Consider the following 72,089-nt stretch of genomic DNA (forward strand, 5'->3'; position numbering starts at 1 on the left):
GGACTGTTGTAAGACCAGCACAGCAAGGGCAGATCAGCCTGATGGGCCGTGACCAGGAGAGGGATGTCTCTCCTCCAGCAGAAGTAACACGCAGACCGAGATGCCAAGAAGCGGAGGCAGGCCTTGTGTGGTACAAACACAGATCGATCAGTGAGAAGCAGCATGACCTGGTGGATGCAGCATGGGTCTCGGAGTCAAAAGGTCATGGGTTCTAATCCCAGCTCTGCTATTTGTCTGCTGGATGATCTTGGGCAAGTCACTTCACTCGTCACTCTCGGCTTCCAGGCTGTCCATCCCCTCGCCCCCTCCTTCCTCACCTCCCTTCTCTCCTTCTCCAGCCCAGCCCACACCCTCCTCTCCTCTGCCGCTAACCTCCTCACTATACCTCGTTCTCACCTGCCCCGTCGTCGACCCCCTGCCCACATCCTTCCCCGGCCTGGAATGCCCTCTCTCCGCACATCCACCAAGCTAGCTCTTTTCCTCCCTTCAAAGCCCTACTGAGAGCTCACCTCCTCCAAGAGGCCTTCCCAGACTGAGCCCCCTTTTTCCTCTCCTCCTCCCCATCCCCCCCACCCTACCACCTTCCCCTCCCCACAGCACCTGTATATATGTTTGCACAGATTTATTACTCTATTTATTTTACTTGTACATATTTACTGTTCTATTTATTTTGTTAACAATGTGCATTTAGCTTTAATTCTATTTGTTCTGACGACTTGACACCTGTCCACATGTTTCGTTTTGTTGTCTGTCTCACCCTTCTAGACTGTGAGCCCGTTATTGGGTAGGGACTGTCTCTATATGTTGTCAACTTGTACTTCCCAAGCACTTAGTACAGTACTCTGCACACAGTAATCACTCAATAAGTACTATTGAATACCTGTCCACATGTTTTGTTTTGTTGTCTGTCTCACCCTTCTAGACTGTGAGCCCGTTATTGGGTAGGGACCATCTCTATATGTTGCCAACTTGTACTTCCCAAGCGCTTAGTACAGTCCTCTACTCACAGTAATCACTCAATAAGTACTATTGAATGAATGAATTTCACTTCTCTGGGCTTCAGTGTCCTCATCTGTAAAATGCCGATTGAGACTGAGCCCCACATGGGACAAGGCCCGTGTCCAACCTGATTTGCTTGTATCCACCCCAGCGTTTAGTACAGTGCCTGGCACATAGTAAGTGCTTAACACATACCATACTAATAATTATTATTACTATTATTATTACAGTGCCTGGCACATAGTTAGTCCTTAACAAATACCACAATTAAGTGCAAAATGAGTGTTTCCAACCATGTTCATGGCTAGGATCTCACTGCCTTCAGGGGTCTCTTTAAAGGATGGCTAGATGCCGAAGGCCCAGGAGGTCCTTTTCTCAGAATTTGGTTCCTTATGAAGTGATTTTCTGAATTTGGCTCCGTTTGTCAATTCTCCCTAACACCAAGGGGAGATTATCCTCCCACACGCCATGTAGTCATGCCAACTAGCCTTCAGGAAACATATCCCCAGTAAAGAGGGACCATATTCATAAAAGTAGAGCTTGCATATCCCCTCAAACTCTCATTTCCAAACTTCTAACAACATTAGCAGAATTAACAATATGCAAATCATTGGGACATTTCCATTGTTTTCACCTTCTGGGTGGAGATGCTGCAATGTTTCTGCCTTTTAAAGAGAACAGGATGTTCCCCTGGCCTCAATCCATTTACCTTTAATGCCCAAATTCAGTTACATGGGGATAAACACTCCATTCCCTTTAACCAGGACAAATAGAGCCAATAACACAGAGTAGTTTGTTTATGGCTATGACGGTAATCTGAACATAATGTGAATTTAGATTGAAAAACAAAACCTCCATTAATCTGAGCTAAACAGAGGGGGGCAATTAGGATCTGGCTTGTTTTTATTAGTTATTAGTAGTCTAAGGGGGTAGGTTAGGAGAGGCTTTTAAAGTAAAATGAAAATCATTAATCACATCAGCTCCATCTGAGGGAGGACGAAGCCAACATCAACATGACAGCAGGAACAACCCGCCTGCCCTCATCACTAGAGTAGCCGTTGGTCAGTGTTTGCGTGGCTTTCATGATTGTCCATCTTGTCGCTCCAATTATATTGTCTAAATGAGGAGGGAACCAGTGTACCCCAGCTTCTGGGCAAAGTGCTTCCCTCCCTATGGACGATCGATAAACACTTGTTGATTTGATTTGATTTAATCTGGCTTGGTATATTGGAAAAATCTAATGAAATCTCAGCTCCTCTCCTCCGACCCTGTTGCCGCCGACTCTGACTTCCCACTGGGTGACCATCTGAGATCTGTCCCCTTGAGACCCCCCCAAGTGTCTCCAAAGTGGTCTGAAGATTCAGAACCCCATTTTTGCCTCACTTGGGAGCGCGAGCCCGAAACGTGGGGCTCACCTAGATTGGGAGAAGACCCTCGTGGATAAGAATTGGCTCCTAACTGATCATCTCGTATCTACCCAGCACAGAGTAAGTGCTTAACACGTGCCAGTGATTGACTGATTCATTGAGACCCCAAATTACTATTAGTAAGTGGATTCCAATTCACATCACTTGGAGACTGGAGATTTGGTGGTTGGGATGGCTTTTTCCTGGACAGTCACAGTGACCGTGGTGGAACGTGGGACTCTCTGCCCTACAAGAGAGTTGTCATTCCTTTGTTAAAGTTCATCTTAAAACATATTTATTACTCTATTTATTTATTTAATTTATTTGTACATATCTGTTCTATTTTATTTTGTTAGTATGTTTGGTTTTGTTCTCTGTCTCCCCCTTTTAGACTATGAGCCCACTGTTGGGTAGGGACTGTCTCTATATGTTGCCAATTTGTACTTCCCAAGCACTTAGTACAGTGCTCTGCACATAGTAAGCGCTCAATAAATACGATTGATTGATTGATTAAAAAAGTGGTAAGGAGGGATTTTGCAAGAACTCATCTCTCCCCCGTCTCATGAGGAAGCAGTATGGCTTTAATGGTTAGACCCCAGGCCTGAGAGTCGGAAGGAACTGGGTTCTAATCCCGGATCCGCCACTTATCTGCTGGGTGACCTTGGGCAAGTCACTTCACTTCCCTGGGCCTCGGTTACCTCATCTGTTCAGTGGGGATTAAGACTGTGAGCGCCATGTGGCACGGGGACTTTGTCTAACCTCATTAACTTGTATCATCCCCAGTGCTTGGAACAGTGCTTGGCACATAGTAGGTGCTTAGCAAGTACTATAATAATTATGATTATTATTATTATGTCTGCCTGGAACTCCCTCCTCCTTCCAGTTAGCCAGATCACGGCTCTCTGCCTCTTTGAAACCTCCTCAAAACCCCCATCCCGATTCATTTTCTTCTTCCCAAGTAGTGTTCTCCCAAGCACCACTTTAGCACATTGGTATCCACAGATGTCCACAGCACATGCACCTATCAAACTATTTCCACCATTATTTAAGCCTTTATTTATTCACCTATCATTGTTTTTATTCTCTTGCTATAACCAATAGAACATCCCTTCCTCCTCCACACTGGAAATAGGTTTGTGTCTGTGTGTCTCCTCTGTTAGATTTTATGATCCCTGAGAGCAGGGACTGTGACTTTTTCCTCCTCAAATCCAACAATGACTCTCCCCCACTTAAAAGATTTATTCAAGGCACATCTCCAGGAGGCCTTTCCTGGCTAAGCCTCCCCTTTCCTCTTCTCCCATTCACTTCTACATCCCCCTGACTTGCTCCCTCTGTTTTTTTCCCCCTCCCAGCCCCACAGCACTTAAGTACATACATATCTGCACACAGTAAGCACTCAATAAATGCGATTGAATGGATATCTGTAAAGTATTTTTTTGTATTGATGTCTGCCTTCCCACCTCTAGACTGTAAGCTTATTGTGGGCGGGGAATGTGTCTGTTTCTTGCTGTATTGTACTCTCCCAAGTGCTTAGTACAGTGCTCTGCACAAAGCAAGAGCTCAAAAAATGATTGAATAAATGAATGAATGAATGAAAACCAAAGAAGAGCAAATTTGCTTTTGGCTCTCAAGAGCAGGCAGAATTTTCACAGGGTCAAGAGAAGCAGTGTGGCTTAGAGAATAGAGCGTGGCGCTGAGAGTCATCAGGACCTGGGTTCTAATCTCAGCCCCACCACCTTCCTGCTGTGTGACCTTGGGCAAGTCACTTCACTTCTTTGTGCCTCAGTTCCCTCATCTGTAAAATGGGTTTTAAGACTGTGAGCACTATGTGGGACATGGACTGTGTCCAACCTGAGTAGCTTGTATCTACCCCAGCACGTAGTACAGCCATTGGCACATAGTATGCACTTAATAAATACCATTTTTTTAAAAAAAGTTCTGATTGAGTGTACGAAACCCTCCATTAGCTCTGACCATCCAGTCTAGGGTTCTGATTTTGATGGTAGCACTGAAGAAGCAGAGGAGCTGTTGACTGTAAGGCTCGTTGTGGGCAGGGAGTGTGTTGTTGTGTTATACTTTCCTAAGCATTTAATACAGTGTTCTGCACACAGTAAGTGCTCAATAATTGTGACTGATTGTAGAGTGGCCAGTGATCACCCTCCTAATGGTTTGTTTCACTAGGATGTTCTCCCCACTTCCAGAGCCTTGTTAAAAATCCCATCTCCTCCAAAAGGCCTTTCCCAACTAAGCTCTCATTTCCTCTATTACCTCTCATTCATTCAATCATATTTATTTCCCTTCTGTTTCGCCTATGCACTTAGATCTTTACCCTTGAAGCCCTTGATATTCACCCTCTCCTCAGCCCCACAGCACTTGTGTACATATTTGTAATTTATTATAATATCTGTTTCTCCCTCTAGACTATAAGCTTCTTGTGAGAAGGGAGTGTCTACCAACTCTCCCAAGCACTAAGTACACATAGAGCTCAATGATTGCTCTAGCACGAACTACATTCCGAGCATTGTGCTAAGCGCTTGGGCAGGATAATCGGATCAGAGAGAGTCCCTGTCCCCAGTGGGGCCCATGTTGAATATTTCTTTCATTTGCCTCCAATCTCCCATCATGGATTTAACCATCTCAATTCCATCTGAACCTTTATTGAGTCCCCTAAAGCCTGAGTCGATGTGCCTGAGTTCAAATTAATTGGAAACCCAGAGATTCAGTTATCACAGCAGTACTCCCGGGACGGAAACTAAAGGGCTTGGAGAAAGGAAAAATGGGTTTGGACTTTCCTGGGCCCAAAACATTGGAAGAACGAGCTGATGTTTTGCCAACATGAATTCACCGCAGACTCAGGCCAAGCTTCCGCCTGCCCTGCGGGACATATATCGTTCTCGGAGAAGCTGGTGGCTCTTTCCCACCCCACCTGAAGTGAGAGTAAATGATGACCGAGTGGAAAAGTCACACTTGTGTTTTGGCTGTGTGGTAACATCTGGTTCTAGAGCCCAAAGAGAGAGAAAGGCATTTTAGTGACTGGGAAAGAGGAATTGTCTTAAGGACAATGGAGAGGAACATCTTTCAAAGGAAAGGAAGAAAACATCCTGAGGAGAAAGCAGCATCAATGAGACCTGCAAACGAGCAACAGAGAATGATATTAGAACACCTTCAAGAACAGGATGTTTCAAACAGAAGATTTCCACAGCGTCAGAAACTGCAGCTTTGCCCAGTTCCTTTCCGCTCCCGGGGCATGCATTTATTATTAGAATTAGCTTCCAAGGGAAGACTCATTAAACCTCATCTTGGTACTGAAGGCAAAATCAACACGGACAGGAAGTAGAGCTTGCAATAGCAACAGTTTCATTAAGGACATGCCAGAAACAATGAGAACCCGAATGTCTGGCCGTCCAAGTTCTCCGTGACCTGACACCAGTTTACCTCAGGAAATGGAGTTTTCTGGGGAAGTGGGATCCTCCCCCTCCTCCTGCCCTTTTCCTCCTGGCTAGCACAGAGTTAAATTGTGAAGTTCCAGGTGCTCCATGGATTTCACTTTGACTTTTTCCTTTCAATCAATCAATCAATCAAGCAATCAATCGTATTTATTGAGCGCTTACTGTGTGCAGAGCACTGTACTAAGCGCTTGGGAAGTACAAGTTGGCAACATATAGAGACAGTCCCTACCCAACGGAATTGCCCCCTCCTTTATCCGCACCCCTTCCAGTGGATGATATTTTGTGTCTGGGAACTGAGAGTCTCAATCAGTCAATCTATCGTGTTTATTAACAATAATAATAATAATGGTGTTTGTTAAGCACTTACTATGTGCCAAGCACTATTCATAACACTGGGGTAATAATAATACTAATAATGATGGTATTTGTTAAGCACTTACTACGTGCCAAGCACTGTTCTAAGCGCTGGGGTAGATACAAAGTAATCAGGTTGTCCCACGTGTGGCTCACAATCTTAATCCCCATTTTACAGATGAGGTAACTGAGGCACAGAGAAGTAAAGTGACTTGCCCAAAGTCATACAGCAGGCAAGTGAGCCCGTTGTTGGGTAGGGACCGTCTCTATATGTTGCAGACTTGTATTTCCCAAGCGCTTAGTACAGTGCTCTGCACACAGTAAGTGCTCAGTAAATACAATTCCAAGTGCTTAGTACAGTGCTCTGCACACAGTAAGCGCTCAATAAATACGATTGATTGATTGAATGAAAGTGGCGGAGCTAGAATTAGAAACCAGAACCTCTGCCTCCCAAGCATATGCTCTTTCCACTAAGCCACCCTGCCCCTGTACTAGGCACTAGGAAGACTACAGTATGACAGATCAGTAGAAACCTTCCCCGCCTGCAATGAGCTTACAGTCTAGAGGAGGAGATGGACATTAAAATACATTAAATCACTCAACAGTACTGTGAGAAAAGATCTCGAAAACAGGGAGGCAGTCGGCAGGTTCAGCCATTCATTTCTCTTGGGTGATTTTCCACTACCCTGAGCCAAATTAAGGTGGTCTTGGGGGTTTGAACGGCTCTCTTCTAGAGCAGACATTTCTCCCCCTCGTCCCCCTGTCCATCTGCCCCATCTTACCTCCTTCCCTTCCCCACAGCACCTGTATATATGTATATATGTTTGTACAGATTTATTACTCTATTTATTTTACTTGTACATATCTATTCTATTTATTTTATTTTGTTAGTATGTTTGGTTTTGTTCTCTGTCTCCCCCTTTTAGACTGTGAGCCCACTGCTGGTTAGGGACTGTCTCTATATGTTACCAACTTGTACTTCCCAAGCGCTTAGTACAGTGCTCTGCACACAGTAAGCGCTCAATAAATACGATTGATGAGGGGGGTTCCCACATTTCCAGTTCCCCACTCCTGGCGACTGTAGTGCAGTATGTATGTTTTTTTAGCTTTTCCTCTCTGTTCCTTCACTGTCTTCAAACGTCCCTTCCACGCCACCTCCTATTGGGCCAGGTCATTGCTGATGAAGACGATCACAGCCTGGGAAAGGGCTGGAAAGCAGTGTGGTCTAGTGGATAGCGTGTAGGCCTGGGCGTCAGAAGGACCTGGGTTCTAATTCTGGCTTTGCCCCTTGTCTGTTGTGTGACCCTGGGCAAGTCACTTTACTTCTCTGCGCCTCAGTTACCGCATCTGTAAAATGGGGACTAAAAGGCAGCTTGGCATAATGGATAGAGTGGCCTGGGAGTCAGAAGGTCATGGGTTCTAATCCTGACTCCTCCATTTGTCTGATGCGCGACCTTGGGAAATTCATTTCTCTGTGCCTCAGTTGCCTCATCTGTAAAATGGGGATTGAGACTGTGAGCCCCACGGGGAACAGTGACTGTGTCCAACCTGATTTGCTTGTATCCACCCCAGCACTTAGTACAGTGCCTGGCACATGGTGTACGCTTAACAAATTTTAGAGAATCAGCATGGCATAGTGGATAGAGTACGGTCCAGGGAGACATGAGGTCGTGGGTTCTAATCCTCTCTCCGCAACTTGTTGTGGCCTCGGGCAAGTCACTTCACTTCTCTGTGCCTCAGTTACCTCATCTATAAAATGGGGATTGAGACTGTGAGTCCCACATGGGACAGGGACTGTGTCCAACCTAATTTGCTCACATCCACCCCAGCGCTTAGTACAGTGTGTGGCATACAGTAAGAGCTTAACATGTACCTCACCGTACCTCGTTCTCCTCACCATACCTCGTTCTCGCCTGTCCCGCCATCGACCCCCGGCCCACGTCATCCACCGGGCCTGGAATGCCCTCCCTCTGCCCATCCGCCAAGCTAGCTCTCTTCCTCCCTTCGAGGCCCTGCTGAGAGCTCACCTCCTCCAGGAGGCCTTCCCAGACTGAGCCCCTTCCTTCCTCTCCCCCTCGTCCCCCTCTCCATCCCCCCCATTTTACCTCCTTCCCTTCCCCACAGCACCTGTAAATATGTATATATGTTTGTACATATTTATTACTCTATTTATTTTACTTGTACATATCTATTCTATTTATTTTATTTTGTTAGTATGTTTGGTTTTGTTCTCTGTCTCCCCCTTTTAGACTGTGAGCCCACTGTTGGGTAGGGACTGTCTCTATATGTTGCCAATTTGTACTTCCCAAGCGCTTAGTACAGTGCTCTGCACATAGTAAGCACTTAATAAATATGATTGATGATGATGATGTACCATAATTATCAAGAATATAATATATTAAGAATTGTTATTACTATTCTTATTATTATCATCATGTGGGACATGGGCTGTGTCCAACCTGCTTAGCTTGTGTCTACCCCAGTGCTTAGAACAATGCCTGATATATAGTAAGCTCGTAACAAATACCATAAACAGAGGATGGCATTTTCAGCATGTGGACTGACTGAAGCATACGTATCAAAATGCTGGCAGAGGCTGGACAGTTTTGTGGGATTACTTGGAGAGGCAGTGGGCGAAAACTGGGCAGCAGGGACTCCAGACACACCTCATTTGGGTAAGATTTTTCCTCACTGGAAAGGCAGCTGTCTGTCATGAGGAGCAGTGTCGCCTAATGGATAGAGCACGGGCCCGGGAGTAAGAAGGACTTGGGTTCTAATCCCAGTTCTGCCTCTTGCCCCCTGAGTGACCTTGGGCAAAACACTTCGCTTTCTGTGCTTTAGTTACCTCATCCGTAAAATGGGGTTTAAAGTATTGTGAGCCCTGTGTGGGACAGGGACTGTGTCCAATCTGATTAGCCGGAGCTTAAGAAGCAGCGTGGCTCAGTGGAAAGAGCACGGGCTTTGGAGTCCGAGGTCATGGGTTCAAATCCCAGCTCCGCCACATGTCTGCTGTGTGACCTTGGGCAAGTCACTTAACTTCTCTGAGCCTCAGTTACCTCATCTGTAAAATGGGGATTAAGACTGCGAGCCTCACATGGGACAACCTGATCACCTTGTATCCCCTCCAGCGCTTAGAACAGTGCTTTGCACATAGTAAGCACTTAACAAATGCCATTATTATTATTATTGTTATTATTATTATCCTAGCTCTTAGAACAGTGACCGGCACAGAGTAAGCGCCTAACAAATACCATTAAAAAAGCAAAAAAAAAAAAAAAGAAATGGTTCTTCAGTCAGATGTTTGCTGGGCTCAGGCCTTCCCGATCAGTCCAGAGGTAGGAGTGAGTGTTTGGTAATGTGACGCTTACACCTCAAACGTTTGCTTTCGCCCACGTGGGTCTTGCTCTGATGCAGCTGCTGTTTTCTGGCTCCGTTCTGTGTAGGCCTGGTGAATTTTGTACTTGTCCTTTGCTTTCGGTTTTTACTTTTCCCCAAGTTTTCCAAGGAAGAGGAAAAGAGCCCCTGAGCCTTAAGCCTTACTAAGCCAACCTCATTAGGATGCTCAACACCTGGAGCGGCGTAGCCTATTGGAAAGCACGCCGGCCTGGGAGTTGAGAGCCCTGGGATCTAATCCCACTCCACCACTTGCCTGTGTGTGAGTTGGGCAAGCCACTTCACTTCTCTGTGCTTCCATTTCTTCATTTGCGAAATGGGAATTCAATATCTGTTCTCCAAATCCCTTAGGAATGAAACCTCCATGAATTGTATCTTGGCACATAGTAAACACTTAACTAGTATTGCTGTTCATTCATTCGTTCAATCACATTTATTGAGCACTTACTGTGTGCAGAGCACTGTACTAAGCACTTGGGAAGTACAACAGTGCCTTGCACATAGTAAGCACTTAATAAATGCCATTATTATTATTATTACAAATCGACAACATATAGAGATTGTCCCTACCCAACAACGGGCTAACAGTCTAGAAGATGGACTCACAGTCTAGAAGATATAGTGGGAGAGTAGCAAAGAGTTAATAATAATAGTAATAATAGTAGCTTAGGAAATAGATGAGAGTTCAGCGGTGTCTACTGCTGCTGAAATAGAGTGCACCTATTCTTCTAACTGGCCATCTTTTAAGGCAGGCTATTGGACGCTAAGAGGCAACATGACAGAATGGGATGGTTCATGGCAAACAGTCCCCACTTCTGCAGAAACAAATCAAGGGCATGCCTGCTGATCAATCAATCAATCATACTTACTGTGTGCAGAGCATTGTACTAAGCACTTGGGAGAGTGCAATATAACAGAGTTCTGCAGACACAATCCTCGCCCACAATGAGCTCACAGTCTGGAGGCGGAGACAGACGTTGATATAAATAAATAAATTATTCATTCATTCATATTGATTGAGCGCTTACTGTGTGCAGAACACCGTACTAAGTGCTTGGAAAGTACAATTTGGCAACAGATAGAGACAGTCCCTACCCAACACTGGGCTCATAGTCTAGAAGTGGGGAGACAGACAACAAAACAAGTAGACAGGCATGAATAGCATCAATAAAAATAAATAGAATTATAGATATGTATGTAAGTGCTATGGGGCTGAGGGAGGGGTGAATAAAGGGGGCAAATCCAAGGGCAAGGGTGACAGAAGGGAGTGGGAGAAGAAGGCTTAGTCATGGAAGCCTCTTGGAGATGTGCTTTTAATATGATTTTTTGGAGCGGAGAGAGTGATCATCTGTCAGATATGAAGAGGGAGGGTGCTCCACACCAGAGGCAGGATGTGGGCTAGAGGTCGGCAGTGAGATAGACGACACTGTAGGTAGATGCTGATGGCTGGTCATATCTTTTTCCTCTTAACTGTTTATAACTGAATTCCACTCACCTGAATGGCGAGGGGCAGAATGAGTGCACTACTGTATTTATTTTCTTGGGCAAAGAAACATAGGTCTGACACTGGTGTTAGAAGGCCCTGGTTTCAGACTGGTCTTTCTTCCTCCACGTGTTGAGTAGCAGCGTGGCCTAGTGGATAGAGCCTGAGCCTGGGAGTCAGGAGGACCTGGGTTCTAATTCTGGCTCTGCCACTTGTCTGCTGGGTGACCTTGGGCAAGTCACTTCACTTCTCTCCAGTGGCTGCCAATCAATCTGCGCATCAGGCAGAAACTCCTCACCCTGGGCTTCAAGGCTGTCCATCCCCTGGCCCCCTCCTACCTCACCTCCCTTCTCTCCTTCTCCAGCCCAGCCCGCACCCTCCACTCCTCTGCCGCTAATCTCCTCACCGTGCCTCGTTCTCGCCTGTCCCGCCATCGACCCCCGGCCCACGTCATCCCCCCGGGGCCTGGAATGCCCTCCCTCTGCCCATCTGCCAAGCTAGCTCTCTTCCTCCCTTCAAGGCCCTACTGAGAGCTAACCTCCTCCAAGAGGCCTTCCCAGACTGAGCCCCTTCCTTCCTCTCCCCCTCGTCCCCCTCTCCATCGCCCCCATCTTACCTCCTTCCCTTCCCCACAGCACCTGTATATATGTATATATGTTTGTACATATTTATTACTCTATTTATTTATTTATTTTACTTGTACATATCTATCCTATTTTATTTTGTTAGTATGTTTGGTTTTGTTCTCTGTCTCCCCCTTTTAGACTGTGAGCCCACTGTTGGGTAGGGACTGTCTCTATATGTTGCCAACTTGTACTTCCCAAGCGCTTAGTACAGTGCTCTGCACACAGTAAGCACTCAATAAATATGATTGATTGATTGATTGATTCTCTATGTTTCAGTTCTCTCACCTGTAAAATTGGGAAAAAGACTGTGAGCCCCATGCGGGACAGGGACTGTGTCCAACCTGACTAGCTTGTATCTACCCCAATACTTAGTACAGTGCCTGGCACATAGTAATAATAACAATAATAATAATGGTATTTGTTAAGTGCTTACTAGATGCAAAGCACTGTTCTAAGCACTGGAGAGGTTACAAGGTGATCAGGTTGTCCCACGGGGGGCTCACAGTTTTTATCCCCATTTTACAAATGAGGTAACTGAGGCACAAAAAAGTTAAGTGACTTGCCCAAAGTCACACAGCTGACAATTGGCAGAGCTGGGATTTGAACCCATGACCTGTGTCTCTCAAGCCCGTGCTCTTTCCACTGAGCCACGCTGCTTCTCCACTGGTATTTAATGGTATTTGTTAAGAAAGCACTGAACAAATAGCGTTAAAAAAAATTGGAGCTGTAATTGCTGGGAGTGGTGGAGGGTGGTTATTTCTCAGTTGGACCATTTCTGGGATCAGATCTTCCAAAGGCATATCCAAATCAGAGGGAGGGGTGAATGTCTGGTGACACAGACCTTCTCATCCAAACCGCCTCCCTTGGCTTAGTGGAAAGAGCCTGGACTTGGGAGTCAGAGGACACAGGTTCCAATCCCGGCTCCGCCTCTTGTCTGCTGTGTGACCTTGGGCAAGCCACTTCACTTCTCTGGGCCTCAGTTACCTCATCTGTAAAATGGGGATGAAGACTGTGAGCCCCCCCATGGGACAACCTGATTACCTTGTATCTACCCCAGCGCTTAGGACAGTGCTTGGCATTTAGTAAGCACTTAACAAATCCCATCACTATTATTATTATGTGCTTGGCTCTGATGCTTGATTATTTCCAACTCTGGTACGACTAGTTGTGTGGACAATAGCTTTGTTGGTGGTGCTGGGTTTGTTCTTTGGCTTTTCCCGTCTTGTTTTTGCTCTTTTCCTGGTTTTTCTCCAGACAATGGAGAAGCCCCCTCCACACTTATTAAGGCCATCTGAGCATCAGAGATTCACAGATGGTTTACCAAGTGAGTGAAGGTCCCGTGGTTGCTGCTGCTATCTCAGAGATGTTCTGTTCTATGACCACAGGCTGTGTCCATTTTCCTCTCGGCTGTGTTTGCTGCTGGATCCCGGGGACCCTGGTGACAGAGTGTGGATGGTTTAGTGCAAACTATCCCCACTCCTTAGTTATTATGGCATTTGTTAAGTGTTTACTATGAGCCTTTGTTATTATGGCATTTATATATATGTATATATGTACATGTATATATGTATATATTTTTATACATATTTATTACTCTATTTATTTATTTTACTTGTGCATATCTATTCTATTTTATTTTGTTAGTATGTTTGGTTTTGTTCTCTGTCTCCCCCTTTTAGACTGTGAGCCCACTGTTGGGTAGGGACTGTCTCTATATGTTGCCAATTTGTACTTCCCAAGCGCTTAGTACAGTGCTCTGCACATAGTAAGCACTCAATAAATACGATTGATGATGACGATGATGATGGCATTTGTTAAGTGTTTACTATGAGCCTTTGTTCTTATGGCATTTGTTAAGTGTTTACTATGAGCCTTTGTTCTTATGGCATTTGTTAAGTGTTTACTATGAGCCAAACACTGTTCTAAGCACTAGTGTAGATTCAAGTTAATCAGGCCAAACGCAGTCCCTGTCCCACAGGGTGCTCACAGTCTAAGGAGGAAGGGAGAGGGAACAGCTCTGGAATCCCCATATCACAGTGAAGGAAGCTAAGGCTCTGAAAAATCAAGTGATTTGTCCAAGATCACACAGCAAGCAAGCAGCAGAGTTGGGATTAGAACTCGGGTCCTCTGTCTCCCAGACCCGGGCTCTTTCCACTAGACCACACTACTATTTACTGCTGCAGAAGTAACTCAGCTGCAGAGTCTGTTGGTGGTCAGACATATCTTTCCCCCTGTTAACTTGGGGTGTCTAAGCACTGCTCCCTCCGAATGGCAAGGGGCCAGAAAGGTGCACTGCTATAATTTTGTGGGCCGAGTGTTCAGGAGACGCTCAGTCGGTGACATCCACGTGGACGTAGTCTCCCCTTGGCTGTGTCACCTTAGAGCTGAATCAATCAATCAATCGTATTTATTGAGTGCTTACTGTGTGCAGAGCACTGTACTAAGTGCTTGGGAAGTACAAGTTGGCAACATATAGAGACAGTCCCTACCCAACAGTGGGCTCACAGTCTAGAAGAAGTCACCTACACCCTCAAATGTAGCCACCAGGGTAGCATGGCTCAGTGGAAAGAGCACAGGCTTGGGAGTCAGAGGTCATGGGTTCAAATCCCGGCTCCGCCAGTTGTCAGCTGTGTGACTTTGGGCAAGTCACCTAACCTCTCTGCACCTCAGTTACCTCATCTCTAGAATGGGGAGTAAGATTCTGAGCTCCACGTGGGACAATCTGATCACCTTGTATCCCCCAGCGCTTAGAACAGTGCTTTGCACATAGTAAGCACTTCACAAACGCCATCCTTATTATTATTATTATAAAGGGACTCAGAAAAGGACTCCTCTAAAGGCCCAATTCCGGAACCCACTGGGTCTTAAAATTCAGATTAAATGGAAATGAAAATAAGAGCTCTTCACTAATTCAACATATAATGAAGAAGACAGTCCCTGCTTAGCAGTACCTGGAATTTGGATAGAGCTTTTATTTTCCCAAAGCGCTTTCATGTTATTTATCTAAATTGACCCTCACAACAGCCCCAGAATGTGGGGGGAGTCCAAGAGACCCAGAGAGCTGTTATGAGTTGCCCAAGGTCACCAAACAAACTAGGAACAAGCTGAACCATGAATCCATCTCTTCTGACTCCATGATCATTCTTTCAGTCATATTTACTGAGCGCTTAATGTGGGCAGAGTGCTGTACCAAGCATTTGGGAGAGCACAATACAACAATAAACAGACTCATTCCATGCCCACAATGAGATTACGGTCTAGATGGGAGACAGACATCAATACAAACAAATAAATTCCAGGTGTGTGGAGCTGGGATGGGGGAAGAGCAAAGGGAGCAAGTCAGGATGATGCAGAAAGAGGTGGGAGATGAGGAAAGATGGGGCTTAGTCTGGGGTGGCCTCTTGGAGGAGATGGGCCTTCAATAAGGCTTTGAAGTGGAGGAGAGTCATTGTCTGTCAGATGTGAAGAGGGAGCGTGTTCCAGACCAGAGGCAAAATGGGGGTGAGGGGTCAGTGGCAAGACAGGTAAGATCAAGGCAAGGCAAGATCAAGATTCAAGTGCTTAGTACAGTGCTCTGCACACAGTAAGCACTCAATAAATACGATTGATTGATTGATCAAGGCACAGTGAGAGGAGCCAACTGTCAGCTGGGTGACTTTGGGCAAGTAACTTAACTTCTTTGTGCCTCAGTTCCCTCATCTGGAAAATGGGGATTAAAACTGTGAGCCCCCTGTGGGACAACCTGATCACCTTGTAACCTCCCCAGCGCTTAGAACAGTGTTTTGCACATAGTAAGCACTTAACAAATACCATCATTATTATTATTAAGTACCATGATTATTAATAATAATAATAGAACTCATGTCTCCTAGTTTCCAGCCCTGTTCTTTTTCCATGTGTACTCTCCCAAGCACATAATATCATCATCATCATCAATCGTATTTATTGAGCGCTTACTGTGTGCAGAGCACTGTACTAAGCGCTTGGGAAGTACAAATTGGCAACATATAGAGACAGTCCCTACCCAACAGTGGGCTCACAGTCTAAAAGGGGGAGACAAAACCAAACATACAAAATAAAATAAAATAAATAGAATAGATATGTACAAGTAAAATAAATAAATAAATAGAGTAATAAATTTGTACAAACATATATACCTATAGACAGGTGCTGTGGGGAAGGGAAGGAGGCAAGATGGGGGATGGAGAGGGGGACGAGGGGGAGAGGAAGGAAGGGGCTCAGTCTGGGAAGGCCTCCTGGAGGAGGTGAGCTCTCAGTAGGGCCTTGAAGGGAGGAAGAGAGCTAGCTTGGCGGATGGGCAGAGGGAGGGCTCTGCCATCTGCCTACTCTGTCCTAATCCTCCTCGACCTCTCAGCTGCCTTTGACACTGTGGACCACCCCCTTCTCCTCAACACGCTGTCTGACCATGGCTTCACAGACTCCATCCTCTCCTGGTTCTCCTCTTACCTCTCCGGTCGTTCTTTCTCAGTCTCTTTTGCAGGCTCCTCCTCCCCCTCCCATTCTCTCACTGTGGGGGTTCCCCAAGGTTCAGTGCTTGGTCCCCTTCTGTTCTCGATCTACACGCACTCCCTTGGTGACCTCATTTGCTCCCACGGCTTCGACTATCATCTCTACACTGATGACACCCAGATCTACATCTCTGCCCCTGCTCTCTCCCCCTCTCTCCAGGCTCGCATCTCCTCCTGCCTTCAGGACATCTCCATTTGGATGTCTGCCCGCCACCTAAAGCTCAACATGTCGAAGACTGAACTCCTTGTCTTCCCTCCCAAACCTTGCCCTCTTCCTGACTTTCCCATCTCTGTTGACGGCACTACCATCCTTCCCGTCTCACAAGCCCGCAACCTTGGTGTCATCCTCGACTCCGCTCTCTCATTCACCCCTCACATCCAAGCCGTCACCAAAACCTGCCGGTCTCAGCTCCGCAACATTGCCAAGATCCACCCTTTCCTCTCCATCCATACCGCTACCCTGCTCATTCAAGCTCTCATCCTATCCCGTCTGGACTACTGCATCAGCCTTCTCTCTGATCTCCCATCCTCGTGTCTCTCTCCACTTCAATCCATACTTCATACTGCTGCCTGGATTATCTTTGTCCAGAAATGCTCTGGGCATATCACTCCCCTCCTCAAAAATCTCCAGTGGCTACCAATCAATCTGCGCATCAGGCAGAAACTCCTCACCCTGGGCTTCAAGGCTGTCCATCACCTCGCCCCCTCCTACCTCACCTCCCTTCTCTCCTTCTACTGCCCAGCCCGCACCCTCCACTCCTCCACCACTAATCTCCTCACTGTACCTCGCTCTCGCCTGTCCCGCCATCGACCCCCGGCCCACGTCATCCCCCGGGCCTGGAATGCCCTCCCTCTGCCCATCCGCCAAGCTAGCTCTCTTCCTCCCTTCAAGGCCCTGCTGAGAGCTCACCTCCTCCAGGAGGCCTTCCCAGACTGAGCCCCTTCTTTCCTCTCCCCCTCGTCCCCCTCTCCATCCCCCCGTCTTACCTCCTTCCCTTCCCCACAGCACCTGTATATATGTATATATGGTTGTACATATTTATTACTCTATTTATTTTACTTGTACATTTCTATCCTACTTATTTTATTTTGTTGGTATGTTTGGTTTTGTTCTCTGTCTCCCCCTTTTAGACTGTGAGCCCACTGTTGGGTAGGGACTGTCTCTATGTGATGCCAATTTGTACTTCCCAAGCGCTTAGTACAGTGCTCTGCACATAGTAAGCGCTCAATAAATACGATTGATTGATTGATTGATTGATGTTTGGTTTTGTTCTCTGTCTCCCCCTTTTAGACTGTGAGCCCACTGTTGGGTAGGGACTGTCTCTATATGTTGCCAATTTGTACTTCCCAAGTGCTTAGTACAGTGCTCTGCACATAGTAAGCGCTCAATAAATACGATTGATGATGAGGGCATTCCAGGCCCGGGGGATGACGTGGGCCGGGGGTCGACGGCGGGACAGGTGAGAATGAGGTACGCTGAGGAGATTAGCGGCGAAGGAGCGGAGGGTGCGGGCTGGGCTGGAGAAGGAGAGTAGGGAGGTGAGGTAGGAGGGGGCGAGGTGATGGACAGCCTTGAAGCCCAGGGTGAGGAGTTTCTGCCTGATGTGCAGATTGATTGGGAGCCACTGGAGATTTTTGAGGAGGGGAGTAATGTGCCCAGAGCGTTTCTGGACAAAGATAATCCAGGCAGCAGCATGAAGTATGGACTGAAGTGGGGAGAGACACGAGGATGGGAGATCAGAGAGAAGGCTGATGCAGTAGTCCAAACGGGATAGGATGAGAGCTTGAATGAGCAGGGTAGCGGTATGGATGGAGAGGAAAGGGCGGGTCTTGGCAATGCAATATAATATATAATATTATAATTATGTATATCAATATATATTATATATTAATTATATATACTATATATTTTATATATTAACAATAATAGAATATAGTGCTCTACGTCCAATAAGTGCTCAATAAATGGCATATGTAAATCGGCATTTACTTATGACAGATATCTTTAGATAGAGAAGCAGCATGGCGTAGTGGACAGAGCATGGGCGTGGAAGTCAGAAGGTCATGGGTTCTAATCCCGGCCTTGCCACTTGTCTGCTGGGTGACCTTGGCAAGTCACTTCACTTCTCTCTGCCTCAGTTACCTCATCTCTAAAATGGAGATTGAGCCTGTGAGCCCTATGTGGGACGGGGCCTGTGTCCAACCCTATTTTCTCATTTCCACTCCAACGTTTAGTACATTGCCTGGCACATAGAAGGCACTTAACAAATACCATGATAATAATAATCCAAGAAGCACTACTTATAATGATTTAAATGTTTCCTTTGCCTAAAATGGAAGTAAATACGGACTCCAAGCCAAAGCAACCCAATGGGTGTCTCATAGAGTCAGTGAATACCTAAGCCTTCCACAATCAAATGGTCAAACTTTCATCCACCCGTCTATTTAATAGATATGTATTTTTCATTTCCTTCCTCAGAACGGGCGATTGTCAAGATAGCTCCGTTTAAATGAAAATCTTCTCCTACTCTTTTAGCTCTTTATCAAGCGACGTCACCCCGTGTGTGTTTGCGAAATCTCGATCGTCTCCATGGGGATGAACCCTATTATCCAACTCTAGTTGTAAATCATCCCCAAATGAATCAGCCTCAAGAAAGAGGCTTTTTTTTTTAATTTACCAGATTTATTAGTAGTTAGAAATAATGGGAAATAGGGAAGTAATGTAGAGCAAACTAATGAGGTTCTTTATAAAAAACCCATTTGGAAATCAGCTATAAACATACCGCTTAGGTTAAGATAAAGGATAGAACAGTGCTATTTAATAGGGGATGAAGGCTTCGATCAAGTCTTAAAAGGTTTAAGAATGACGCTCTGACCCAATTCAGACAAATGGCATCATCATCAATAACAACAGCATTTATTAAGCCCCTACTTGGGTACACAGAGAGTAGGGCAGCTACTCTTTTCAAGGAGCTGTAATGGATGTTGACTGTTTACAAAGATCTGTTTCGGGTCTACACAGTATTCAGATCTCTGTATTGAGCGTCTGTATGGCTGTATGCAGTCAGTTCAGTGCCCTGCACGTGCTAGGCACTCAATAAGTAATGATAAGATCCAAATGTGCTACGGCACCCTGATGAACTCTTGTTGTTCATCATCATCAATCGCATTTATTGAGCGCTTACTGTGTGCAGAGCACTGTACTAAGCGCTTGGGAAGTACAAATTGGCAACATATAGAGACAGTCCCTACCCAACAGTGGGCTCACAGTCTAAAAGGGGGAGACAGAGAACAAAACCAAACATACTACCAAAATAAAATAAATAGAATAGATATGTACAAGTAAAATAAATAAATAAATAGAGTAATAAGTATGTACAAACATATATACATATATACAGGTGCTGTGGGGAAGGGAAGGAGGTAATATGGGGGGGATGGAGAGGGGGACGAGGGAGAGAGGAAGGAAGGGGCTCAGTCTGGGAAGGCCTCCTGGAGGAGGTGAGCTCTCAGTAGGGCCTTGAAGGGAGGAAGAGAGCTAGCTTGGCGGATGGGCGGAGGGAGGGCATTCCAGGCCCGGGGAATTATGCTTATGTTGCCTTATGCTGTCGAGTCGTGTCCGACACATAGCAACGCCATGGACACATCTCTCCCAGAACGCCCCACCTCCATCTGCAATCATGCTGGTAGTGGATCCAGAGAATTTTCTTGGTAAAAATGCAGAAGTGGTTTACCATTGCCTCCTTCCACGCACTCAACTTTAGTCTCCACCCTCGACTCTCTGCTATGCTGCTGCTGCTCAGCACAGGTGAGTTTTAACTTGTAGCGGATTGCCTGCCACTCGCTAGCCACTGCCCAAGCTAGGAATGGAACGGGTAGGCCTCTGCTTGACTCTCCCTCTCATAGCCAAGGCTGGTAGAGGACTGGAAACTCTCCAGGTGTGACCCTGAGAGGTGGATGAACTCTTACTTTTTCTATTTTCTGATTACCTTGCTATCTACCCCAGTGCCTAGTACGGTGCCCGACACGTAGTAAGCACTTGGCAAATACCATTAAAAAAAAAGTGAGAAGGTTTACTTAGGAGGAGCACAAAGTGGCAGGGGAGAGTGGTGGGTAAAGAGAGTAATAATAATAATAATAATGGCATTTATTAATCACTTGCTATGTGCAAAGCACTATTCTAAGCACTGGGGAGGTTGCAAGGTGATCAGGTTGTGCCACAGAGGACTCACAGTCTTAATCCCCATTTTACAGATGAGGGAACTGAGGCCCAGAGAAGTGAAGTGACTTGCCCAAAGTCACACAGCTGACAATTGGCGGAGCTGGGATTTGAACCCATGACCTCTGACTCCAAAGCCCACGCTCTTTCCACTGAGCAGCGCTGCTTCTCAGTAGTTTTTTGGGGGACAAAGGAGGACAAAGTTGGGGAAAGGGCTGATCAGATCAATGCCAAAGAGAAAACCATAGTTTGGAGAGCAAAGGAAGGCTGCATATTCTTGGAGGATACTTTGACAGACTGGCACATTTTGCACTTTGAAAGGTTTTCGGGTGAAATCTTTCAAGATGATGTGACAAATGTGCATTTTTAATGACTATTCATCCATCTATCTCAGGCCGCTTGGCCTTGTGGTTGTGTAGGGACTGTCTCTATAAGTTGCCAACTTGTACTTCCCAAGCACTTAGTACAGTGCTCTGCACACAGTAAGTGCTCAATAAATATGAATGAATGAATGAATGGGAGTCAGAAGGACCTGGGTTCTAATACTGGCTCCATCACTTGTCTTCTGGGTGACCTTGGGCAAGTCACTTTAGTTCTCCATGCCTCAGTCACCTCATCTGTAGAATGGGGATTAAGAGTGTGAGCCCCATAAGGGACAGGAACTGTGTCTGACTTAACTTGTATCTATCCCAGAGCTAAATACAATGCCTAACACATAGCAAGCGCTTAGCAAATATCATTTAAAAAACCCAAAATAACAGAGTACCCGGGGCTCAGAATGGGCCTCACAATCTTAATCCCCGTTACGCAGATGAGGTAACTGAGGCACGAGAAATGAAGTGACTTGCCCAAGGTCACACATCAGGGCAACAGAATGAGGCACTGTGTTCGGGATAAAGGGCAGGAGGAGAAGCCAAGTAAGCGAGAGAGTTTGGCTAGGGTCCACCCTGAGTAGGGATAAAGTCCGAAGTCAGCTGGGCCACTGTGATCGAGACAGACGAGGGGAAGCAGGGAGGCAAAGACCAGAGCCAGTGCAAGGGAGCAAGAGAAAGAGAGGATGGAAACGGTGATCTACACCCAGCCGAAAAATAGGAGGAGGCAGAAATGGGCAGCCAGCCCAGACACATTGGCATCTCGGAGAAGGGCAAACCGTCTTCGCCTGGAAAGAGTTCCGGAGCAACAGAGAAGATAGAAAAGAAACTTCCGATCTCCATCCGAGACTCAGCAACAGGTAAAGTCCTGCTTTCCTCTCCTTTTCCACTCTGAAAGGGACTTCCTCGAGAAGCCCCCCGGATGCATTTAAGGTTGGTGGATAAAAATAATAACAATAACAATAGTAATAGCCCGGGCTTTGGAGTCAGAGGTCATGGGTTCAAATCCCAGCTCTGCCAATTAATAATAATAGTAAGGATGGCATTTATTAAGCGCTTACTATGTGCATAGTACTGTTCTAAGTGCTGGGGAGGTTACAAGGTGATCAGGTTGTACCACGGGGGGCTCACTTATTATTATTATTAATAATAATAATGGTATTTGTTAAGCGCTTACTATCTGTCAAGCACTGTTCTAAGCGCTGAGGTAGATACAGGATAATCAGGTTGTCCCATGTGGGGAGCCCAGTTTTAATCCCCATTTTACAGATGAGGGAACTGGGGCCCAGAGAAGTGAAGTGGCTTACCCAAGGTCACAGAGCAGACAAGTGGTGGAGCCGGGATTAGAACCCAGGTCCTCTGATTTCCAAGCCCCTGCTCTTTCCACTAAGCCACACTGCTTCTGGACTCAACATCTCTCTCTCTCTCTCTCTCTCTCTCTCTCTCTCTCTCTCACTCACTCACTCACACACACACACACACACACACACACACAGAAATAAATGCATGTATATGAACACACACATACAACACCCCCCTACACACACACACAAGCACACACACAAAGGACAGGGGGAAGGGAACATGATCCTCTCCAGCGGGGAAATACGTACTAGTTGTCTTCTATCGGTAGAGAACTGAAGCGAATCTAATGTCTACCAAGTGCAGAGCACTGTACTGGGCTCCTCCCTAAACCATTAATTCCCAGCAAGGTACCCCATCAACTTGCACCCAACCCATCTCCATCCCTCACACCATCCTCTCCCCGATCTCCTACCCATATCCCCAAATAAATGACATTTCGCCGCACTGCAAAAAACTTGTTTTTTTGATGTTAGTCCCTGTAAAATGGAGATTAAAGCTCTGAAAAAATTACCAGTTTCCTCTGCCAGTGGGGATGGGGTGAATGTCAAGTGTTTTAAAAGGATCCAAGTGCAAGGATGATGCGGGAGGTAGAGGGAGTAGAGGAAATGAGGGCTTATTTGGGGGACGCCTCTCGGAGGAGTTGGGCTTTTAATAAGGCTTTGAAGGTGGGGAGAGTACGAGGGGAGGGGAGAGCTTGGGGAGGGGGTTGGCAGTGAGACAGGAGAGATCGAACAGCGTGGCTCAGTGGAAAGAGCCCGGGCTTTGGAGTCAGAGGTCAGGGGTTCAAATCCTGGCTCCGCCAATTGTCAGCTGTGTGACCTTGGGCAAATCACTTAACTTCTCTGTGCCTCAGTTACCTCATCTGTAAAATGGGGATTAAGACGGTGAGCCCCCCGTGGGACAACCTGATCACCTTGTAACCTCCCCAGCGCTTAGAACAGTGCTTTGCACATAGTAAGCGCTTAATAAATGCCATTATTATTATTATTATTATTAGAGAAGTGAAGTGTGCAGGTTGGGGTGCAGCAGAACAGTGAGGAAAAATGGGAAGGGGAGAGCTCTCCAAGGGGAATCATTTCAAGCAGCGTGGCTTAGTGGAAAGAGCATGGGCTCGGGAGTCAGAGGTCGTGGGTTTTAATCCAAGCTCCACCACTGATTAGCTGTGTGACTTTGGGCAGGTCACTTAACTTCTCTATGCCTCAGCTACCTCACCTATAAAATGGGAATTAAGGCTGTGAGCCCCCAGTGGGACAACCTCATTACCTTGTATCTACCCCAGTGCTTAGAACAGTGCTTGGCACATAGTAATCACTTAATAAAAGCCATCATTATCATTAATCAGGTCATACCACATTCATTCATTCAATCATATTTATTGAGTGCTTACTGTGTGCAGAGCACTGTATTAAGTGCTTGAGACTTACAGTCTTAATCCCCATTTTACAGATGAGGTAGCAGAGGCACAGATAAATTAAGTGACTTGCCCAAGGTCACACAGCAAACAAGTGGCAGAGCTGGATTAGAACCCAGATCATCTGACTCTAAAGCCCGTGCTCTTGCCACTAGGCCACACTACCTATCAATATCACACAATTACTTGGTTGGACTCTGAGCCCCATGTCGGTCAGGGACTGTGACAGACCCAATTATTTTGTTATCTACCCCAGTGCTTGGCACATAGTGAGCTCTAAACAGATACCACAGTTGTTATTATTACTGTCAACCACCTCCCCCCTGTTTACACCTTCAATTATATGAGTGATTTGGACTACTCTCCCCCTCTTCAAAGCCTTATTTTTTTAAATGACATTTATTAAGCACTTACTATGTGCAAAGCACTGTTCTAAGCGCTGGGGAGGTTACAAGGTGATCTGGTTGTCCCACGGGGGGCTCACAGTCTTCATCCCGATTTTACAGATGAGGGAACTGAGGTCCAGAGAAGTTAAATGACTTGCCCAAAGTCACATAGCTGACACTTGGCAGAGCCGGGATTTGAACCCGTGACCTCTGACTCCAAAGCCCAGGCTCTTTCCACTGAGCCACACAAGGCACATCTCCTCCAAGAGGCCCTCCCAGACTAAACACCACTTTTCCCATCTCCCATGCCCTTCTACATTGCCCTGACCTGCTCTCATTGTCCTTCCCCCCATCCCAACCCCACAGTACTTATTTTATAAATGAATAAGTAATTACATAATATATAATATCATTATAATAATATAACAGCAATAATAATAATGAGAACAATGGTATTTGCTAAGCGCTTACTATGCACCAAGCACTATTCTAAGCACTGGGGGAGATACAAGTTTATCAGGTTGTCCCAAGTGGGGCTCACAGTCTTAATCCCCATTTTGCAGATGAGGTAACTGAGGCACAGAGAAGTCAAGTGACTTGCCCAAAGTCACACAGCTGACAAGTGGCAGAGCCGGGATTAGAAACCACGTCCTCTGACTCCCAAGCCTGGGCTCATGCCTCTAAGCCAATAATTATAAATAAAAAATTTTATTTATCCGTATTGACGTCTGTCTCCCCCCCTGTAGACTGTGAGCTCATTGTGGGCAAGGAGTGTCACTGATTATTGTTGTATCATACTTTCCCAAGCGCTTAGTACAGTGCTTTGCACACAGTAAGCACTTAATAAATACGATTGAATGAATGAAAGAATGAATGAACTTTCTCCTCTCCCTTCTCTCTTCTTCCTCTCTTCTCCTGATCCTCAAGAATTTCAACATTGGCGTGGAGGGGCACCTTCTTCCTGTCTCTCATCATTTCTGCAGACCTTCCGCTCCACCCCACCTCGCCCACTCACCAACTTGGATACGCACTCAACTGTTGGGTAGGGACCGTCTCTAGATGTTGCCAACTTGTACTTCCCAAGCGCTTAGTGCAGTGCTCTGCGCACAGTAAGCGCTCAATAAATGTGACAATGAATGATTGAATTTACTTGTACATATTTATTCTATTTTATTTGGTTTATATGTTTTGTTTTGTCGTCTGTCTCCCCCTTCTAGACTGTGAGCCCGCTGTTGGGTAGGCCCCGTCTCTAGATGTTGCCAACTTGTACTTCCCAAGCGCTTAGTACAGTGCTCTGCACACAGTAAGCGCTCAATAAATACGATTGAGTGGAATGAATGGAACCTCATCATCCTCTATCAGTTGTGCCATTCTATCTCCAACAAGCTGGAACCCCACTCTCTGACCCCGGCCTCCTAACCTGCCTTCTCTCTTACAACCCCCATCCCCACAAAACTCAGAGAGTTCGGGTTATTCATTCATTCAATCGTATTTATTGAGCACTTACTGTGTGCAGGGCACCGTACTAAGCGCTTGGAAAGTTCAATTCGGCAACAGACAGAGACAATCCCTACCCAACAATGGGCTCACAGTCTAGAAGGGAGAGACAGACAACAACACGAAACAAGTAGACACGGGACTGGGTCTGAAAACTGACATTTCACCGCACTGCGAAAAAGCGTGGTTTTCTGATGTTTGCTCCTGATCCCTGAGTTCTGCCAGTTTCCTCTATAGGAATTCTCTTCCAGTTTTGCAGTCTTGTTTTTTTTTGCTCTGATAGGGGCGGGAAGGGGGAATCTCCAAATGGAGGTCTCCCTCGGTTGTCCGTTTGTCCTCTAGACTGAGCTAATTATGGACAGTGCTCTGCACACAGTAAGCGCTCAATAAATACGATTGATTGATTGATTGACAGGGAATGTGTCCACTAACTCTGTTGTATTGTACTCTCCCACGTGCTTAGTACAGTGATCTGCACATATTAAGTGCTCAATCGATTGATTGATTGCCCCACATCTCTCCTAGAGTCAATCAATCGTATTTATTGAGTGCTTACTGTGTGCAGAGCACTGTACTAAGCGCTTGGGAAGTACAAGTTGGCAAACCTCCGGGGGTTCTTCCAAAGGCCCTGAATGTTTCCTTTTGGCTTTCTGTCTCTCGGTCAGGGCTAAGATCTGGGTTCTAGGTGTGAACTCTCCCATTTCACTCCCCTTGGGGGTTCTGCATTAGGTCTTCCCCAAGGGTTTTGCATTTTTCCTGTCAGCATTTCCACTCTGCATGCATTTCAGGTCAGGATGGCTAAAAGGAAGAACACAAGAATCAGAGGACTGGGCTTCTAACCCCAGTTCTGCTACTTGCCTGCCTGATTTTGTCAGTCACTTAACATCTCTGGGCCTCAGTTTCCTCATCTGTAAAATGGGGATAACTCTGTGCCAGGCACTGTACTAAGCGCTGGGGTCCCTCCCTCTACCCTACTTCCTTCCCCTCCCCACGGCACTTGTGTTTACTTGTACGTATTTATTACTCTATTTTATTAATGATGTGTATATAGCTATAATTTTATTCTGATGGCATTGTCACCTGTCTACTTGTTTTGTTTTTTTGTCTGTCTCCCCCTTCTAGACTCTGAGCCCGTTGTTGGGTAGGTACCGTCTCTATATGTTGCCGATTCGCACTTCCCAAGTGCTTAGTCCAGTGCTCTGCACACAGTAAGCGCTCAATAATTACGATTGAATGAATGAATGAGTCAATGGATGAAAAGCTCCATGTGGGACAGGGACTGTGTCCAACCTGGGACTGTGTCTACTCTGGCAATTTGCATAGTGCTTGACACACAGCAAGTGCTTAACAAACAACACAATTATTATTATCAAGATCATTCCCAAGCGCTTAATACAGTGCTCTGCACACAGTAAGCGCTCGATAAATACGATTGAATGAATGAATGAGTGAATGGATGAAAAGCTCCATGTGGGACAGGGACTGTGTCCAACCTGAGACTGTGTCTACTCTGGCACTTTGCATGGTGCTTGACACACAGGAAGTGCCTAACAAATAACACAATTATTATTATCAAGATCATTCCCAAGCACTTAGTACAGTGCTCTGCACACAGTGAGCGCTCAATAAATACAATTGAATGAATGAATGAGTGAGTGGATGAAAAGCTCCATGTGGGACAGGGACTGTGTCCAACCTGGGACTGTGTCTACTCCGACACTTTGCATGGTGCTTGGCACACAGTAAGTGCTTAACAAACAACATAATTATTATTACCAAGATCATTCCCAAGCGCTTAGTACAGTGTTCTGCACACAGTAAGCGCTCAATAAATACGATTGAATGAATGAATGAGTGAATGGATGAAAAGCTCCATGTGGGACAGGGACTGTGTCCAACCTGGGACTGTGTCTACTCCGACACTTTGCATGGTGCTTGACACACAGTAAGTGCTTAACACCACAATTATTCTTATCAAGATCATTCCCAAGTGCTTAGTACAGTGTTCTGCACACAGTAAGCGCTCAATAAATACAATTAAATGAATGAATGAATGATTGAATATATAATATGCTTCACACTGCTGCCCAGATCATTTCTCTACAAAAACATTCAGGACATATCACCCCCCGCCTCAAAAAACTCCAGTGTTTGCCTATCCACCTCCACAGCAAATGAACACCACTGGCTTCGAAGCACTCAGGCACCTTGCCCCCTCCTACATCACTTTGCTACTTTCCTACTCCAACCCAGCCGGCACACTTCACACCTGTAGCACTAACCTTCCCACTGTGCCTCAGTCTCATCTATCTCACCACCGGCCCACATCCTGCCTCTGGCCTGGAATGCCCTCTCTCCTTAAATCCGACAATTACTTTCTCCCTCTTCAAACCCTTACTGAGGGCACATCTCCTCCAAGAGGTCTTCCTTGACTAAGCCCACCTTTCATCATCAATCGTATTTATTGAGCGCTTACTGTGTGCAAAGCACTGTACTAAGCGCTTGGGAAGTACAAGTTGGCAACAAATAGAGACAGTCCCTACCCAACAGTGGGCTCACATTTCATCTTCTCCCACTGCCTTCTGCGTTGCCCTGACTTGCTCCCTATGTGCTTCCCCCCACCCAGCCCCACAGCACTTATGTACATATCTGTAATTTATTTGTTTTATATTAATGTCTATCCCACCTCCCCCACATGTCTGCTGTGTGACCTTGGGCAAGTCACTTCACTTCTCTGTGCCTCAGTTCCCTCGTCTGTAAAATGGGGATTAAGACTGTGAGCCCCACGTGGGACAACCTCATCTCCTTGTGTTCCCCCCAGCGCTTAGAACAGTGCTTTGCACATAGTAAACGCTTAATAAATACCAACATTATTATTATTATCTCCCCCACCTTAGACTGTAAACTCACTGTGGACAGAGAATATGTCTGTTTATTGTTGTATACTACTCTCCCAAGCACTTAATACAGTGCTCTGCACACAGTATGTTCTCAATAAATATGAATGAATTAATTATATTATCAGTTACAATTATTATTTCTTTATACTCCAATAGGGGTTCTAACTTATGTCCTTTACCTGATGCCTCTCTCAGACCTCTCCGAGAGCCTGAGGAACCATGAAGAACAATTGTGTGATAGGAGTAGGTATCCCCACTCTACTATCCAGGAAAAATACTTAGACTGTGTGAGCCCCATGAAAGACAGGGGTGTTGTCCAACCTGTTGATCTCATAGCTACCCTGGCACTTAGTATGGTGCTTGGCTCATTGTAAGCACTTCACAAACATTTTATTATTATTATTATTATTATTATTATTGTTGTTGTTGTTGTTGTTATTATTATTATTATTAGCATTTCCAGGGCAGAGAGCCAGTTGACCTGGGTTCTGGTCTTTATTGTGCTAATTCTCTGGGCTATTCTCTGTGGCTGAATCTCATAATCTGTTTATCTGAGTTTCCTCATCTGTAAAATGGAGCTATAAATACCTGCTCCCTGGGGCCAGGTGTGGACTGACTGTTTAGAAAGAGCTCACTATCATTAACCCCCATTTCCTTCTGGCTTAGAGACAGTTTTGTTCTCTTTTGTGTGAGAAGGTGAAACTTCAGAGATGTCAAGTGACCTTGCCTTTAAAGGAGAAATTTCATTATGCAGCTAATAAGAAGCAGCGTAGCTCAATGGAAAGATCATGGGTTTGGGAGTCAGAGGTCATGGGTTCAAATCCAGCTCCTTCAATTAGCTGTGTGACTTTGGGCAAGTCACTTAACTTCTCTGGGCCTCAGTTCCCTCATCTGTAAAATGGGGATTAAGACTGTGAGCCCCATGTGGGACAACCTGATCACCTTGTATCCTCCCCAGTGCTTAGAACAGTGTTTTGCACATAGTAAGTGCTTAGCAAATGCCGTCACTATTATTATAATACTTTGTTTTTTCCCAATCCCCTCTGCATCACCCTAACTTGTTTCCATTATTCATTCCCCATCCGAGTCCTACATTTACGTACATATCTGTAATTTATTTATTTGTATAATGTCTCTCTCCCCTTCTAGACTATAAGCTTGTTGTAGGCAGGGAATGTATCTGTTATATTGTTCTGTTTTGCTCTCCCAAGTGCTTAGTACAGTAATCTGCACAATGGGGATTCAATACCTGTTATTCTTACGACTTAACCTGTGAGCCCCACGTGGAATCTGATTATCTTGTATCTACCCCAACTCTTAGTTCTGTGCTTGGCACATAATAAGCGCCTAACGAATACCACAGTTATGAAACAATAGTGGGAGTGAGAGCTGATAGTGCCCAACAAATCACCTAAAGGATATTGTGCACTAAAAGTAGCCAAGTAGGAACCAGTTAATGAAAGTCAGCAGGTTGTTTTTTGACCAACCCTGCCGCTGACTTTCTAGTTGGCAATACCAATTGCTTGCTGATAATTCAGTACCCAGTCCCCAGCTCACCTAAAATTTAGTCCCTCAGAACCCCAGAACTACCTGTCAATCATTCCACCTAGCCCAAACCCAACTACCACAGCAGGAAATCCGAGATACCAGTCAAAAGAACATGCCAAGGCTTCGGCTCCTTTTGGGCAGAGAATGTGCCTACTGACTCTGTTGTGTTTTACTGTTCCAAGCACACAGTAAACCCTCAGTAAACACCAGACTAAGCCCCACTTTTCCTCTTCTCCCACTCCCTTCTGCCTCACCCTGACTTGCTCCCTCCAAGAAGAAACTCCTCTTGGAGGTGATGTGCCTTTAATAAGGCTTTGAAGGTGGGGAGAGCTAGTGATTCATTCATTAATTCAATGGTATTCACTGGGTGCTTACTGTGTGCAGGGGACAGTACTAAGTGCTTGGGAGAGTACCATATAACAATAAACAGATACATTCCCTGCCCTCAACGAATTTACAGTCTAGAATAAACCTAGGACAATCTAGATTTGGCAGTCATGACAGTCTAGTCTAGACGGTCTAGAACAGTTTGCAGTCTAGGACGCCAGGGATCTGTTTTATGTGGAGGAGGAGGGAATTCCAGGCCAGAAGGAGAACCTGCAAAAAGGATGATGTTGGATGGTGTGGTTAGTTGATGTTGGAGACCCGCTTTGGTCCCCCATCTGAATCTCCCCACCACTGACCAGTGTGGGAGCCTGCTTTCAGTACTCACTCCAGCCCTCAGAACTTACATTCATTCATTCACTCATTCAATCGTATTTATTGAGCACTTACTGTGTGCAGAGCACTGTACTAAGCGCTTGGGAGGTACAAGTTGGCAACATATAGAGATGATCCCTATGCAACAACGGGCTTACAGTCTAGAAGGGGGAGAAAGACAACAAAACAAAACATGTGAACAGGTGTCAAGTCATCAGAATAAATAGACGTAAAGCTAGATGCACATCATTAACAAAATAAATAGAATAGTAAATATGTACAAGTAAAATAGAGTAATAAATCTGTACAAACATATATACAGGTGCTGTGGGGAGGGGAAGGAGGTAGGACAGGGGGATGGGGAGGGGGAGAGGAAGGAGGGGGCTCAGTCTGGGAAGGTCTCCTGGAGGAGGTGAGCTCTCAGTAGGGCTTTGAAGGGAGGAAGAGAGCTAGCTTGGCAGATGTGGGGAGGGAGGGCATTCCAGGCCAGGGGGAGGACATGGGCCGGGGGTCGATGGTGGGATGGGTGAGAACGAGGCACAGTGAGGAAGTTAGTGGCAGAGGAGTGGAGGATGCATCTGACAGACCACCACTCTCCTTACCTTCAAAGCCTTATTAAAATCTCATCTCCTCTTCCCTGTCTAAGCCCTCGTTTCCCCTGCTCCCTCTCCCTGCTGCTTCTTACCTATGCGCTCAGATCTGTGCCCTCTAAAGCACTTGATATTCCCCCTTCCTCCAGCCCCGCAGCAGTTATGTACGTATCCATAACTTATGTTAATGTTTATATCCCTCTTTTAGACTATAAGCTCCTTGTAGGCAGGAACATGCTACCAACTCTGTTGCTTTATATTCTCTCAAACACTGAGTACCCTGCTCTGCACACAGTAAGTGCACTGTAACTACAGAAGTAGCATGGTGTAGTAGATAGACCATGAGCCTGGGAATCAGAAGGTCAAGGGTTCTAATCCCAGTTCCACCACTTGTCACCTTGGGCAAGTCTATTCACTTCTCCAAGCCTCAGCTACCTCTTCTGTAAAACGGGGATTGAGACTGTGAGCCCCATGTGGGACAGGGACTGTGTCCAACTCGATTTATTTGAATCCACCCCAGTGCTTAAAACAGTGCCTGGCACATAGTAAGAGCTTAACAAATACCGACATGATTATTATTATTATTAAGAGGTCAATAAATACCATTGACCGATCGATTAAAATATTGTGCAGTAACCTTCTCAATGACTGCAGTGTCCCTGCACCTGAAGAAAGTAACTCCTTAGGAATCAGCCTTTCATTCTGGAGGGATGGATCAGAATTAAATCACCTTTAGAAATGCCAGTTCTTTTTCAGAGTCTTCTTGGGAGTCACTGTTTCTCTGTTGGTGATACAGATGTTGTCCCGAAATAGCCAGGTAATAATAATAATTATGGTACTTGTTAAGCACTTACTATGTGCCAAGCACTAGGTCTGAGCACTGTACAGGTTGGACAGAGTCCCTGTCCCATACAGGGCTCACAGTCTGAATCCCCATTTTACAGATGACACCCAGGAATGTGCTCTATCCTTTGGCCTCGCTACTTCTGTCTTCCAAAGGCGACCTATAGATTGGCCCGTGCTTGAAAAGGCATTTATTTCAGTAGTATGGATAAATGGGGCCTAGTTAAAGATTGGATTACTTAGCCTTGTCTTGTTATGCCGCCGAGTCGTTTCAGACCCACAGTGACACCGTGGACGTATCTCTACCAGAACAACACACTCTCCATCTGCAATCGTTCTGGTAGTGTATCCATAGAGTTTTCTTGGTAAAAATATGGTGATATTGGCCCGTGCTTGAAAGGGTGTTTATTTCAGTAGTACGGATAAACGGGGCCTAGTTAAAGGTTGGATTACTTGGCCTTGTCTTGTTATGCCGCCGAGTCGTTTCCGACCCACAGCGACACCACGGACATATCTCTCCCAGAACGTCCCACTCTCCATCTGCAATCGTTCTGGTAATGTATCCATAGAGTTTCCTTGGTAAAAATACAGTGACAAGTGCCTCCTTCGATGCAGTAACCTTGATTTTCTACCCTCGACTCTCTCCCTTGCTGATGCTGCCCAGCTTGGGTGAGTTTTGACTTGTAGCAGATTGCCTTCCACTTGCTAGCCACTGGCCAAGCTAGGAATGGAATGGACAGGCCTCTGCTTGACTCTCCCTCCCATAGCTGAGACAGGTAGAGGACTGGAAACTCTCCAGGTGCGATTTCCTACTTTGCAGGAAATGAGAAACTGATGCCAATTTTCCACCCACAACTCTCGAGGAGGCAGCAGATGGTAGTCAAGTGTGCCATGATTTCCAACTCCAGGGGACAACAGCCTCCTTGCCACTGACCACGCATCTTGTCTTGGTTCACTTGGTTATGATGTCACTGGCAAATAGTAATTTGTAGGCATTAAGTGGTTTTCTGAGTCTTGAGATGAAACATCATTCATTCATTCATTCAACCGTATTTATTGAGCACTTACTGTGTGCAGAGCACTGTACTAAGCGCTTGGGAAGTACAAGTTGGCAACATATAGAGACGGTCCCTACCCAACAGCGGGCTCACAGTCTAGAAGGGGGCGGGAGACTTGAAATATTGCCATCGATAAGGAGAAGTTCAGGTGCCAGTGAAGACCAGGATTACCTGTCTTAAAGAACTTGGTCCCCTTTTGCAGATTTTTATTTGAGTCCCAAATAACCCTTTAGCAATAACAATGATAATTATGATATTTGTAAAGTGTTTATTCTGTGCCAGGCACTGTACTAAGTATTGGGATGGATAGAGGCAACTCAGGTTGGACACAGTCTCTGTCCCACCTGGGGCTCTCAGTCTTAATCCCCATTTTACAGATGAGGTAACTGAGGCACAGGGAAGTGAAATGACTTGCCTAAGGTCACACAACAGACGCGTGAAGGAATCGGGATTAGAACCTATGTCCTTCTGATTCCTAGGCCTGTGCTCTATCCACTAGACCATACTGCTTCTCTTTAGGGATTTCAGCTGGCCCCTCTTGCTTTTTATTGTGCCTTTCCTCCTTCCCCAGCTCCAGGCCTCGCAACTCCAAGCTACATTTAGTGTGTCCAGCTCAAAGACCACAGCTGTTTGATCTCCTCTTTAAACACAGCAATCTTAGCGTTGAGCCACGGGGGGACCGGGTTGCTCAGAAATCCTATTTTGAGAGACTATGCTGCTTTTTCATACTTCTGCCCATTGCCCTGAAAAATTCCTCAAGAGCAGAAGCTTCTCATTTTCCAATTTGCGAAGCTAGACCCTCCAGGCCAGAGAGTCTGAGCTCTTACCTGTATATATGTATATATATTTGTACATATTTATTACTCTATTTATTTATTTATTTATTTATTTATTTATTTATTTATTTATTTATTTATTTTACTTGTACATATCTATCCTATTTATTTTATTTTGTTAGTATGTTTGGTTTTGTTCTCTGTCTCCCCCTTTTAGACTGTGAGCCCACTGTTGGGTAGGGACTGTCTCTATATGTTGCCAATTTGTACTTCCCAAGCGCTTAGTACAGTGCTCTGCACATAGTAAGCGCTCAATAAAAACGATTGATTGATTGATTGATTATCTTTTAGTCTCGGTTTATTGCTGGCATAGAAAAACAGTGTGACTTAGTGGATAGAGGTCGGGCCTGTGAATCTGAAGGACCTGGGTTCTAAATCCCAACTCTGTCACTTGTCTGCTGTTTGACCATGGAAAGTCCCTTTACTTCTCTGTGCCTCAGTTACCTCACCTGGAAAGTGGACGTGAAAATTGTAAGTCCTATGTGGGACATGGACTGTGTCCAACCCTATTGTCTACCCAAATGTTTAATACAGTGCCTGGCACATAGTAAGTGCATAACAAATACCAACAATTATCATTATTATTATCTCGTGGGATCTCAGACTTTGACCTGCTGACCTTCCCAGCATCTTCCACCGTTCCTCCCCGAAAAAGGACGTATGGGGGAATTTGGTGATGTGGATGGGGAGAAGAATGGGGTTAAAGGCAGTAAGAATTGAAGGGAAGAGGTTGGAAAAGAAAGAGAGGAACAGGGAAAGAGGTTTGGCTCACAAACTGTGGCATCAGTCTGGAGGATTGCCTTGAGGCAGTAAAAATCAGTCTCAACAAAGAGACCAGAAATCCTGATTCCTGTAGGACAGTCCCCTAAATTCTTCCCTCTTAACCTGGATGTCCAGCACAGTTTTGTATCCCCCAGACCAAGGATAACAGGGTGATTGATCATCTAATCAGTAAGAAACAAAATTGCTGATTGAGATTCACAGGCATCTCAGTCAGTTGGAAGGACCACGTTGGGAGGAAGGGACATGCTTACACTGTTGCCCCCCAGTCTCATTCTTGTCTGACTCCAACTAATAATAATAATAATAATAATTGTGGCATTTGTTAAGCACTTACTATGTGCCAGGCACTGTACTAAGCATTGGGGTGGATACAAGCAAATCAGGCTGGACACAGTCCCTGTCCCACATGGGGCTCACAGTCCTAATCCCCATTTTACAGATGAGGGAACTGAAGTCCAAAGAAGTCAAGTGATTTGCCTAAGGCCACACAGAAGACAAGTGGCAGAGTCAGAATTAGAACCCATGACCTTCTGACTCCCAGGACCGTGCGCCAAAAACTATGCAAATTAATGAAATATTCTGTGGGAAAAATATATTGACATTTGTTAATAATATTAATAATAATAATTATGGTATTTGTTAAGCGCTATGTGCCAAACACTGTTCTAAGGACAGGGTAATCAGTGAGTTCTACTTGGGGCTCACAGACTTAATCCCCATTTTACAGATGAGGTAACTGAGGCCCAGAGAAATGAAGTGACTTGCCCGAGGTCACACAGCTGACAAGTGGCGAAGCCGGGAGTAAAACCCACGACCTATGACTCCCAAGCCAGTACTCTTAACCCTAAGCCATGCAGTGACTTGCCCAAGGTCACACAGCAGGCAAGTGGCAGAGTCAGAATTAGAACCCATGACCTTCTGACTCCCAGGGACGCTCTACCCAGTAGGCCATGCTGCTTCTGCTTCTCCCAGTTGCCGCCTCCCAGGATGATCTGTGAGCTCACTGTGGGCAGGGAATGTCACTGTTTATTGTTGCATTGTCTTTTCCCAAGTGCTCAGTACAGTGCTCTGCACACAATAAGCACTCAATAAATACAATTAAATGAATCTGGGAGCTGTGCTAGTGCCCCAGCAATCCACCGCTAAGTTGCACTGTCTGAGGCTGGGCTTCCTTGGGTTTTTAAGCCCTTTAATATACTTTGGAAAGTTTGATTGAGGATCTTTCTGCTTGGTGCAAGCTAATTATTCATTTAGGTAATGAATTAGGGTGGTAGCCCCAGCCCAAACTCCTGTTCTTTCTAGTCAAACCCAAGTGGTTACCCTGAATTCTTGTTCTCGGTTGGGACAGGTGGATCTGGTGTGAATCCTGACCCATGTGGGAAAGAGGAAGGCTCCAAAAGAATAGAAGGGCGGGATGAGGATCGGAGCCTCCCCCTGGACTGGAAGATGAAGGAAGATGGTGGCTGAAAATGAGCCTCAGTGGCCAAGAATTGACCAGCCCCGGCTCTCCGGTGAGGGTGTGTAGTTTCAATCAATCAATCAATCAATCAATCGTATTTATTGAGCGCTTACTGTGTGCAGAGCACTGTACTAAGCACTTGGGAAGTACAAGTTGGCAACATATAGAGACAGTCCCTACCCAACAGTGAGCTCACAGTCTAAAAGGGGGAGACAGAGAACAAAACCAAACATACTAACAAAATAAAATAAATAGAATAGATATGTACAAGTAAATAAATAAATAGAGTAATAAATATGTACAAACATATATACATATATACAGGTGCTGTGGGGAAGGGAAGGAGGTAAGATGGGGGGGATGGAGAGGGGGACGAGGGGGAGAGGAAGGAAGGGGCTCAGTCTGGGAAGGCCTCCTGGAGGAGGTGAGCTCTCAGTAGGGCCTTGAAGGGAGGAAGAGAGCTAGCTTGGCGGATGGGCAGAGGGAGGGCATTCCAGGACCGGGGGAGGACGTGGGCCGGGGGTCGGTGGTGGGACAGGCGAGAACGAGGTACGGTGAGGAGATTAGCAACAGAGGAGCGGAGGGTGTGGGCTGGGCTGGAGAAGGAGAGAAGGGAGGGGAGGTAGGAGGGGGAGTAGGACGTAGGAGTTTCAGATGCTGGCTACAACTCTGTGCAATACATCGAGGCCTTCCCAGACTGAGCTCCCTTTTTCCTCTCCTCCTCCCCATTCCCCCATCCTCCCTTCTTCCCCTCCCCACAGCACCTGTATATATGTTTGTACAGATTTATCACTCTATTTTACTTGTACATGCTTATTATTCCATTTATTTTGTTAATCGTGTGCATTTAGCTTTAATTCTATTTGTTCTGATGATTTTGACATCCGCCTACATGTTTTGTTTTGTTGTCTGTCTCCCACTTCTAGACTGTGAGCCAGTTGTTGGGTAGGGACTGTCTCCATATGTTGCCGATTTGTACTTCCCAAGCACTTGGGAACTTGTGTGCCTGGGTTGTCTCACATGGTAGTGAATGAGAGTGGGACACATGGGAAACTTAGGAGAGGAAGAAAAAGCCATGTCAAACCATTTATTTGTAAAATGTTTACTCTGGGTTAAGATTGTAATTACAGCTGGGGTAGATATAATAAAAATAATAATACTAATGATGGTATTTGTTAAGTGCTTACTATGTGCAAAGCACTGTTCCGAGCACTGGGGCGATTAAAGGTTGTCCCACAGGGGGCTCACAGTCTTCAACCCCCTTTTACAGATGAGGTAACTGAGGTCCAGAGAAGTTAAGTGACTTGCCCAAAGTCACACAGCTGACAATCGGCAGAGCTGGGATTTGAACCCATGACCTTTGACTCCAAAGCCCGTGCTCTTTCCACTGAGCCATGCTGCTTCTCTACAAGATAATCAGGTTGGCTACAGTCCCTGTCCCACAAGGGTTGACAGTCTACAAAGGAGGGTGGACAGATACTGAATCCCCATTTTAGAGATGGGGGAAAACGAGGCACAGAGCAGTGAAGGAACATGTCCAAGGTCACAAAACAGGCAAGTGGAAGACCCCACAGCACTTATGTATGTATCCATAATTCATTTATTATTATTATTTATTTTAAAGTCTGCCTGCCCCTCTAGACTATAGACTCGTAGTGGGTAGGGAAGGTGCCTACCAACTCCCCAAGTGCGTAGTACAGTGCTCTGCACATAGTAAGTGCTCAATAAATACAATTGATGATGATGATGATGATGATGTGCATGGTAAGCTCTCAATAAATGTGATTGATTAATTGGTTAAGCTGGGATTAGAACACAGATCCTCTGACTTCCAGGCACGTGCTCTTTCCACTAGGCCACACTGTGTCTCACTTCTGTCCCCCATTCCCAAAGGCCATTTTGGTGCTAACATCTCTTCAGCAGGCCATGGATCTGGAAAAATTTTGGCCAAGTACTTTATCATGGAGCCTCCTATCTAGCCTGTTATATGCAGGGTCTCAAAACAAGTTTCGCCCCTCTTCCCTCTTCTAGAGAAGCAGCGTGGCTCAGTGGAAAGAGCACGGGCTTGGGAGTCAGAGGTCATGGGTTCAAATTCTGGCTCCGCCAATTGTCAGCTGGGTGACTTTGGGCAAGTCACTTAACTTCTCTGGGCCCCAGTTACCTCATCTGTGAAATGGGGATTAAGACTGTGAGCCCCACGTGGGACAACCTTGAATCCCCCCACTGCTTGGAACAGTGCTTTGCACATAGTAAGTGCTTAATAAATACCATTATTATTATTATTATTCCCCTTGTATCCCTCCAGTGCTTAGAACAGTGCTTTGCACATAGTAAGCGCTTAATAAATACCATCATTATTATTCCCCCAGCCATATAGAGCATGTGTGCACACACACACACACATACACACACACACACACACACACACTTTTTATGATGTTCATTAAGCGCTTGATTTGTACCTGGTGCTATACTAAGCATTGGGATAGATAAAAGATGATCAGGTTGGACACATTCCCTATCCCACATGGGGCTCACAGTCTTAACCCCCATTTTACAGATGAGGTAACTGAAGCTCAGAGAAGTGAAGTGACTTGCCTAAGGTCATACAGCTGTGGTGGAGCCAGGATTAGAACCCAAGCCCTTCTGACTCCCAAGCCTGTGCTCTTTCCACTTGGTCACGCTCCTTCTAGTACATAATAATAATGATGGTATTTGTTAAGCGCTTACTATGTGAAAAGCACTGTTCTAAGCGCTGGGGGGCTGCAAGGTGATCAGGTTGTTCCACTTGGGGCTCACAGTCTTAATCCCCATTTTACAGATGAGGTAACTGAGGCACAGAGAAGTTAAGTGGCTTGCCCATGGTCACACAGCCGACAAGTGGCAGAGCCAGGATTTGAACCCATGACCTCTGACTCCCAAGCCCGTGTGCTTTTCACTGAGCCACGCTGCTCCTCTAAATTGTGGTAACCTTGGTTGCCACCTTTTAACTGGAAATTGAATATGAGTCAATGTGTTACACAACTATCTAGCAACTTGAAGAGAGACTATCATCCGGAGTCCAAGGAAGGAATCTCCAGTTTCCTGATAAACAGATTTTTCCAGAGGAAAAGTGGATAAGGCAAAGAAGCAGATTGCCAGGTTCCCTTTTGTCAATGGGATTTGGGCCCCTACACTGCTCCTTAATTCTTGGGAAATATGAAATTTTACGAAGTGTCCAAACAGACCCTTCCCTGATAAACTCCCAAATCCCTCTAAACCACTTTAGCTCCAGGATAAATGAGTCAGGAACATTCCTTTTGAGTTTGACAGAATCATACTCGGTCTTGCCTCGGTAAAATTCCTGCATCGATAAATTCAGCAAACAATTCTCACTTAAAAGACTTTCAGTTGCAAGGTTGATGCCTATGTAAATATGTATTGTTATTAGAGAAGCAGTGTGGCTCAGTGGAAAAGAGCCCGGGCTTTGGAGTCAGAAGTCATGGGTTCAAATCCCAGCTCTGCCAATTGCCAGCTGTGTGACTTTGGGCAAGTCACTTCACTTCTCTGGGCCTCAGTTCCCTCATCTGTAAAATGGGGATTAAGACTGTGAGCCCCCTGTAGGACAATCTGATCACCTTGTAACCTCCCCAGCACTTAGAACAGTGCTTTGCACATAGTAAGCACTTAATAAATGCCATCGTTATTATTATTATTATTATTGTGGCATTAATAATAATAATAATGGTACTTGATAAGCACTTACTGTGTGCCAAGAACTGTTGTAAACACGGGAGTAGATACAAGGTAGTCAGGACACAGTCCCTGTCATTCATTCATTCATTCATTCAATCGTATTTATTGAGCACTTACTGTGTGCAGAGCACTGTACTAAGCACTTGGGAAGTACAAGTTGGCAACATATAGAGACGGTCCTTACCCAACAGTGGGCTCAGGGCTCACACTTTAAATCCCCATTTTCCAGAAGAAGTAACTGAGACCCAGAGAAAAACAGTGACTTGCACAAGGTCACGCAGCAGACATGTGGCAGAGCCGGGATTAGAACCCGTGACTTTCTGATTCCCCGGCCCCTGCTCTATTCACCAAGCCATGCTGCTTCTCATTATCATGTATACAAAACTAGGCATGTTAGAAAGATGAATGCAGGTATCAAAGCATAATGGAAATTTGTGAATACATTTATAATTCTCTTATTTTCTTCTACTTCAAATATCCCTATTCCTCCATCTTTCTTTGGGAAGATTCCCTTTCACCTTCCAGTAATTTCTGATTCCCCGCTCCTCCCTCTCCCCCGTCCCCCCGTCCCACCTAGAGCAAAACGAGATTAATGAAAATGCCATCCTCTCAGTCTTTCAACCTAGAACATCCTGCCAACTCTGCAGTTTGATTGAGCAAAATCAATCTGTCTACCTGAGTGCCCACTGAAATGTCAAATGTTTCATAATAAAGTTTAGCAAGTGCCGCTAATTGGTATTTGATTGGCTATTTGGAGGACAGAGATGTCTCGTTTCGGCAAAACCGAAGTTGACTTTACTATTAAAGTTAATCATGATTTCATGACTGTAAGGAATTTAGTTCTTGGAGACCAGAATGCCAGGCTCTGTATTGTTGCTATGGAAACTGATAAGCTTGGCTGCAATAAACACTGTTCAGTGGGTGATTAATTAGCAGTAAAATTGAAAAACATGTTACGTTTGGTGGTCAGGTCAGTAAACATTTTGGGCCCATGGCTTGAGCTGGCCAGATACAAACAGAGAGAGATTCTAAAATCAGGGTCTCTCTAGAGCTAAGGGTGTTGGAAGAAATCACTCGTGGTGGCTATGGAATGGTTCTTGCTAAATTGCATTGTAAAATGTAATAATAATAATAATAATAATTAATAATAATAGTAATAATTGGGGCATTTGTTAAGCGCTTACTATGTGACAGGCACTGTACTAAGCACTGGGGTGGATACAAGCAAATCAGGTTGGACACAGTCCCTGTTCCACATAGGGCTCACAGTATCAACCCCCAATTTACAGATGAGGTAACTGAGGCCTGGAGAAGTGAAATGACTTGCCCAAACTCACACAGCAGAGAAGAACAGTGCTTTGCACATAGTAAGCGCCTAACAAATGCCATTATTATTATTATTATAAAGTGGCAGAGAAGCAGCATAGCTCAGTGGGAAGAGCTTGGGCTTTGGAGTCAGAGGTCATGGGTTCAAATCCCAGCTCTGCCAATTGTCAGCTGTGTGACTTTGGGCAAGTCACTTAACTTCTCTGTGCCTGTTACCTCATCTGTAAAATGGGGATTAAGACTGTGAGCCCCCCATGGGACAACCTGATCACCTTGTAATCTCTCCAGCGCTTAGAGCAGTGCTTTGCACATAGCAAGCGCTTAATAAATGCCATTATTATCATTATTATTATTATTATTATAGAGCTGGGATTAGAATCAATGGCCCTGTACTCAGCGAAATGCAGTCAACCCAATCCTGGCACAAGGGACCCACAAGCTAGATTTTGTTTTAGTAAATGTTATGTGTTGGCCAACTTAATATCACCATGTCTCGTTGCCTTTCATTAGTTTGCACAGACTAAGTTTATTTATTAGATATTTGACCTCCTCCTATGAGCAGAGCCCTGCTGTGGGCACTGACTGTGAGCAGAACATTATAGTAGTCCCTTGGGAATATACACTAAAAGGAACAGATATGGTGCCTGCCCTCATGGATAATAGTAATAATAATAATAATTATGATATTTGTTAAGCACTTACTATGTGCCAAACACTGTTCAGAGCTCTGGGGTAGATACAAGGTAATCAGTTTGCCCCAAGTGGGACTCAATCTTAATCCTCATTTTACAGATGAGGTAACTGAGGCACAGAGAAGTTGAGTGACTTGCCCAAGGTCACGCAGCAAATAGCGGAGCCAGGATTAGAACCCACATCTTTCGACTCCCAAGTTCATGCTCTTGCCATGAGGGATCTTACAGTCCAATAGGAGGCAATGAAGGTGGAAATGCCAGGAGAGGGGAAGCACTCTTCCCCAATCTGTTATTTTAGTGTCCGTCTCCCCCTGTAAGACTGTAAGATCTTCATGGGCAGAGATCATATCCACTGACTCTGTTGTATTGTGCTTTCCCAAATGCTTAGTTCAGTGCTCTCTGTAAGCGCTCAATAAATACCGTCAGAGGCACGGTTAAGGCTGAGTATGCCTAATGGAAATATAACCATAAGCTTGTTATGGGCAGAGAACATTTCTGCTAATTCTGTTGTACTATACTCTCCCAAGCGCTTAGTTCAATGCTCTATGCATGATAAGTGCTCAATAAATACGACTGATAACTGGCTTGACAGAATATTTTCAGACGTCATGATTTAGAAAGTTCTCCATGAGGATGTCAGAGCAGCTAGCCCTAGATGCCCAGCTCCTGGGCTGCTACGGATTATTTAAACCATGGCCTGCTAATTCCAGGAACCATGTTGGACTAGAGGGCTTTTTTCATACACGCAAACACAGCAGCTGTTCTCCCCCAGTAATCATGCAGTTGCTGGGGCTTCTCAGAAGTAGTCACTCTTAACTTACACTTATAATAGTAGTAAAAAGAATAATAATTGGTGTTATACTGTGTGCCAAGCATAAGTGCTGGGAAATTGTGGCTATTATTAAGAACTTTCTATGTGACAAGCTCTGGGATAGCTGCCAGATCATCAGGTCGGACACAGTCCCTGTCTCACATGGGGCTCACGGTCCAGGAGAGAGAACAGGCATCGAATCCCCAGTTTACAAATGGAGAAACTGAGGCACAGAGAAGCTGTGACTTGCCCGTGGTGACAGTGGATCAATGAGGGAACATGGCTTAGAACCCCGATCTTCCTACCCCCAGGTCTGCACTTTTTCCACTAGATTATGCTGTATATTCATTCATTCAATCATATTTATTGAGCACTTACTGTGTGCAGAGCACTGTACTAAGCTCTCGGGTGAGGACAATATAACAGACACGTTCCCCGCCCACAGCGAGCTTACAGTCTAAATCACTGATGCTTCTCCCACTGATGCACTTCTATATTTCTCAACTTTAGAGTTAGCAGCCTTCTTTAAAGCCAGCGATGGGCCCACGGCAATTGATTTATTGGTGTTAAATGTCTGCCTTGCCAACGCACAGTCTATCAATCAATGGTATTTATTGAGCACTGTACTGTGCGCTTAAGAGAATACAGAACAACACAGTTCATAGACACGTTCTCTGAGACGGTAAGCTTGCAGTCTAGAGGGACAAATTTAAATCAGTGTCTTTTGAATGCACCGTTTTGCTACTTGGAAAGTTTCAAGAGAGCAGGGAGTCAGGAGACCAGGTCTTTTTTTTTTTTCAGTGGTATTTGTTAAGCGCTTACTATGTGCCAGGCGATGTACTAAGCACTGGAGTAGATACAGGCTAATCAGGTTGGACAGATTTCCTGTCCCACGTGGAGCTCACAGTCTTCATCCCCATTTTACAGATCAAATAACTGAGACATGAGAAGTGAAGTGAGTTGCCCAAGGTCACACAGCAGACGAGTGGCAGAGCCAGGATTAAAACCCAGGCCCAGGCCCAAGCTCTATTCACTAGGCCGCACTACTTTTCTAGGTCTTGTTCCTAGCTCTGCCACTGGCTTCTTAAGTGATCTTTGGCAAGCCACTCAACCTCTTGAGGCCTCAGTTTCCTCAACTGTAAAATGAGAGTAATAACACCTTTCCTCTCTTTATCTCGGCTGGGGTGTTGCGAGAACAAATGGGGTGAGTAAGGTGAAAATTGAAAATGCTCTTCAAATTCAAGGTATTTTTGAGAATTAGTCTAGTAAGACTTCACTAGGCAGATGGACCCATCAGAGGGACAGAGATGTGGAGAGAGGGAGGGAGAGGAGCTGAGGGAGTGGCAGCAGAAACCATGGGGGCGGGTTGTCCTTTTTTTAATGGTATTTGTTAAGCGCTTTCTATGTGCCAGGCACTGTACTAAGCGCTGGAGCAGATACAAGCTAGTCAGGTTGGACGCAGTCTTTGTCCCACATGGGGCACACAGTCATCACCCCCATTTCATCATCAATTGTATTTACTGTGCGCTTACTGTGTGCAGAGCACTGTACTAAGAGCTTGGGAAGTACAAGTTGGCAACATAATTCCAGATAATTATATTCCAGATAATAATAATAATGATGATGGCATTTGTTAAGCGTCTACTATGTGCAAAGCACTGTTCTAAGTGCTGGGGGGTGATACAAGGTGATCAGGTTGTCCCACATGGGGCTCGCTGTCTTAATCCCCATTTTACAGATGAGGGAACTGAGGCTCAGAGAAGTTAAGTGACTTGCCCAAGATCACACAGCAGACAGGTGGGGGAGCCGGGATTAGAACCCCATGACCTCTGACTCCCAAGCCCGTGCTTTTTCCACCGAGCCACACTGAGGCCCAGAGAAGTGACTTTCCCAGGGTCACACAACAGACAAGTGGTAGAGCCGGAATTAGAACCCAGGTCCTTCTGACTCCCACGCCCACGCTCTAACCACTAGGCTACACCACTGTTCCTTGAAGAGAAGAGGCAGGAGGGTGGGTGAGAGCTGCATCAGTGGGGCTCCCCGGGGACCCCTAGACCCCCTGTTTCTCATCCCCACAGTTGCCCTGGGTGACAGCATTAGCCGGCCTCTGTTCGGCACCACCGTGGGTGCGTTTCCTGTAGCATCAGCTGGCTCTGCCACGGGAAGCTGTCAATGGAAGCTTTTCTTTGGAAGGCTTGTCCTACCCTAAACCAGGAAGGCACCCAAAAACAGCATCACTCAGCCGGGGCCCAGCTTCCGGCTCCTTCCTCGCCAAAGATGCGGAAAAATCCTCTTTCATCCTCTACCTTTTCCTTGCAAGATCGATAGAGACCCGACAGCGGAGCTGGTGTTCCTGTTTGACTACAGAGTGGGCCTTTTATGAACCGAACTATTCTCTCTACAGATAATTTTTCTGTCTGAATAACGAACTCCACTGATCCGGGAAGTTCTCTGAGTCCTGAATCCAAATCTGCCTCTCCTTTTACCCAGGGCCTCGCCGTGAATGTGGAGGGGACAGAACCAAAAGTCTGAGGAGTTCTTGTCATGCCTGCTACAGGTAGACACTTTGTTATCCAGGCTGGTTTTTTTTATGGTGTTTGTTGAGTGCTTATTATGTGCCAGGCATGGTATCGTGACTGAGGTGGATACAAGCTAGTCAGGTTGGACACAGTCTGTCCCACATGGAGTTTGCAGTCTTAATTCCCATGACAGATGACAGATTAATTCAAATGACAGATGAGGTAACTGAGGCACAGAGAAGTTAAGTGACTGGCCCCAGGTCACACAGCAGGGAAATGGCAGAGCTGGGATTAGAACAGTGCTTTGCACATAGTAAGTGCTTAATAAATGCCATCATCATTATTATTATTATTAGAGGCAAGGTCTTCTTGATTGCCAGGTCCATGCTCTTTCCACTAGGCCACACTGCTTTCCTCCCCACAGCCCAGTAACCCACCTGGGAGGCAGCATGGCCTAGTGGATAGAGCACGGGCCTGGGAATCAGAAGGACCTGGATTCTAATCCCGGCTCTTCCACTTGTCTGCTGTGTGACCTTGGGCAAGTCACTTCACTTCTCTGGGCTTCAGTTACCTCATCTGTAAAATGGAGATTAAGAGTGTGAGCCCCATATTGGACAGGGACTGTACCCAACCTGACTAACTCATATTTACCCCTGCGCTTAGAACAGTGCTTGGTACGTAGTAAGTGCTTAACAAGTACCATTATTATTATTATTATTATAATTATGGGACACTCTGAGTTGTTTAGGCCTCAAGTGTGAGGTTTTAACGAAGGCAGATTAGAAATGATTTGGGGAAGGCCTTGGATTAGGACAGTGTTTTGCACATAGTAAGTGCTTAGCAAATGCCATCATTATTATTATTATTTGCATCCTTTGTTCACCTCCCCCCGCCCAGTCCCACAGCATTTCTGTATATATCCGTAATTTATTCATTTCTATTTACGTCTGTCTTCCCCTCTAGACTATAAACTCCTTGTGGGCATGGAACGTGTCTATCAACTCTGTTATATTAGACGCTCCCAAGTTCTTAGTACAGTGCTCTGCATGCAATCAGCACTCAGTAAATACCACTGATTGATTGATTGAAGGCCCCATAGAGGAGATGGGATTTCAAAAGGGCTTTTAAGATCGGGAGACCTGTGGTCTGGCAGATAGGAAGCAGGAGGGAGTTCCAGTTAGGGAGTGAGCAAGATGTCAGCAGTGGGTGAGATGAAAATAAATCCAGTGAGTAGAAGATTGGCGTGAGAGCGAGAGCTGGGGTGTGGTGGGAGAAGAGAGTAAATAAATAGGAGGGAAAAAACTGATTATGTGCCTTAGGGACATAATCAGGACTTTCTGCTTGATGTGGAGATGAATTGGCAATCATCGGATGTTTTTGAGGAGTGGGGAAATGAGTGCAGAATAATCTAAAAAATAGGACAGCAAAAGTATGGACTGGAGAGGGGAAAGACAGGAAGCAGGGAGATAATAATAATAATAATAATAATAATAATAATAATAATAATAATAATGGCATTTATTAAGTGCTTACTATGTGCACAGCACTATTCTAAGCGCTGGGGAGGTTACAAGGTGATCAGGTTGTCCCCTGGGGGGCTCACAGTCTTAATCCCCCTTTTACAGATGAGGGAACTGAGGCCCAGAGAAGTTAAGTGACTTGCCCAAAGTCACACAGCTGACACAGCTGCCGGTCTCAGCTCCACAACATTGCCAAGATCCGCCCTTTCCTCTCCACCCAACCGCTACCCTGCTCATTCAAGCTCTCATCCTATCCCGTCTGGACTACTGCATCAGCCTTCTCTCTGATCTCCCATCCTCGTGTCTCTCTCCACTTCAATCCATACTTCATGCTGCTGCCCGGATTATCTTTGTCCAGAAACGCTCTGGACATATTACTCCCCTCCTCAGAAATCTCCAGTGGCTACCAATCAATCTGTGCATCAGGCAGAAACTCCTCACCCTGGGCTTCCAGGCTGTCCATCACCTTGCCCCCTCCTACCTCACCTCCCTTCTCTCCTCCTCCAGCCCAGCCCTCACCCTCCGCTCCTCCGCCGCTAATCTCCTCAGCGTACCTCGCTCTCTCCTGTCCTGCCATAGACCCCCGGCCCACGTCATCCCCCGGGCCTGGACTGCCCTCCCTCTGCCCATCTGCCAAGCTAGCTCTCTTCCTCCCTTCAAGGCCCTGCTGAGAGCTCACCTCCTCCAGGAGGCCTTCCCAGACTGAGCCCCTTCCTTCCTCTCCCCCTCGTCCCCCCTCCATCCCCCCCATCTTACCTCCTTCCCTTCCCCACAGCACCTGTATATATGCATATACGTTTGTACATATTTATTACTCTATTTATTTATTTATTTATTTATTTTATTTGTATATATCTATTCTATTTATTTTATTTTGTTAGTATCTTTGGTTTTGTTCTCTGTCTCCCCCTTTTAGACTGTGAGCCCACTGTTGGGTAGGGACTGTCTCTATATATTGCCAATTTGTACTTCCCAAGCGCTTAGTACAGTGCTCTGCACATAGTAAGCGCTCAATAAATACGATTGATGATGATGATGACAATTGAAGGAGCCGGGATTTGAACCCATGACCTCTGACTCCAAAGCCCGGGCTCTTTTCCATTGAGCCACACTGCTGCTCGATCAGGGAGAAGGCTGGTAATGGTAGTCAAGGCAGAATATAAGAAATGCTTGCTGGCCTAGTGAGGGGGCAGTGCAGTCCAGCAATGTCAGTGGGATTTATAGAGTGCTTACTGTGTGCAGAGCACCGTACTTAGCACTAGGAAGAGTGCAATACAAAATGTGGTTCTCTGCATAATGTAGTTATCCAGAATACTGCTCTGCACTTCCTCTCTTCAAGGCCCTACTGAGAGCTCACCTCCTCCAGGAGGCCTTCCCAGACTGAGCCCCGTCCTTCCTCTCCCCCTCGCCCCCCTCTCCATCCCCCCCGTCTTACCTCCTTCCCTTCCCCACAGCACCTGTATATATGTATATATGTTTGTACATATTTATTAATCTATTTATTTATTTTACTTGTACATATCTATTCTATATATTTTATTTTGTTAATATGTTTGGTTTTGTTCTCTGTCTCCCCCTTCTAGACTGTGAGCCCACTGTTGGGTAGGGACTGTCTCTATATGTTGCCAACTTGTACTTCCCAAGCGCTTGGTACAGTGCTCTGCACACAGTAAGCTCTCGATAAATACGATTGATTGATTGATTGATAGGCAGTAAATTCTATTAATCGATAGTCCGATTTAGCTGAAGTACAGCAGGGCAGAGTCCTAGAGAGCAGCATGGCTGAGTGGATAGACCATGGCACAGGGAGTCAGAAACTCATCGGTTCTAGTCCAGGCTCTGCTACTTGTCTGCTGTGTGACCCTGGGCAAGTCGGTTCACTTCTCTGGGCCTGAAGTAACTGTAAAATGGCGATTGAGACTGTGAGGCCCCACGAGGGACTGTGTCCAACCCAATTTGACTGTATCCACCCCTGCTTTTAATATAGTGCCTGGCACATAGTAAGCACTTAACAAATACCACAATCATTATTATCGTTAGCCACCACTTCCTTTCACCTGCGGGAAGCAGTGGGGCCTCCTGGAAACAACCTGGGCTTAGGAGTCAGAGGACCTGGGATCTATACTTGGGTATAGCCTGGCTCAGTGGAAAGAGGCCAGGCTTTGGAGTCAGAGGGCATGGGTTCAAATCCCGGCTCCTCCAATTGTCAGCTGTGTGACTTTGGGAAAGTCACTTCACTTCTCTGGGCCGCAGTTCCTCATCTGTAAAATAGGGATTAAGACTGTGAGCCCCACGTGGGACAGCCTGATCACATCGTATCCCCCCAGTGCTTAGAACAGTGCTTTGCACATAGTAAGCGCTTAACAAATACCATCATTATTATTATTCTTATACCCTTGCTTGGGGTAAGTCACTTGATTTCTCAGGGCCTCAGTTTCCTCATCTGTAAAATGGGGATCCAATGCCTGTTCGTTCATTCATTCATTCAATTGTATTTATTGAACGCTGACTGTGTACAGGGCACTGTACTAAACGCTTGGGAGGTACAAGTTGGCAACATATAGAGATGGTCCCTACCCAACAGTGGGCTCACGGTCTAGAAGGGGGAGACAGAGAACAAAGCAAAACATATTTACAAAATAAAATAAATAGAATAAATGCGTACAAATAAAATAATAAATAGAGTAATAAATACTTACAAACATATGTACATATATGCAGGTGCTGTGGGGAGGGGAAAGAGGTTCTCCCTCCTACTTAGACTGTGTGATCCCTATAAAGGACAGAGACTGGGTCCTACCTGATTATTTCAAATCTACCTCAGCCTATGAACACAGTAATCATTCAACACATGCCACAGTTATTATTATTACGTGTCTCCAAGGGTTTAATAATAATAAAATTAATGATTGTGGTATTAAGCGCTATGTACCATGCACTGTACTAAGTGCTGGGGTGGATACACTCAAAGTGTGTTGGACGCAGTCCCTGTCCCTCATGGGGCTCACAGTCTTAATCTCCATTTTTTCTCTGGGCCTCAGTTACCTCATCTGTAAAATGGGGATTAAGACTGTGAGCCCCCCGTGGGACAACCTGATTTCCGCGTAACCTCCCCAGCGCTTAGAACAGTGCTCTGCACATAGTAAGCGCTTAATAAATGCCATCATTATTATTAATTTACAGATGAGGAAACTGAGGCACAGAGAAGTGAAGTGACTTGCTCAAGGCCACACAGCAGACAGGTGGCAGAGCTGATATTAGAATCCATGACCATTTGGCTCCCAGCCCTGTGTTGTATCCATACTGTGCCCTGTCATGCTGCCATGGCATACTGTGAGGCTGCTATGCCATTGTTTAGTTTGATGCTATCTCCTTCCCATGGTGGCTCCATAATTACTTATGGCTGCTTGTCTGAATTGTTTTTATGGTAGCTGTTAAGCTCTTACTATATGCCAGGCACTGTACTAAGTGCTAAGGTAGAAACAAGTTAATTGGGCTGGGCACAGTCCCTGTCCCACGTGGGGCTCACAGTCTCAGTCCCCATTTTACAGATGAGGGAACTGAGACACAGTGAAGTGACCTGTCCAAGACCTCACAGCAGACAAGTCAGAGAAGCAGCGTAGCTCAGTGGAAAGGGCACGGGCTTTGGAGTCAGAGGTCATGGATTCAAATCCCGGCTCTGCCAATTTCCAGCTGGGTGACTTTGGGCAAGCCACTTCACTTCTCTGTGCCTCAGTTCCCTCATCTGTAAAAAGGGGATGAAGACTGTGAGCCCCCCGTGGGACAACCTGATCACCTTGTAACCTCCCCAGCGCTTTGAACAGTGCTTTGCACATGGTAAGTGCTTAATAAATGCTATCATTATTAAAAGTGGTGGAGTCAGAATTAGAACCCATGACCCTCAGACTCCCAGGCCTGTGCTCTATCTCCCATGCCATGACATGCTGTTTCCCTGGGCACCTACAGTGTGTGTATGTGAACAGTACTGTCCTGGATTGAATGAATGAAGGAATGAATGAATGACACTTGTGCGCAGAGCGCTGAACTGGGCAGAGTGTGTGTGTGTGTGTGTGTGTGTGTGTGTGTGTGTGTGTGTGTGTGCATCCAAATAGGGCCCTAACCTGGACACCTAGGTGCAGAGCGTTGGACTGGGCACCTCTTGAATGTGTGTAGTATACTATATTGGACACAAACCATGAGCAAAGCTCTGAGCAATTTTCATCATCTTGCAATAAGTCAGGGTTTTGAAATCACTAACAGGATTGGCCCCGTGGAAAATTTGCATAGGTCTTTAGGAAAAAAGAGGAAACAGGGGCTTATTATTAGCCTTTCTCATCTTGGACAAATCTTCAAGAAGAAAACTGTGTCTGCTGTTCCCTCATCTCCATCCCCTCGGGTCTATATTTTGTGGCTATCTCTTGGTCTTCCTCTCTGTCAGTCTATCTTTCTTTGTGTCGCTTCCTCTATCTTTCTGTCTGTCTCTCTGACTGTCTCTATGTCTTTCTCTTCTCTGTCTCTGTCTTGTTTCTGTGTCTCTTTATCTCCATCGCTGCCAGTCTCTCTGAATCTGTCTCTATCTCTCTGCCTCTCTGATTTTGTCTATGTCTCTCTTCTCTCTGTATGTCTCTCTGCTCTATCTCTCAGCCTGTCTCTTTAGCTCTTTGTCTCCATCTCTCTGCCTGTCTCTGTGATTCTGCCCCTTCTTTTCTATCTCTCTGTCTCTGTCCCTAATAACACTAATAATAATGATAGCATTTGCTAAGCACTTACTATGTGCCAGGCACTGTACTAAGTGCTGGGGTGTTTACAAGCAAATCAAGTTTAACACAATCTCTGCCCCATTTGGGGCTCACAGTCTCAATCCCCATTTTCCAGAAGAGGTAACTGAGGCCCCGAGAAGTAAAGTGACTTGCCCAAAGTCACACAGCAGACAAGTGGTGGAGCTGGGATTAGAACCCATGACCTTCTAACTCCCGGGTCCATGCTCTCTCCATTATGCCATGCTGCTTTTCTATCTCTGCCTATCTCTCTGATTCTATTCCTGTTTCTTCTATTTCTCTGTCTCTTTGTCTCTCTGTCTCTCTGCTTCTGTCTGTCTCTCTGTCTCTCTGTCTGACCCTGTCTCTCTTTCCCCAGTCCGGGTGTGGTGTGCAGCCCAACTTGTACTTCCCAAGCGCTTAGTCCAGTGCTCTGCACACAGTAAGTGCTCAATAAATACGATTGAATGAATGAATGAATGAATGATGGGCCTCAGAGTCCTCCCTGGAGCAGCTCTGAGCAATCTCTTTGGGTCCTTTTGCAGTGTCTGCCCACGGCTCTGCTTTCTGCCGAGCCGCAGAATTAGCCGCCTCTGCTGGGGGACTCATATTGAGCGCTTCCTGTGTGCAGAGCACTGTACTAAGCGCTTGGGAAGTCAAGTTGGTAGCAGTACTCTAACTCCCTTCTTTTTAAATGCCCTGTCAGTAGCCTACTGTAGGGATTAGTGTGTTTTGGGTCAGTAAGTCATGAGCACTGCCGTAGCCATTATTGATGAAAAGTCTCAATTCAAAAACTTGCTTAAGTTGACATTTCTTCATGGTGTGATTTTACATTTATAACTGACCCTTCTATTTTACCTGTGGGGTGGGGAATTCAGGGTCTCTCCTTAACTGCTTAGGTCATCAAATTTAAATTTGAGCAGCTGAAAATCTGAGCTTCCTTGAATCTAAGGCGCTCCTTCAATAAAATGGTGGAGCATTTGGATTGTATTGTATTCTTCCTTTGAGTTGAAATGTGATTATCCATGCCAGGATGTGAAGAGAGTATGTCCTATTAGGAGAAATTTTCTGGGATGGCATCTTCTAGACTGAGCCCGCTGTTGGGTAGGGACCGTCTCTATATGTTTCCAACTTGTACTTCCCCAGCGCTTAGTACAGTGCTCTGCACACAGTAAGCGCTCAATAAATACGATTGAATGAATCTTGCCCTGGCCTCAGAGCTTAGTAGGATAAAGATGGTTTTGTTTCTCCTCAGCCCACTTCTTCCAGCGGGATTGCGGGCCTAAACCAATGTGCCGGAGGGGAAATTGGGTATCTGAGCAACCTCCTGCCATGGTGAAGGGTGCGCAGAGTGTTTGTACTTCTGCTCGGCCAGATGCCCTTTCCAAAACGCCAAGTGTGCCCAGGGGATGGGGCAGCCATCGGAGCCAAAGGGCTGCAGGGTCTAGAACTGGTGGCCTGATTTTGAGAGAATCCACCTACTCGTCCTTTGCGCTTGATAAGATGTTCAGAGGAGGAGTGGGGTGGGGGGAGTGTCAATGGATCAATCACTGCTCTTTATTCATTCATTCATTCAATCGTACTTATTGAGCGCTTACTGTGTGCAGAGCACTGTACTAAGCGCTTGGGAAGTACAAGTTGGCAACATATAGAGACAGTCCCTACCCAACAGTGGGCTCACAGTCTAGAAGGGGGAGACAGAGAACAAAACAAAACATATTAACAAAATACAATGAATAGAAAAACTAACGACCTCCGATTCCCAAGCCCGGGCTCTTTCCACTGAGCCATGCTGCTTCTCTACTGTGTGCAGAGCACTAGACTAAATGCTTGGGAGAGGACAATCCAATAATAATAATAATAATAATAATAATAGCATCTGTTAAGCGCTTACTATGTGCAAAGCACTGTTCTAAGCACTGGGGAGGATACAAGGTGATCAGGTTGTCCCACGTGGAGCTCACAGTCTTAATCCCCATTTTACAGATGAGATAACTAAGGCACAGAGAAGTTAAATGACTTGCCCAAAATCACACAGCTGACAAGTGGTGGAGCTGGGATTTGAACCCATGACCTCTGACTCCCAAACCCGGGCTCTTTCCACTGAGCCACGCTGCTTATCAAGAGCTTTCTGTGTGCAGAGCACTGGACTAAGCTCTGAGTGCAATGTAATGGAGTTGGAAGACGTGATCCTTGCCCACAAGGAGCTTATAATCCTAAAGCACGGGCCTGGAAATCAGAAGGTCATGGGTTCTAATGCAGCTCTGCTGTGTGACCTTGGGCAACTTGCTTTACTTCTCTAGGCCTCAGATGACTCATCTGTAAAATGCTGTTTGAGACTGTGAGCCCCATGTGGGACAAATCAAATCCCGGCTCCGCCAATTGTCAGCTGTGTGATTTTGGACAAGTCACTGAACTTCTCTGGGCTTCAGTTCCCTCATCTGTAAAATGAGGATTAAGACTGTAACCCCCCGTGGGACAACCTGATCACCTTGTAACCTCCCCAGCGATTAGAACAGTGTGTAAGCACTTAATAAATGTCATCATTATTATTACTAAGGACTTTGTCAAGCTCAAGTTGCTTGTATCCACCCCAGTTTTAGTACAGTCCCTGTCACATAGTGAGCACTTAACAAATGCCACAGTTATTAAGGACATGAGCTCTAATCCTAGCTCAGCCACCTGTCTGCTGTGTGACCTTGGTCAAGTCATTTCAGCGAGGCTTAATGGAAAGAACCCGGGCTTCGGGGTCAGAGGTTGTGGGTTCTAATCCTGGCTCTGCCACTTATCAGCTGTGTGACTTTGGGCAAGTCACATCACTACCTCATCTGTAAAATGGGGATTAAGACCGTGAGCCCCACATGGGACAACCTGATTAGCTTGTATCTACCCCAGCACATAGAACAGTGCTTGGCACATAGTAAGCATGTAACAAATACCATCATTATTTATTTATTAGTCACTTCTTTGTGGCTCAGTTCCTTCATCTGTAAAATGGGGATTAAGACTGTGAGCCTTATGTGGGACAAGGATCATGTCCAACCCAGTTATCTTGGACCTACTCCAGCACTTAGAACTGTGCCTGGCACGTAGTAAATGCTTAACAAATGCCACAATTATCATGATTATTATCACTATTATTATTATTATTATTATCTACAATCTGCAGTCATTTCCAACTGATCTTCTGTCTACCAGTAATAGCAATTGCAGTGCTAGAGAAGTGCTTACTATGTGCCAAGTACTGAAATAAGTGCCAGGGAAGAAACAAGGTAACTGGGTCAAGCTCAGTCCCTGACCCACAAGGGGCTCATGGTCAGAGCAGTAGGAGGGAGAGCAGATGAGGAAACTGAGGCACAGATAAATTAGGTAGCTTCCCGAGGCCATAAAGAGGGCAAGTGGGGAACTGGGATTAGAACCCAGCTCTCCCGACTCTCAGGGCCCTGTTTTTTCTAGGCCACGTTAATTCCTGAAGGGTCGGGTCGTTGCTGAGGTTGGACTAGTTCACTCTGAAATTGGCTAATTCCTCAGTGGCTCACAGCAGGGCCCAAGGTTTTCTGGATGGATTAGTACCTTAAAATGGGAGGAACAAAAGAATATCCAGCTCTGCTTCCCCCTCTCCATCTCTAACAATCTGCATGTAGTAATAATAGTAATAATAATTGTGGTATTTGTTAAGCGCTTAATATGTGCCAGGCACTGTACTAAGCACTGAGGTGGATACAAACAAATGAGGTTGGTCCCGGGAATTCATTCAATCAGTCGTATTTATTGAGCATTTACTGTGTGCAGAGCACCATTCTAAGCACTTAGGAGAGTACAGTACAACAATAAATAGGCAGATTCCCTGTCCACAACAAGCTTACACTATAGAGGGACAGACATTAATAGAAGTAGATACTTAAATAAAGGGCAGTTGGAAGATATGTGGACAAATCACTTCAGGAGTCTGGAGAAATTAGCTCTGTTTGGTTTACCCACAGTCATTTATGTCCTATGTGGAGCTCATAGTCTCATCCCCGTTTTACAGATGAGGTAACTGAGGCACAGAGCAGTGAAGTGACTTGCCCAAGGTTAAGCAGCAGACAAGTAGTGGAATTGAGATTAGAACCTATGACCTTCTGACTCCTAGGCTTGCGCTCTATTTGAGTGTCTTCTCTGTACAGAACTAAAAACCTGGGAGAGCAAAATAGAGTAAGAAAATAAAATTTCTGTCCTGGTGGAGTTTATAGTCTAGGAAGGGAGAAAAACACAGCATAATTTTCAAATAATAAGAAGAAGGGGAAGGAGAGATGACATCTGAATACCTGGGTTCTAATCCTGGCTCTGCCACTTTCCCCCTGTGTGATCTCGGATTTGTTGTTTAACTTTTCTGGGCTTCAATTTCTTAATCTGTAAAATGGGATTAAATCCTACCCCCTCCAACTTGAATTGTGAGTCCCATATGGGCCAGGGACTCTCTCCAACCCTATTACCTTGTGTCTGCCCCAGCACTTAGTGCAATGCTTGGCACATAGTAAGTGCTTAGTAAATAATTTACAAATAAAAAGAATAGAAAGGAGAAATGGCCTCGAAGAAAGAGCACAAACCCGGATGTCAAAGGACCTGAGTTCTAATCCCAGCTCTGCCAATTGCTTACTGTGTGACCTAGGGCAAGTCACTTAACTGCTCTGTGCCTCAGTTTCCTCAGTTGTAAAATATTGATTCAATACCTATCCTCCCTCCTACTTAAACTGTGAGCCCCATGTGGGATAGGGACTATGTCCGTACTGATTAACTTGTACCAACCCTAGTGCTTAGAACAGGGTCATAGACAATGCTTCCCAAATACCAAAGAAAACAAATAACTGCAATAATAATAATAATGAATGTTTCAAAAGAAGTATATGAGATGGTAAGAAGTAGGTGACCCAGTAAACAACCCTGTGAACAGTAGGTGCTCAGTACAGTTCTTTGCACTCTGTATATGCCCAATTTAGTGCTCTGTACAATATAGGCACCAGGTATAATGCTCTTCCTATAATAATATTAATGATGGAATTTGTTAAGCGCTTATTATGTGCAAACACTGTTCTAAGCACTGTGGAGGATACAAGGTGATCCGGTTGTCCCATGTGGGGCTCACAGTCTTAATCCCCATTTTCCAGATGAGGGAACTGAGGCACAGAGAAGTGAAGTGACTTACCCAAAGTCACACAGCTGACAAGTGGCAGAGTCAGGATTAGAACCCACAACCTCTGACTCCCAAGCCCGGGGTTCTTTCCACTGAGCCACTCTGCTTCTCCTATAGTGGTTGCATAGTACAATCCTCATCCAGTATAGTGCTCTGTATACAGCAGACACCTGTACAACAGCATTCGGCCCAAAGTAAGCATTTCAATATTATTGGACAAACCCGTTTATTTAGGAACCTGTATTTTTTGGCCAATATAAGCTTCTGTGGCTTTTCTCTGCCCCTTCAGGAACTAAACCGAGAGCTTGTGAAAGAAGATATTGGTTTCAGTAGATCGATTGGCCTGGGATAGCCCGGTATCTGAGAACAGAGAGGAATAACAGACTAAAAACTAAATTAGAATTTTTCTCATGAGCTCTTCATCTCCGGTAGCAGCAATTTCCTGAGCAATCAGCGATGATTTCAGATGATGACCAGCTCCTTCAAAGCCCCCAGTGAGGCTATACTTCGCGGAGCTAAAAAGGAAGGTTCCCTTTTTTCCATCCTTCATCTGCGGAGACAAAATCATTCTTTTTCTTCCCGGACTCAGTTCCACGGTGGGGTGTAAAACAGTAGACGCTGGCAGGCAGAGGGGCTGAGTTGAGCTGTTTTCATCTGCGGGTTCCAGGAAGCGCCTACTTTGATCTCCAAGTTGGGGAAGAGTGAGATTAAAAGACACTTTGCAAAGGGTTTCATGAGGGTTTCTATGAGCCCCCTGCTGCCACTGCCACATAGAATAATAATAATAATAATGACATTTATTAAGCGCTTACTATGTGCAAAGCACTGTTCTAAGCGCTGGGGAGGTTACATGGTGATCAGGATGTCCCTCGTGGGGCTCACAGATTTAATCCCCATTTTCCAGATGAGGTAACTGAGGCAAAGAGAAGTTAAGTGACTTGCCCAAAGTCACACAGCTGACAATTGGCAGAGCCGGGATTTGAACCCATGACCTCTGACTCCAAAGCCCGGGCTCTTTCCTACTGAGCCACGCCGCTTCTCCTAACATATGACTGTGTCCAGTCCCTGGGAGAAGGTCACAGACAATAATAATAATAATTATCATCATTGTGGTATTTGTTAAGCGCTTACTGTGTATCGAGCACTGTATTAAGCTCTGGGGTGGATACAAGCTAATTGGGTTGGATAGAGTCCCACATGGGGCTCACAGTCTTAATCCTCAGTGGGGCCGAGTGGAAAGAGCACGGGCTTTGGAGTCAGAGGTCATGGGTTCAAATCATGACTCTGCCAATTGTCAGCTGTGTGACTTTGGGCAAGTCACTTAACTGCTCTGGGCCTCAGTTCCCTCATCTGTAAAATGGGGATTAAAACTGTGAGCCCCCCCGTGGGACAACCCGATCACCTTGTAACTTCCCCAGTGCTTAGAAGAGTGCTTTGCACCTAGTAAGTGCTTAATAGATGCCATTATTATTATTATTATTATTATTATTATTATTTTACAGATGAGGTATCTGAGACCCAGAAAAGTGAAGTGACTTAACTAAGGTCACACAGCAGAAAGGTGGCAGAGTCTGGATTAGAACCCATGACCTTCTGATGCCCAGGCCTGCGGTCTATCTACTAGGCCATGCTGCTTCTCTGTGTACAGAATTGGGGGCTGACGCCAAGCCATTCTGCTTCACCTTTGCTTTTTGAGCAATGTGCAGAGCATTGTACTGGGCAACCACCATCTATAAAGACCTATACTGGACACCTCATGGCTTAGTGGAAAGAGCACGGTCTTGGGAGTCAGAGGTCGTGGTTTCTAATCCCGGCTCTGCCCCTCATCTGCTGTGTGACCTTTGGCAAGTCACTTCACTCTTCTGTGCCTCAGTTGCCTCATCTGTAAAATGGAGACCAACATTATGAGCCCCCTGTGGGACGTGTCCAACCTGATTACCTTGTATCTACCCCAGTGCTTAGAACAGTACTTGACACATCAATCAATCAATCAATCATATTTATTGAGTGCTTATTGTGTGCAGAGCACTGTACTAAGCGCTTGGAAAGTACAAGTTGGCAACATATAGAGACAGTCCCTACCCAACAGTGGGCTCACAGTCTAACACAGTAAACGTTTAATGAATACCATGATTATTATTATTACCTGCTATGTGAGAGCATTGCATTGGGCTCTTACCATGTATATAGAACTGTACTTGACACCCACAGTGTGCAGAGAATTGGACTGGGCACTTACCATGGATACAGAACTGTACTGACCACCTACATCATGCAGAGCATTGGACTGGGCCCCTACAGTGTACACAGCACTGTACTGATCATCGACAGTGTGCAGAGCATTGGACTGGGCATCTACTATGTGTGCACAGCACTGTAGTCATCACCTTCAGTTGCAGGGCATTGGACTGAGCCCCTACAGTGTACACGGCACTGTACTGACCGCCTATAGTGTGCAGACCATTGTACTGGGCACCTACTAGGTGTCAAGCCCAGGGTACTAGGCACTTGAGGAGTATGCAATAATGATAAAGTCATGGTTTCTGCCTTCAAGGATGTTATAATCAGAGAGACAGACACATTGTAAACGAAAGAGGAATAGATACAAGTGTAACAACCCAAATAAGCAAAAAATGAATGAATAAATAAATAAATAGATTAATCTGTTGGTGTATTAAATCCATTGATTTACGCAAGTGTATCAAGACTGGACTCTGAGATAACGTGACCAGAGAGGCGAGGGTCCATCAGGGAACACCTCCTGGGGAAGGTGGGTTTCAGGAAAAAAAAATGTTAAGTGCTTACTATGTGCCAGGCACTGTACTAAGCGCTGGGGTGGTTACAAACAAATTGGGTTGGACACAGTCCCTGTCCCACGTGGGGCTCACAGTCTCCACCCCCATTTTACAGACGAGGTAACTGAGGCCCAGAGAAGTGAAGTGACTAGCCCAAGATCACCCAGCGGACAAGCGGCGGAAACAGAATCAGAACCCATAATCTTCTGACTCTCAGGCTCCTGCTCTATCCATTATGCCATGCTGCTTCCCCTAAGCCTTGGAAGGTGGAAAGATTGTGGACTGGTTAATCTGAGAGGGAAATTCATCAATCGATCCATCATCGGTGGTATTTATTGAGTGCTTACTATCTGAAGAGCACTGTAATAAAAGCTTGGGGGATTCCAATCCAATAAAGTTGGTGGACACACAATCCCTGCCCTCAAGGAGTTTACGGTCTTTAGAGGAAGCTCCAGGCTGAGGCAGAGGAGTGAAGCAGTGGTAATTTTTCTTATTTCCCTCTATCTCCAGACCCTTTGGCGCTTCTCTACGGCATTCCAAAGCTGGTCCTCTTTCCTGTGGGAAAGCTAAGCACTACGCTGCCAATTTAATTTGGGCGAAAGGAGAAATAGATGGAGGTTCCAGAAATGGAAGATGCCAGAGTTCATCATTCAAGTTTAAAGCTGGAACAAGTGAAAAATCCCTTCGGTACGATGATGTTCCCCTATTTAGTTTCTGATGCCTGACAGAAGTTTCCACCCCTATCTGGCTGACAGGAGGTTTAAGGTAAGATAAGGACACTGCTCTTTCTGCCTAACTCCTTGTGAATCCTGAATATTGCAGTGAGAAAAAGAAGGGATTGATCCATTTGGTTAATTGTGAGTTTTGGGGGGACCGTGATTATGCCACTCTGATTTATTCATTCATTCAGTCGTGGTTTAGTGAGCGCTTACTGCGTGCAGAGCACTGTACTAAGCGCTGGAGGATGTGCAACAATAAACAGGCACATTCCCTGCCCACAGCGAGCTTACAGTCTAGATGGGTGGGGGATGATCATTTCCACAGCCCCCATAGGAGAGGGAGGAGGAAGCTAGGAGTGAATCCACTGTTTCTCAGTCAGTCGGTCGTGTTTATTGAGTGCTTACTGTGTGCAGAGCAATCAATCAATCAATCGTATTTATTGAGCGCTTACTGTGTGCAGAGCACTGTACTAAGCGCTTGGGAAGTACAAGTCGGTACTGGACGAAGCGCTCGGTGTCCCTCCCCAAAGTGTAATCAGTCAGAGAGAAGGATTGAGGAGGAAGTGGATGGGGAGGTTAGGAGGAATTAGTAGACTTTCAGCCCTCTTGAGGTGAGGAGTTGCCAGTTGGTGTTTCTGGGAGGTCAGGACAAGGGGAGAGCTTATGCTCTCTGCACTCTGGACTGATTCAGGGCACAGAGGAAACAGGGAAACAGAGAGGAATCCTGGATATTTGGAGTCCAGCGGCCCGGTCTCTGGAACAGCGAGGCTGCTGCCCCTGATGAGGAGAAGAAGGCGAGCCCCAGGGCGCCAATGGTCCCGGAGAGGAACTGTACTAGATTTAGGGAAAGACAACTGTGAGCCCACTGTTGGGTAGGGACTGTCTCTATACGTTGCCAACTTGTACTTCCCAAGTGCTTAGTACAGTGCTCTGCACACAGTAAGCGCTCAATAAATACAATTGATTGATTGATTGACAGAGCACGGGCCTAAGAGTCAGTCAGGGTTCAAATTCCGGCTCTGCCACTTGTCTGCTGTGTGACTGTGGGCAAGTCACTTCACGTCACTTTGCCTCAGTTACCTCATCCCTGAGAAATGGGGATCGAGACTGTGAGCCCCACATGGGACAGGGACTGTGTCCAACCCGATTTGCTTGTATCCACCCCAGCACTTAGTAAAGTGCCTGGCACATAGTAAGTGCTTAACAAATACCGCGGTTATTGTTCAGGGGCTCTTTCAGCCAGGAATTAGGGCTGAACATGCCTGGTAATGTCACGATTTCTATCCTACTTATCCTAGTACTTAACACTATGCATGTAAAAGGTACTCAAAAAACATTGTTGACTGATTGTATTCTCCCAAGCATGCACAAAGCACTGTGCGGAGCACATTCAGGAGCCAGTGAGATCATCTTAGGTCACACAGGAGAAGCAGTGTGGCCAACTGGATAGAGCACGGACCTGGGAATCAGAGACTCTGGGTTCTATTCCTGACTCTGTCACTTCACTTCCCTGTGCCTCAGTTACCTCAACTGTAAAATGAGGATTAAATCCTACTTCCTCCCAATTAGAGTGTGAGCCCAGTGTGGGACAGGGACTATGTCCGACCTGATTAACTTGTATCTACCCCAAGTGCTTAGAATAGTGCATGGCACATAGTAAACGCTTAACAAATACCATAATACTGATGATGATAATAATAATAGCATAGGCTAGTGGATAGGGCATTGGATTGGGAGTGAGGAGACTTGACTTCTACTCCCTGACCTGCTTGTGACCTTAGACAAGTCACTTAGCCTCTCAGGGCCTCAGTTTCTTCAACTGCAAAATGGGGAAAATAAGACCTATTTCTTCCTACCTCTCGTGGATGTTGTTAAGTTAAAATGAGATCATTTTAGGTCACACGGTAGAAAAAACATGGCTTAGAGGAAAGAACACAGGCCTGAGAGTCAGAGGATCTGGTTCTAATCCCAGCTCTGCCGTTTATCTGTTGTGGGTACTTGGGCAATCACTTCACTTTTCCATGCGTCAGTTTCTTCATCTGCAAAATGGGGGTTCAGTACCTGTTCTGCTGCCTTCGAAGACTGTGAGCTCCCTGAGAGACAGGGAGTGCATCCAATCTGATTAGCTTGTATCTACCCCAGCATTTAGAACAGTGCTTGACACATAGCAAGCACTTAACAAATACCACAATTAGTATAACCGTTGCAAAAGTACTCTGAAAAGATAAGTATTGTTATTATTATTTGCACTGCTCAGGCTTTGTAAATACCATTGATGGATTGATTACAATCAGGTTTCTTTTCCTAAGTGTGATTAGCCATCTGGTTTTGTTAGTAAACAAAATTTGGAAGGAGAATTTAATGTTCAGGCCCACACTTGGGTCTTTTAAATCTCTTCCACAACGTGGATTTTGATCATAATGCCTCTTGGGGATACTGCTGTGTGAGCCAAACAACATCTCAATTTGCAGCCTGAGAACACTGTGAATTGAAGCTACATTATTCTTCCCCGTCATTTCATCTGTATGTAGCATTCAATACCCATTACTGATACTCAAGGATTACAGATCAAAACTGGGGCTTTTAACCAACGGGATGCATATGGGACCCAAACAAAACTTTAATTGAAAATGGAAGGTTGAGCTAATTCAATCTGATCTCTTTTATGGAATGCTTAACCAAATTCCTGGAGAAAATCATTCAAACTTGGGTACCTTTTAAATGGGTTAAAAATGAAGAGGCACTTGTTAAAGATTTGATAAACTCTGTGAAGTCCAGAGATGGTAGAGTCTTTGAATTCAAGGCATGGTTCCAAAATCTCAGTTTCCAAAGTTGTTTTCCATCAGCTGCCTTTGATTTGGATCCTTTGCTTCTTTGCAAATCTCCCAGAATTACAGAAAGAGGTTCAAGAGAATTGCCAGAACCAATAACTCAGAATTCAGTGGGTGTGGAACATTGCTCTAGTGTGGTGTTCACAGCCATAATTTTCATCCATTTTTCCTTCAATGGAGGATATCACACACACACACAAACTCACACACACACCATTCATTCAGAGAAACGGTGTGGCTCCGTGGTAAGAGCCTGGGCTTGGGAGTCAGAGGTTGTGGGTTCAAATCCTGGCTCTGCCACTTGTCTGCTGTGTGACTTTGGGCTAGTCAATTAACCTCTCTGTGCCTCAGTTACCTCATCTGTAAAATGGAGATTAAGACTGTGACCCTCACATGGGACAACCTGATTACCTTGTATCCCCCCCAACGCTTAGAACGGTGCTTGGCACATAGTAAGGGCTTAACAAATACCATCATTATTATTGTTATTATTATTCATGCATTAGTACTTTTTGAGCACCTTTTTGTGGGCAGAGACTGTTCTGGACACCTAAATATGTAGAGTGCTACACTATGTATATAGGAAAATTTAACAAAAGTACTATACTCCCTGCCCTCAAGAAGTTCCCAACCTCATGGGGGTGAAAATAGGCACAAACAGTCCATGGGGCAAAACATAAATACAACTGGCAACAGTAAGGGTACAGAACAGTGACTAAAAGAATAATGGAATAAGTGAACTTATTCCCAGTCCTATCTCATCTGATTCACAATTATCGCTCCTTAATTTTTTTAGGGAGCCCCTGCTCTCAACCCACGGTGTTTACTGACCTGTCAGGGCAATGTTGGCCCGATTCTACCCTCACAGCTTCAGGGCAGTCGAATGCTCACTGCCTAAGTAGGAAGGACAACAGGCATTGAACCCCCATTTTACAAAGAAACTGAGGCACAGGGAAGTGAAGTGACTTGCCAAGGCAAGAGGCAGAGCTGGGATTAGAACCCAGGTTCTCTGACCGTCAGGCCCACGCTCCTTCCACAGGGTCATGTAGGTGACGTCTTGAAACAGTTCAAAAAGCTGATGTAGTTCTGTAGTCGGCCGAGTTCTCATACCCTTTGGAAAGTAGACTTTTGACTCGGCGTGGAGTTTGATGCCTCGGTGTCTCCTTGCTCTGCCAGGCTGCCGAAAGCCACACGGGCCTTTGTGCTTCTGTTTTCAAGTTCTCTGTCCACTGCGTATCATCTGACAGCAGAATTTGTGGCAGTAGAATCCGGTGACGGCGTTCAATTCTGATATGGTTTGGAAGAGTTTGCTGATTAATGGTTTCTTGTGAGTGAACTGGTCTATGCAATTCACAATTTTATTCGGGCCCAGCACTGTGCCAAATGGGCAGAGCTAATAACGATCACTTGCCTGCTTTCTTGTGTAAGTGTCTCAAAAACAGCGAGACTTAGCGGAAAGAGCACTGGACTGGGAGTCAGAAGACCCTGGGTTCTAACCCTGCTCCATCAATCAATCAATCAATCGAATTTATTGAGTGCTTACTGTGTGCAGAGCACTGTACTAAGCGCTTGGGAAGTACAAGTTGGCAACATATAGAGACTGTCCCTACCCAACAGTGGACTCACAGTCTAGAAGGGGGAGACAGAGAACAAAACCAAACATAGTAACAAAATAAAATAAATAGAATAGATATGTACAAGTAAAATAAATAAATAAATAGAGTAATAAATGCATACAAACACATATACATATATACAGGTGCTGTGGGGAAGGGAAGGAGGTAACCTGCTGTTTGATCTTGGGCAAGTCATTTCACTTCTCCAGGCCTAAGTTTTCTCCTTTGCAAAATAGGGATGAAATGCCTGTACTCCCTTCCTTTTAGACCATGAGCTGCATGTGGGGCTGTGACTGTGTCTAATATGATTATATTGCACAGTGCTTGGCACTCAGTAAGTGCTTAATAAATGCCACAAATGTTATTACATTTACATAACTCACTTAGTACAGTGCTCTGCACACAGTAAGCGCCCAATAAATACAACTGAATGAATGAATAATAATAATGATGGCATTTATTAAGCGCTTACTATGTGCAGAGCACTGTTCTAAGCACTGGAAAGGTTACAAGGCAATCAGGTTGTCCCATGAGGGACTCACAGTCTTAATCCCCATTTTACAGATGAGGAAACTGAGGCCCAGAGAAGTTAAGTGACTTGCCCAAAGTCACACAGCTGACAATTGGCGAAGCCGGGATTTGAACCCATGACCTCTGACTCCAAAGCCTGTGCTCTTTCCACTGAGCCACGCTGCTTCTCTAAGTAAGTGCTCAGTAAGTGCTTAATAAATGCCACAAATGTTATTACATATACATAAATCGCTTAGTACAGTGCTCTGTACACAGTAAGCGCCCAATAAATATGATTGAATGAATGAATAAGTCCTACAGGTGGGAGAGTGAGTACTTATTATTAGTAATAATAATGATAGCAATAACAATATTAAGAACAGTTATCTGCAGATAGCACTTACTGGATGACTGGTTCAAAGGGTTTTTGATGCTGTCCACAGCCTATTGAACTGGAAGGATATTCCAACGTTTCAGAAATGAATTCTGACTCAGCTTCCCAATCCTTCCTTGTATTCCAACTTTGGATGGCATAGAATAGATAGGGTGAACAGGATCGGAAAAGAAGTCCTGCTTCACTCCAGCAGGGATCAGATTGGTTGTCTTCAACTCTGATTTGTCCAACCTTACTTACCATTGTGAAGACATTCTACCCATGGTCACAGTATTTTACTGGACGCTCACTGTGGACAGAGATCTCAATTGAATGCCTACTGTGTGCAGAACACTGTGCTGGGTGCTTGAAAGTGTATAATAAAAATAGAAGACATAGGCTCTGCCCTTCAGGAGCTTACAATCAAATGAGGGAGACAGGCAGACATAGATAAATGTACCTTCAGTGAAAGCAAGAAGGAAAATATAGACAAAATCAATAATAATAATAATAATGGTATTTAATAATAATGATGGTATTTATTAAGCACTTACTATATGCAAAGCACTGTTCTAAGCACTGGACCTTTGGCCACTTGATATTTGCTCCACCCCACAGCATTTGTTTATTTATTTTTTTAAATGGCATTTATTAAGTGTTTACTATGTGCAAAGCACTGTTCTAAACGCTGGGGTGGTTACAAGATGATCAGATTGCCCCACGTGGGGCTCACAGTCTTAATCCCCATTTTACAGATGAGTTAACTGAGGCACAGAGAAGTAAAGTGACTTGCCCAAAGTTACACAGCGGACAAGTGACAGAGCCAGGATTAGAACCCACGACCTCTGACTCCCAAGCCATGCTCTTTCCACTGAGCCATGCTGCGAATCAATCTATCAGTGATATTGAATGGGGACTTACTGTATGTCCAGAATTGTACTAAATGCTGGGGAGAGAACAGACTCTAAGACTGTAAGCCCATTATGGGCAGGGATTGTCTCTCTTTATTGCTGTATTGTACTTTCCCAAGCGCTTAGTACAGTGCTCTGCACACAGTAAGCGCTTCATAAATATGATTGAATGAAGGAACTAACAGTAGAGTTGGTAGATATGATCTCCGCTCTCACAAAACTCATAGTCTGGTGGGTGCGATTACTATCAATCAAAACAAATGAAAATAAAAGTAGTTTAGACTGTGAGCCCACTGTTGGGTAGGGACTGTCTTTATATGTTGCCAATTTGTACTTTCCAAGCGCTTAGTACAGTGCTCTGCACATAGTAAGCGCTCAATAAATACGATTGATGATGATGATGAAAAGTAGTCCAAATATTGACTCAATCCCCTGAATCAAAAACCTTTTCAAGTCTAAGACCCACACGGAATCCATGCCTTCCTAGCCAATCCACCAGGCACTTCTTACGGCTCTTCATTTATTTTTCTTGATTCCTAAATAATTGAGCTGCCAGTAGGAGTCCAGCAAACGGCAGCTTCCTCCAAAGGACCTGACATTCCTACAGGGATCGCTCAATGAAACCGAAACACGTTTGAGTTTCAGACTGGAGTCTCTGGTCTTGGTGGTGGCAGAAGCGTCAAAGCCCCTTTCAAAGAGGCGGCTCCGAGATTCTCTTTTTTTTTCCCCCCACCAACAATCCATGCATTGATTTTCTTGGTTCGGCGAATCCCACAGAAAGCAGATCTTGTGGCACCAAGAGAATTTCCAACAAGCGTTCGGGGTACAGCCTCCATTTCTGCCGTGAGAACTGGGCCCAGAGCCAGTTGACAGAGCCAACATTGTTCAAGTCAGAGTGTTTTTTAGAATGTCCTCCCTCCCAGCTCTCCCTCCTTCTTGCACTGCAAGCCCCAGGCATGGCAAAAACTGTGTTTAATCTGGTGATTTTATGATCTTGAGAAGCATTGTTGTCATAGTGAATAGTGAGCGTTGCCCTGAGAGCTGGGGTAGATAGATCATAGTACTTGCTATGGTATTTGTTAAGCACTTATTGTTCCAAGTACTTGCTATGGTGCTTTTAATAATAATAATGGCATTTGTTAAGCTCTTACTGTGCGCCAAGCACTGTTCTAATTTGTTAAGCACTTGTTAAACCAAGCACTGTTCTAAATGTCGGGGTAGATAGAAGTTGAGCAGGTTGGACACAATCCCTGTCATTCATTCATTCAATCGTATTCATTGAATGCTTACTGTGTGAAGAGCACTGTATTAAGCCCTGGGGAAAGTACAATGCAGCAATAAACGTGGCTCAGTGGAAAGAGCACAGGCCCGGGAGTCCCGGGCCTGGGAATCGAAAGGACCTGGGTTCTAATTACGACTCCGCCACATGTCTGCCGTTTGATCTTGGGCAAGATACTTGCCCAAGAAGTACCTTTGACTTCTTGTACCTTGAACTTCGAGAAGCAGCGTGGTTTAGTGGAAAGAGCACAGGCTTGGGAGTCAGAGGACATGGGTTTTAATCCCCGCTCCGCCACTTGTCTGCTGTGTGACCACGGGCAAGCCACTTCACTTCTCTGTGCCTCAGTTACCTCATCTGTAAATGGAGATTAATACTGGGAGCCCCACGGCAGACCACCAGATTACCTTGTATCTGTATTGTATTGAGAAGCAGCGTGGCTCAGTGGAAAGAGTACAGGCTTGGGAGTCAGAGGTCATGGGTTCTAATCCTGCTCCACCACTTGTCTGCTGTGTGATTTTCGGCAAGTCACTTAACTTCTCTGGGCCTCAGTTCCCTCATCTGTAAAGTGGGAATGAAGACTGTGAGCCCCACGTGGGACAACCTAATCACCTTGCATCCCCCCAGCGCTTAGAACAGTGCTTGGCACATAGTAAGCTCTTAACTAATGCCATCATTATTATTACTATTGTTATTACTTCACTTTTCTGGGCCTCAATTACCTCATCTGGAAAATGGGGATTAAGAGTGTGAGCCCCATGTGGGACATACTGTGACCTCATTGTGTGCAGGGATTGTCTCTCTTTATTAATGATACTATTTGTTAAGGACTTTCTATGTGCCAAGCTCTGTTCTAAGCACTGGGGGAGATACAACGTGGGGCTCACAGTTTTAATCTCCATTTTACAGATGGGGTAACTGAGGCTCAGAGAAGTGAAGTGATTTGCCCAAAGTCACACAGCTGACACGTGGCAGAGTCGGGATTAGAATCCATGACCTCTGACTCCCGAGCATGTGCTCTTTCCACTGAGCCACGTTTATTGCTGTATTGTACTTTCCCCAGTGCTTAATACAGTGCTCTTCACACAGTAAGCAGTCAATGAATACGATTGAATGAATGAATGACAGGGATTGTGTCCAACCTGCTCAACTTCTATCTACCCCAGCATTTAGAACAGTGCTTGGCTTAACAAGTGTTTAACAAATTAGAACAGTGTTGGCACACAGTAAGCGCTTAACAAATGCCATTATTATTATTATTATTATCATTATTATTATAATTATCGTTATTATTATTATTATTATTATAAGTACCATAGCAAGTACTTGGAACAATAAGTGCTAAACAAATACCATAGCAAGTACCATGATTGATCTATCTATCTACCCTAGCTCTCAGGGCAACGCTCAGCACAGAGGCATCACTTAAAAGATGACCCACACTATAATAATAATAATGATGGTATTTATTAAGCGCTTACTATGTGCAAAGCAATGTTCTAAGCACTGAGGGGATACAAGGTAATCAGGTTGTCCCACAGGGGGCTCACAGTCTTAATCCCCATTTTACAGATGAGGTAACTGAGGCACAGAGAAGTGAAGTGACTTGCCCAAAGTCACACAGCTGACAATTGGCGGAGCCGGGATTTGAACCCCTGACCTCTGACTCCAAAGCCCAGGCTCTTTCCACTGAGCCACGCTGCTTCCCACTATGATTACAAGGGGAAATGCAAACGGGAGTTCACAGTCAAAATGCACCTCCTCAAGAAGACTCAGGAAGCATCCAACAGTTCTGAGTGGAATCTCTTTTTTTTCCTTTTCTAGTGGTCTTTTGTTAAGTGCTTACTAAGTGCCAGGCACTATTATAAGCACTAGGGGAGATACAAGCTAATCAGGTCCCACATGGAACATAGTAAGTGCTTAATAAATACGATTGATTGATTGGTTGATTGATGGGACTCACAGTCTTAATCCCCATTTTACAGATGAGGTAACTGAGGCCCAAGGAAGTCAAGTGACTTGTCCAAGGTCAAGTATCAGACAAGTAGTGGAGTGGGGATTAGAACCCAGGTCCTTCTGACTCGCAGGCCTACGTTCTCGTCACTAGGCAATGCTGTTTCTTCTTTCGTTCAACTTCATGACCTAAGAAGTTACAGCTCAGCAGACACATTCCCCTAGTTGCTCTGCCGATTGTTTGCTGTATGACCTTGGCAAGTCACTTAACCTCTGTCATCATCAATTGTATTTATTGAGCGCTTACTGTGTGCAGAGCACTGTACTAAGCGCTTGGGAAGTACAAATTGGCAACACATAGAGACAGTCCCTACCCAACAGTGGGCTCACAGTCTAAAAAACAGAGCACTGTACTAAGCTCTTGGGTGGGTAACAATAAACAGACATGTCCCTCAGTCTCCCCCACGGTAAAATGGTGGCTCAATACCTGCTCTCCCTCCTATTTAAGACCGGGAGCCCTCGAGAAGCAGTGCGGCTTAGTGGAAAGAGCACGGGCTTGGGAGTCAGAGGATGGAGGTTCTAATCCTGGCTCCACCACGTGTCTGCTGTGTGGCCTTGGGCAAGTCACTTAACTTCTCTGTGCCTCAGTTACCTCATCTGTAAAATGGGGATTAAAAGTGTGAGTCCCACGCGGGACAACCTGATTACCCTGTATCTACCGTAGCGCTTAGAACAGTACTTGCTACATAATAAGCGCTTAACAAATACCATCATTATTAGTATTATTATATGGGACAGGGATTGTGTCCCACCTAATTGTCTGGTACCTTCCCCAGTGCTTAGAACAGTGTTTGACAAATAGTGAGAGCTTAACAAGTACCATAAAACAAAGGAACCAACAAACAGTGATGATGGTGATGATGATGATGATCATCATCATCAATCGTATCTATTGAGCGCTTACTATGTGCAGAGCACTGTACTAAGCGCTTGGGAAGTACAAATTGGCAACATATAGAGACAGTCCCTACCCAACAGTGGGCTCACAGTCTAAAAGGGGGAGACAGAGAACAAAACCAAACATACTAACAAAATAAAATAAATAGATATGTACAAGTAAAATAAATAAATAAATAGAGTAATAAATATGTACAAACATATATACATATATACAGGTGATGATGATGATGTTGATGATGGGATGATAATGATGCTGGGATAAGGATTGTGACAATGACGATGGGATGTTGGTGATGATGATGACGATGGAATTACTGCATCAGCACTGGATGACTGCATCAGCCTCCTTTGTCATCTCCCAGCCTCCTGTCTCTCTCCACTTCAGTCTCTACTTCCCTCTGCTGCCCGGATTATCTTTCTACAGAAAAGTTCTGGGCATGTCACTTCCCTCCTCAAAAATCTCCAGTGATTGCTTGCTTAGCAACCTCCGTATGAAGCAAAAACTCCTCACTATTGGCTTCAAGGCTCTCCACCTCCTTGCCCCCTCCTACCTCACCTCCCTTCTCTCCTTCTCCAGCCCAGCCCGCACCCTCCACTCCTCTGCCACGGCTAACCTCCTCATTGGGCCTCGTTCTTACCTGTCCCGCCATCGACCCCTGGCCCACGTCCTACATCAGGCCTGGAATGCCCTCCTTTCTCAAATCTGCCAAACAGAAGGCTCACCTCTTCCAGGGGGCCTTCCCAGACTAACTAACCCCCCCTTTTTTCCTCAGCTCCTCCTCCCCTCCCATCATCCCGACGTGCTCCCTTTGTTCCACCCACCTCCTGCCCCACAGCACTTGTGTATATATGTACATATTTATAATTATAATTCTATTCATTTTTATTAATGATGTGGAAATATCTATCATTCTATTTATTTATAATGATGCTGCTGATGACTTTTATTTGTTTTGATGTCAGTCTCCCCCCTTCTGTGAGCCCATTCTGGGCAGGGATTGTCTCCCTTTGTTGCTGAATTGTACTTTCCAAGCACTTAGTACAGTGCTCTGCACACAGTAAGTGCTCAGGAAATACGATTGAATGAATGAATAAATGAATGACTGGAATGATGATGATGGTGATGATGGGATAGTGATGATGGCAATGATGGTGTGGGGTGGCAGTGGCGGGGAAAGAAATGGCACCTTTTTTTTACTCTTGCCAATGTTTTCAGTTCTAATTTAATAATAATAAAATTGTGATGTTTGTTAAGAACTTACTGTGTGCAGTAAGTTGAGTATTGTACAGGTACTGTACAGTCTTACATGCACTGTACTAAGCGCCAGGGTGGATGCAAGCAGGGTGGACACAGTCCCTGTCCCACATGGGGCTCACAATCTCCATCCCCATTTTACTGATGAGATAA

The 72,089-nt window shown here is 45.3% G+C and overlaps 1 long non-coding RNA gene and 1 other non-coding gene across 2 annotated transcripts; one reads left to right on the plus strand and one right to left on the minus strand.

The window, feature by feature from the left end:
- Nucleotides 1–20,057: 20,057 nt before the first annotated feature.
- Nucleotides 20,058–20,195, minus strand: LOC119926051. The gene has a single exon (XR_005449967.1). It is a non-coding gene; the product is annotated as a small nucleolar RNA SNORA7 (small nucleolar RNA).
- Nucleotides 20,196–21,629: 1,434 nt separating this feature from the next.
- LOC119925909 lies at nt 21,630–60,265 on the plus strand. Its single transcript, XR_005449844.1, has 3 exons — nt 21,630–21,689; nt 36,094–36,262; nt 60,043–60,265. It is a non-coding gene; the product is annotated as an uncharacterized LOC119925909 (long non-coding RNA).
- The last annotated feature ends 11,824 nt before the right edge of the window (nt 60,266–72,089 follow it).

Source organism: Tachyglossus aculeatus, chromosome 3 (genome assembly GCF_015852505.1).
Source record: "Tachyglossus aculeatus isolate mTacAcu1 chromosome 3, mTacAcu1.pri, whole genome shotgun sequence".
In the NCBI taxonomy this organism is placed as follows: Eukaryota; Metazoa; Chordata; class Mammalia; order Monotremata; family Tachyglossidae; genus Tachyglossus; species Tachyglossus aculeatus.